Genomic DNA, 71,943 nt, shown 5'->3' with positions numbered 1-71,943 from the left:
TTATTTTGATACTCAGAATCCAGAGCAATTCAGTGACATGGGTACAAATGTTTGTGAACAACTCGTAATGTTTATAATGTAAATATTACGTTACTAAATGGCATTGCCATTAGAACATTTCTGAAAGTAAACTTCTTAATTTATATAATAAATGTTGAAAGTAAATGTATTTGTTACCTTTAAAATCAGACCCACTGAATTTGTGGGAAATACAGCATATAAGATAATTTTGCAAAACCTTTGTGCTGAGCTAAAGGCACATATCTTTCTGTGCACCTTTATTTCCTGTTAGTTTACTATTTTGTAACAAGACAGTAGATTAGTAGTAGCCCACATTGCTGCTCAGGGCACTAGCTTAAAAAAAGAAACTTCTAGAAAAGATTCTCTTCAGGAAAAGATTTTCTTTAGAAAAAGATTTTTGTTCCCCATAAGGCAGCAAGATTGGGGGAACCAACCAAATAACTAAGTCCAATTGCGTTCTAATTTCTACCTTGCTTACTCATGAATTCATTGCCATCTGAGAAGTGGAGCGCCTGAGAGGCAATCATCCACTGCAAGAGGGCTCAGAGCTGTTACACACATTTTCAGAAGGATTCTGATGCACCATTACCACTCTGTGTCCTGCTACGCTACCTTTACTGGATCCAGCCACAGAGTCAGCAGTTCCCATGCCTTTACACAGAACCACAGAATCACAGAATGGTAGGGTTGGAAGGGACCTCTGGAGATCATCTAGTCCAACCCCCCTGCCAGAGCAGGGTCACCTAGAGCAGGTTGCACAGGAACGCATCCAGGTGGGTTTTGAATGTCTCCAGAGACGGAGACTCCACCACCTCTCTGGGCAGCCTGTGCCAGTGCTCTGCCACCCTCAAAGTAAAGAAGTTCCTCCTCACGTTTAGGTGGAACTTTCTATGCTCAAGTTTGTGCTCGTTACCTCTTGTCCTGTCCCCGGGCACCACTGAAAAGAGCCTGGCCCCATCCTCCTGACACCCACCCTTTAAGTATTTATAAGCGTTTGATAAGGTCCCCCCTCAGCCGTCTTTTTTCCAGACTGAAGAGACCCAAATCCCTCAGCCTTTCTTCATCAGAGAGGTGTTCCAGTCCCCTAATCATCTTGGTAGCTCTCTGCTGCACCCTCTCCAGCAGTTCCCTGTCCTTCTTGAACCGGGGAGCCCAGAACTGGACACAGTAGTCCAGATGCGGCCTCACCAAGGCAGAGTAGAGGGGGAGGATGACCTCCCTCGACCTGCTGGTCACACTCTTCTTGATGCACCCCAGCATGCCATTGGCCTTCTTGGCCACAAGGGCACATTGCTGGCTCATGGTCATCCTGTTGTCCACCAGGACTCCCAGGTCTCTTTCAGCTGAGCTGCTCTCCAGCAGGTTAGCCCCCAACCTGTACTGGTGCATGGGGTTATTCCTCCCCAGATGCAGCACCCTACACTTGCCCTTATTGAGTTTCATAAGGTTTCTCTCCGCCCAGCTCTCCAGCCTGTCCAGGTCTCCCTGTATGGCAGCACAGCCTTCTGCTGTGTCAGCCACCCCTCCCAGCTTTGTGTTATCAGCTGAGGGTGCACTCTATCATCTATCCCAAAGGGAGACTCCATCCCAAAATGGGAAAATGGTACTAGGCAAAGAGTTAGCAAGGCTCATGGACAGGGCTTTAAACTAGAATCGAAGGGGTAAGGAGATAAAACCAGGCCCACTAGTAATGAGCCTAGGGATAAAGAGCCAAGGATGGGGGTGAGATCGGTAGCCCAGCTCAAGTGCATCTACACGAATGCACGTAGCATGGGCAACAAACAGGATGAGCTGGAAGCCATTGTGCAGCAGGACAGCTATGATGTAGTCACCATCACGGAAACGTGGTGGGATGACTGTCATGACTGGAATGCTGCGATGAATGTCTATAAGCTCTTCAGAAGGGATAGGCAAGGAAGGAGTGGCGGGGGTGCGGCTCTGTACATTAGGGAATGTTTTGATTGTATAGAGCTAGATTCCAGTGATCATAAAGTCAAGCATTTATGGGTAAGGATGAAGGGGAAGGCAAATAAGGGAGATCTTGTGCTGGGAGTATGCTATAGACCACCCAACCAGGATGAGGAGACAGATGAAGTATTCGATAAGCGGCTGGCTGAAGTCCCCCAGTCGCCAGCCCTTGTTCTGGTTGGGGACTTCAACCTGCCAGGAATCTGCTGGAAATACAACGCAGCAGAGAGCAGGCAGGCTATGAGGTTCCTCGAGTGCATGGAAGATAACTTCTTGACACAAATGGTAGGTGAGCCTACCAGGGGAGGTGCCTTGCTAGACCTACTGTTCACAAACAGTGAAGGACTAGTGGGAGATGTGGTGGTCGGAGGTCGTCTTCAGTTTAGTGATCATGAAATGGTCAAGTTTTCAATTCTTAGTGATGTAAGGAGGGGGCTTAGCAAAACCTCCACCTTGGACTTCTGGAGGGTGGACTTTGGCCTGTTCAGAACACTGGTTGAGAGAGTCCCTTGGGAGATAGTCCTGAAGGGCAAAGGGGTCCAGGAAGGCTGGACGCTCTTCAAGAAGGAAATCTTAAAGGCCCAGGAGCAGGCTGTCCCCAAGTGTCGCAAGTCTAAAGGGCGGGGAAAATGGCCAGTCTGGATGAATAAGGAACTTCTGATGGGACTTAGGAATAAAAGGAGGGTTTATCATCTTTGGAAGAAGGGTCAAGCAACTCAGGAGGAATACAGAGATCTCGTTAGGTTATACAGAGAGAAAATTAGGAAGGCAAAAGCCCAGCTGGAGCTCAACTTGGCCACTAACATTAAGGACAACAAAAAAAGTTTCTATAAATACATCAACAAAAGGAGAGCCAGGGAGAATCTCCATCCTTTACTGGATGTGGGGAGGAAAGTTGAAACCAAGGATGAAGAGAAGGCTGAGATACTTAATGCCTACTTTGCCTCCGTCTTCAATAGTCAGACCAGCTATCCCCAGGGTGTTCAGCCTCCTGAGCTGGAAGATAAGGATGGAGAGCAGAACAACCCACCCATTATCCAGGAGGAAGTAGTCAATGATCTGCTTCTGCACCTAGACACACATAAGTCTATGGGGCCAGATGGGATTCACCCAAGAGTACTCAGGGAGCTGGCGGGAGAGCTCACCAAGCCTCTCTCCATCATTTATCAACAATCTTGGTCAACAGGGGAGGTACCAGATGACTGGAGGGTGGCTAATGTGACACCCATCTACAAGAAGGGTCGGAAGGAGGATCCGGGAAACTACAGGCCTGTCAGCCTGACCTCGGTACCAGGAAAGATCATGGAGAGGATCATCTTGAGTGAGCTCTCATGGCAAGTGCAGGGCAGCCAACAGATCAGGGCCAGCCAGCATGGGTTTAGGAAAGGGAGATCCTGCTTAACCAACCTGATCTCTTTCTATGACCATGTGACCCGTCTTCTGGATGCGGGGAAGGCTGTGGATGTTGTCTATCTGGACTTTGGTAAGGCTTTTGACACCGTCCTCCACAGCATTCTCCTGGAGAAGCTGGCGAATCATGGCATAGACAAGTGTACTCTTCACTGGGTAAAAAACTGGCTGGATGGCCGTGCCCAGAGAGTTGTGATTAATGGGGTGAAATCCTCTTGGCGGCCGGTCACCAGTGGTGTCCCTCAGGGCTCAGTTTTGGGGCCGGTTTTGTTTAATATCTTTATCAATGATCTGGATGAGGGGATTGAGTGCACCCTCGGTAAGTTTGCAGACGACACCAAGCTAGGTGGGAGTGTTGATCTGCTTGAGGGTAGGAAGGCTCTACAGAGGGACCTGGACAGGCTGGATCGATGGGTCAAGGCCAACTGTATGAGGTTTAATAAGGCCAAGTGCCGGGTCCTGCATTTTGGTCACAACAACCCCAAGCAACGCTACAGGCTTGGGGAAGAGTGGCTGGAAAGCTGCCCGGCAGAAAAGGACCTGGGGGTGCTGGTGGAGCCAGCTTAACATGGGCCAGCAGTGTGCCCAGGTGGCCAAGAAGGCCAACAGCATTCTGGCTTGTATCAGGAATAACATGGCCAGCAGGAGCAGGGAAGTGATCATGCCTCTGTACTCGGCACTGGTGAGGCCTCACCTCGAGTGCTGTGTTCAGTTCTGGGCCCCTCTGTACAAGAGGGACATTGAAGTGCTGGAGCGGGTCCAGAGGAGAGCTACCAGGCTGGTGAGGGGTCTGGAGACCAGGTCATATGAGGAGAGGCTGAGGGAGCTGGGCATGTTTAGCTTGAAGAAGAGGAGGCTGAGGGGAGACCTCATTGCCCTCTACAACTACCTGAAAGGAGGTGGTAGAGAAGTGGGGGTTGGCCTCTTCTCCCAAGTGGACAATGACAGGACCAGAGGAAATGGTCAGAAGTTGCGGCAGGGGAGGTTTAGGTTAGATATTAGGAAGAATTACTTTACTGAAAGAGTGGTCAGGCACTGGAACAGCCTGCCCAGGGAGGTGGTTGAGTCACCATCCCTAGAGGTATTTAAGAAACGTCTAGATTTGGCACTTCAGGGCATGCTCTAGTGACAGAGATTGTAGGGGTTTTTTTTGTGTGTGTACGGTTGGACTCAATGATCTCAAAGGTCCTTTCCAACTATGAAGATTCTATGATTCTATTCTATTCTATCCCTTCATCCAGGTCATTGATGAATATATTGAAGAGGACTGGACCCAGTACTGACCCCTGGGGAACACCATTTGTCACTGACCTCCAACTAGACCCTGTGCCCCTAATCACAACCCTCCGAGCTCTGTCTTTGAACCAGTTTTCTACCCACCCCGCTGTCCATTCATCTAACCCACTCTTCCTAAGCTTCCCTATGAGGATGCTGTAGGAGACCCTGTTGAACGCCTTGCTGAAGTCAAGGTAGACAACATCCACTGCCCTCCCGTCATCTATCCATCCAGTCATGCCATCATAGAAGGCTACCAGATTAGTCAGACATGATTTCTCCTTGGTGAATCCATGTTGAGTACTTCTGATAGCTTTCTTTTCCTCCACATGCCTTGAGACGAACAAAAAGAACGAGCTGTTCCATCATCTTACCAGGGATGGAGGTGAGGCTGACCGGTCTGTAGTTCCCTGGGTCCTCCTTCTTGCCCTTTTTGAAGACTGGAGTGACATTGGCTTTCCTCTAGTCCTCAGGCACCTCGCCTGTTCTCCAAGACCTTTCGAAGATGATGGAGAGTGGCCCAGCAATGACTTCTCCCAGCTCCCTCAGTACTCTCGGGTGCATCCCATCGGGACTCTTTATAGTCTATGGGTCCTCCCTGTTCCCTGACTCTGCCAGAATTGACTCAGGATTGCTGTATTTAACAATTGTAAGACATAACTTTAGCACTGTATCCACCAGACAGCCAATAAATTGTGTGCTGCTGCTGTCTTCTCTGCTCGGGTCAAGTCTATCAGTAAGCATTTTAGTCAATCGAGATATGGCCTCTTCACAGGATTGCTCAGTGTCTGAAAGGCCCACATGTCCCATAGTGGTTTTGCCAGTATTTTGGTTTGTTTAATCATCAATTGGATTTCCAGGCTGACCTACTTTGCAAAAAAAACAACTGCCTCTTCTATTTTTGTTTATTAACTTTTGGATTAGCGTTAACGTAACACTGGAGTTGTCATTTTTGGGCTTCTGCCTTTCAGTGTCTGACTTCTGTGAATCTGGTTCTTCAGCTTCTTTTGATCGATACTGACATCTTTCTGAAAATGTTTGAAAGGTGGGATCATGGGACTCCTGTAATAACAACCCAAAGGCAGTGGGACCTGCTTTGCTAACATTGCCGCTTTCTGTTGCTTTCTTATTGGCATTCTTCTGCTACATTAGTTGACTATGGGCGATAATGGAATTACAATCAAGCCCATGAATCTGCTAACATTTTGGCTACACTTCAAATTTCTGAACTCCAGGGCATGTTCTTTGCTGATCTTGTTTCAACTCCCTCCTTGGTTGTGATTTTGAGCATTGGATGCATCAGGTTTGGTTTTCATGCCAGAGGGTAAATCCTTGCTTAATAATGTGGTTACCCACTGCATCTGCACAGGTCATTTCTTTTTCTGTTGGCAATGTTTCACTCCTTGTTGTTGCAGACCTCAGTTCTGAGCCTTTGCATCTGTTCTTGAACCTGTCTTCACAGAGGCATGTGCTAGGCGTTATCTTCTCCAGGTGTCTGCACTATCAAGGTAGAACGAAAATGATTCAACATTGCTTGTACGATTTCTGCAGCCTTACGACTGTCTAGGGTGAAGAGAGTCGGCTTCACTGAAGAAGCAAAATCTGAATTAGTCAAGAGCTTGCCTGCTATGTCACGTAAGGTTTTCATACAGGAGTGTTATGGTTTTAGAAAACCCATAACAATTTGTTGTTGTTTAGACAATCATTCTATCACCTGATGACCCCTCCCCACCTGGAAAGGGGAATCGGGGAAAACAAGGAAACACGAGGGTTGAAATATAAATAGATTTAATATGATAAAACTAAATAATTAACAATAATACTAAAGAACCAATATTGGTCCTGATACTAATAGAAGATATACAAGGATTATACGCAGTTATATCAGCAGGAAACTGTCCCGGCAGTGGACAGCAAATGTCGGACATTGTGAGTGCTACAGCTTCAGGAGGAAGGGAAGAGCTCAGGGGTCCGGCACGGGGGCAAGAAGTTCTCTGGACTGTTGCCATCAAAGGAGAGAGCAACTACGCAGCAAACTTTCTAATTTATACTGAATGTGATGTTCATGGTATGAAATAATCCTGTTGGCCAGCCTGGGTCAAATGCCCAGGCCTCACTCCTCCTCATCCCCGCTTCTGGCAAGGCTCAAAAACACTGAGACCTTGAATCCCACATAGCCTAGTTGGCTATAAAGTAAATATTTTCACGAGTTCAGGCACTAGAGTCTTCCAAAAGTCGAGTTTTCCCCAGCATTAGAAGATAAACTAGTCCTGTGTTGCTCAACCCAGGCCAAGGAGACTATTAAGTCTGAAACCACAGTCTTAAGAGTACTTCAGTAACAAGTTTTCGGCGCAATATATTTGCCTGACCTTTCATGGTCTTCATAACTGAGATCACCATGACTGAAATTATTTGCAAATTCATCTTGGCCAAAATGTTTTTGTGATAGCATTTTTCCTTCTCCTGTTGTCCTAACCTTCTCTTCTGGAAAAGCTCATTTCTGTTGGAAGACTGGTTTATTTCTTTATAAAAAATATCTCCTTGGAAGGTGGACTCTCTTCATATTTAGTTTCTTTCACATTGACATGAGTAACATTTGCTGATGGATTATTTTTGTCTTTATTTGTACACAGTCTAACAGATTTATGACTAGGCTTTCCAAGAACAGCAAAACATGGGTCAGGGCCATCTGACTTTTCATTAATCTTTTTATGTGCCATTGCAATGACAAGGTTAGAGAGTCTGTCAGCATAAAAGAAAAACTCTTCTAACTCTCACTTGTCTTCAAGTAGGGGCTTTATCCACTGCGCCCTTTGGCTCCTTTGGATTTGGAGCATTTTTCATCTTCAAGTGAAAATCTGGTGGCATCCACGCTAATGTGTTCACCACAGACACTAAGTCGTCCTGGTGATATACTGCACTGTTGGAAGCTCCGCCCCTCAGCAGGCGGTTGTATTGAATTTCCATCACTCTCATGCTTTTCAGTGCATCCTCAATGCACTGAATGCACACCTTTTGAAACCAGCTCAAGATCTTGAGTGGATCAGATTCCTTAATCAGTCCCAGGAATAACGCAAAATGGAAATGCACAATGATTCATTATCCACATCTTTGTCCATTGGCAGAAAGGCTCTTTCCATGTCAAAAAGTTGTGTGTGAGTACCAGGTGAAATTCTGATTGGTCTTAGTGACTAAAGAATCAGTACATATATTGATCTTAGCGGTATGCTGTCAATGGTAGCAACTAGTTCCACCAGTGGTGTAAACTACATGAATACTAATATGAATAAAGGTTAGGTGGTTTTGCCATCATGCCACTAAAGCTTATCTTATTTTTTTCTGTTGAGGGCTACTGTTGCTCTGTAAGTGGTGGTTACTGCTATCTGGTAGGCTCTAATGCAGCCTCATTACTGAGGACGCTTCCAATTTCAGGTTAGATTAAAAGCATAGACTCTAAATCACTACTTATCTGTGGTTTTGTTTCCTACAATCATTGCACAGTCCGCTTGCTACTCCAACTGTATATCTTTCCACAGAATGAAGGAGAGACGCATTTAAAAAGGAAAGAGTGACAGGAGAAGCCCAGAACAGTGAGGGTATTTATGGACAGGTATCTCAGAATACTTTGCGTTTCCTCAACCTGTCTGGGGACTTGAAACAACTAGTCCTTTTGCCTATAATTGCTCATCTGCAGCAAGATTGTGTGAAAAATTGTGTACATGTCAGTATAAATAGTGCAGTGAGTACTGGGAAAAATGTGGGGACACAGCACGTGGGTATGCCATATGCCCACTCCTTCCATTTCAGCAGACAGCATTAATTCTAGTGGCAAAATTTCCTGGGCTCAACCCCTCGGAATGCCTAAAAATGCCTTTGTCATAAGAAGGGTTTGCATCTGGAGAATATCTTTTACACTTAGTACTGACACAAGCATAATTTTGCGGTTGACTTCACAATTGTAGGCATACCTACACGTATGCTCATCAATATAGGCAGGAGCTTATTTATGTATTCATAGCTCAGTTAGGTAACAAGAGAATGGCAGGGACTTGATTTAGCCTGCTAGAATCCAGGATAAGCCATTTTACCAGGGACACTCTCATCCACACAGTATTTCCACAGCCACAGCAGAAATATGAGGCAGCATACAGCTGTGCCACTCCTTGTTGTCTGAAAGCTTCAGTTTTTTCAGACTGGCATTAAACAATATTTGGGTCCCTCTGCACTTAAAGACCTATTTGCACTAGCTGGAACAGTCAGTATGTTTGGCATCCACTTCAGCGGTCAGCTGCATCTTCTCAGCTAGATACCTTCAACACTGTGGCTGTGCCACAAATGATTGTTCCTCCTTATGTTTCTGTCATAAAGTATGGATTTATATGCCTACCTGGCTGTTTGAGTGTTGTAGATTTTCTGGTTACCCTGGCATGCACCAGTGGACATAGGATAAAGAATTGCAATCCTTCATTATGTTCCATTTTATTTTCTCAACTATCCTCTTTCAGTGACTCCTTTGAATACAGCGATCTCCTTTCTCCTACCTTCCTCAGACCAGCTCCTTTCACACTCCACCACCTTTTCTGTCGTTTGTGAAAGGTGTATATATATTGCAAGCTGAAATACCTGAAATACCAGAGATTATCATAGGGGTTCGGTGGAGAAAACATTATTTGTCCATGGCTGCTGCTGCTTCTTTCTACCTCTTTTTCCTCTCACCTGTTCTTTCTTTAATTTCTACTTAGAAATGGGATTTTCCAGTTATCCTGTATCTAGTTTCTCTCTAAAGCCATTGCAAGCAACCCACAACACAGAGCTCTGCCATTTTTTTTCTTATCGATCTTTGTATCAGTATTTGGAAGTTAAACAAAACCCAAACATTCTGTTAAACTCGGGGTATGCAGCTGCATGAGTTTGAAGAGAGAAAATCTGTGTCAAAGAATGTTAAGTCAAAATTTTGAATATGTGATCACTACACAGAGAAGGCAGATGGAACTATGCATGCTTCTAGAAATGTGCCCTGTTGACGTACAAATCCTCATTTACAGGAAATGAACCTTTATAGTTCCTCTAAGAAACTAGAGCACCTTTGCTGAGTGGTCTGGAAGAGCTACTCCAGACTCACACAGGTCTTGCTTCAACTCAAAATTACTTTATTTGGATTTACACAATAAATCTTAATTCAAATACTTCTGGCTTGTGCCAAGGATAACGTTATTAAGCATTGAGGAACATGGTCTGAAAAAGTATGCAATGGTTTACTTTGGCTGATAAGAAAACATGTATATATCAGATGAGGAATTCAAAGTCTCAGTTCTCTGCATGTGCTTACCCAATTTGCAGTATAAAAAACCGGAGAATTTGGCTTTCCCTTATTTAGACAACAAATCCTTACTGCAAAGCAGCAGTAACTACTGTATGTAAGCAACAGTGACATTCCTGCATTCAAGGGATGGCAGTCCTAGAGTTAAGCAGTGAGAAGAGTCCAAAGTTGTGTTGCACATGTCCAAAATTTGGTATACGGTATCAGAGAATGTTCAGTTTATTAGCAAATTTAACAAGGAGATGGTGTAACTTTTAAAAAAAATATTTAACCAGACACAATCGTCTTTCTTGCTTTCTTGGGCACTTTTTCTACATGCAGATGCACATACAAAATAATTAAAAGAAACACATTTCTTACTGTCCAATTCTGTCCTGTCTTACCTCCAAGAATATACAGATCCATTTCACAGAGCTCTCTGGCTCTGCAGCCAGTCAATATGATCAGATATCAACGATTAAAAAAATAAAAATCCAAGAAAGGCATGGATATGAAAAGAAAAGAAGTGCTTGCAGTATGTAGTGAATTATGGAAATATGAAGTTTTCAATTTTTCACCAGAGAAAAGTCAGAATTCAATGTGGTAGCTTTATATTTTATTTGCGTTTATGGACAGACTCATACAGTGAAACTGGGATTTTTCAGAGAAAACAAAGGTCTTCCAAAAATCTCTGTCTGAATGAAAATACAAGTACCAAAAATAAAGGAAGCTTTTGTAGGCTGAGCTTGTAATTTTTTTAATTCATGCAAGCAAGTATATTACACACAGATTTCTAAAGGAGTAGAAAGTCGTAATGTAATGCCTTAGCTCCAGAAAATGCCTCTTTGCCTCTTCTGGAGATGAACCGTATTTAAATTAAGTTTTTGAAGTAACTTACCTTTTTGTTCCTGCAACAGGCTGAAAGATTGTGATTTTTCCTCAGTATGTCCAAGAAAAACTCCTGTAGGCAGCCATCTACAATTAGACTCTAAAACGAACAAAAATTGTTTTGAAGATATCTTTGTGAATGGCAACACTAGCACTCTACTTTTGCTAATTTTTATCTTTACTAGGGTGACACAATACATTTGAGAACAACATAAATCAAATGCAGCAAATCGTATTTGGAAAATCTCATTAGATGCTGAAATAGTAACTGAGGAGTGTGGAGAAAGGCAGCAAAACAAGAATCTGTCAAATCCTCTCTTGTTCTCTGTTGGTAAAAAGTGACGGCTTAGATGTAGGTAATCTGCTGGCTTTAATTGGGCTCTCATTTACTCCATGGGCATGAATTTGCTGAAGCAATGTACTCCCAAAGCCTAGCCTTGTGCACACTGAGGTATCTATCTACCTTCCCAGATGCATAAGCAGTAGCTCTGATAGGTGTCGTTTGAAAATCAGTCTCTGCAGAGAGAGCGCCCACTTTCCTAAATGTTATGATAGTCTCTTCTTTCTCAGCATGCGTAATTCAAATGCCAACTGCCTCTCACGCTGTGTAAAATACTTTTGCCCTAATATCGTCTGTTCATCTTTCTCCAAAGGAATTTTCTAGGAGTGTTTTTTTTCCATTTTCTATATAAACTACCTGAAAACTACTGCAATTATGGCAAAGTATAAACCAAAATATAATTAACTGAGCAGACATTATATCACTAGTGTTATTCAACAGTGTTGAGAAAGAATTGGGCTCCAAAGTTTTAAATGCTCCAGATCCTTCAAAGTCTTATGCAGATGGTTAATTTTTCAATTTTGAAGATTTTCTCTTGATTTCAGTGAGCCTGTCCATGAAGGGTACTTCGGCAAATGTTCATGTTTGAAAGAGAATGCTACCGCATTCACATAACACACGCTGTCTTCTCCTACTACAGTTATGAAATCTCATTTTTTTAAAATACCATAAAATGCCACAGAAATTCTAGTCTGCAGTACTACTGCTGCAAAATTTGGATTAATTTTGCTGCAACGGCTTGGTTATCAATACAGAAAGAGGAAGAACTGTGCCAACTGCATAGTTGTTCTCTTTTCCATGGATGTTTTTCATTTACTTAATGTTACAAAAAAACCATCTAATATTACTAACAGTAACCATGAGGGGAATTTGAATTCTCTATTAAGTATTTTGTTCATTTTACATACATTTTGATTGCTTTTTCAATCGTATCATCTTCTCATCCAATTTGCTACTTTATTTGAGTGTTCCATATTGCTAGAGGTGGGACAAAATGCTTACAACTTGGATTACAAAATCCCGATAAGGAAATCTCAACAACGGATATGGTACATGTAATTCTTTTTATTCATCTTACTTTGAAAATGACTAATTTTCAAGTTAACTATATCCCTTTAAATGAGAAAAAAAAAAAACAACAAACAAACACCTCAATTAATTCCACCCATTTATGGTGGCATGAAGCCTACCTTGCTGGAGAGCAAAGTGGACCAAGAAAAACAGTTCTGTCAGTGCAATTCAGCAAGAGGATAAATGGGAATGGGAAGCCTCAGGGATGTCTTGCTGTCATTGAAACTAACTGTAAAGGAAGATTAATTCACCCCGACCTACTCAGAAAGTGAATCTCTTACCAGATAAGGCAATTAGTGCTCGCTGAGGAAGAGTTGCTGGAAATACAGAGTTATGGATTACAGACAACATAAATAGAAGCATTCGGATAATTGTCTGAAGCAGTATTTTACACAGATCCTGGGTGTGACCCATCACTGAACCCCAACGATGGAAAAAGCCTCTGAAGAGACAGGCAAGGGCAGCGTGCTCATGAAGCTCAGGGAAGAACGCATGGAGTGACTGACCACAGCTGTTGCACAGAAGGCTGAACTTCCCTCTGCACAAAGGGGACTGGAGGGTGGCCTTTGTTCTAGATAAATGGCTACATCAGCTGCGTGAATCAACCAGCTGTAGAACTGCTCATCCCTGACTTAATCAAAAGACCACAAATGTCTTCCTGCGTTAGCCAGACCAGGATGAGGAGCGTATATATGAGAAACCTCTTTGAAATAGTTCTAGACTTCTGAGACTCCTTCTCACCAGTCTCCCTTGTCCTGGGTTTGAGCTGCCTTTCAACCACGTATGACTTCCCAGCAGCTGCGGATGCCCTCTACCATGACGGTGAGCGTATTATAGAGATCCATGATGGGAAACACATTTGTATTGTGATTCAGCTGTCTACCGCAATTGCTATAGTCTGCTAAGTGTAATTTGTGTTTGTATTGTGATTTACGTGCATTGCTGTATCATTCTGCTGAATCAAATGCCCATGCAACATCAAATAATTTCAGGCAAGTAAACATGGTATTAACATACCTGGTAGTAAATACCTGGTACTACACCTGGTATCAACACACCTTCCTCCCCACACCACGTGCAGAATATCTAAAGGCAGCAAATTAGACAGTATTGGACTCTGACACTGGGTCAGATGTGTTGAGTGGGATCCACGGTAGTGCAAGTATCAACTGTCTCTTAGCATACATCCAAGATCTACTGGAAGGGCAACGGATGTTGGTGTTCTTTGTTTTCCCTGGGATTACCACCGGACCAAAGTAGCCACAAATTTAAATCAGTGACATAACAACACTGTGGCCGCCCACTGTTCCCTCTGCCCCTTGCTCTGAGTTCCAGGAGATGTAGCTGCTGTGTGCCCTCACCTTCCTCCTCCTATGACGCTTCTGTCCCAGTGGCCCCACATGTAGGTGTAACATCAATTTCAATCAAGGCTGAACTTAACCTGATGTAGCTGTTAGTTTATCTAAGAACAAGCTTTTATTGTCAGCATTAAAATATTTTGTCTGTGTGGGTCTGAATGTGAGATGGTCACATCTTTTTTTCTCAAAGTTATTTATTGTTGTATACTATGAGAAAGACAATTTGTGGGGAAGCTGGGGTAACTTAGAGTACCGTTCTTACAAGGATAAAGAAAAGTAACAGTATCCCACTACTAAGAAACAATTTTAAAAAAAAGCAAAACAAGTACTATAAAAGTTATAAGTCTATATGAATAGAGGAAGCTGTAGGATTGGGATATTAATCTAAAAATACGCTACCTGTAGGAGATAAAGTTAACCACTAACAGTATCAATACTTTAGTCTAATATAATGCTTTTCATTAGTATATTTCTAAGTGTTTCACAAAGCAGGCATCATTATTCCTTTTTATGGATGGGGAAGCTGAGATGTGACAATGTGACGTGACATCTATATGCGGTGGAACGGACCACCAGCAAAACTGGAAACTCGCCCTTGGTCCCCGGAGTGCTAACCCTGTGCTTGATGCACTGGCAATGCTGTGATCCCCTTCTGCCATCTACAGTATATCGTCTAGCTTCATCTAAGTCAAACTCACAAGTAGCTTCACAGGAAACAACCTATCACGCAAAGATCTCTGCAGCACATGTTTGCTTTCTTGCACTCAGAAATGGCTTTCATTCTGATTCATGGGGTGCTTTAATTGCAGCATGAGGAGTTAAACTGGGGAAATTGCATAACATCTTAAAAATCTAACACTGTTCAGGGAGTTAACAAATGAAGTAGATGCAAGACAGCATGAAGCAGATGCAACATCGCATGTATGGAGCAGAGGTACTTCCTGCCTTCCACCCCACACCCCTCCTGACTGCTGGCCTAAGCCACCCAAACACCTCGGCAGAGAAACCCAGCAGAAGAGGAAGGAGGAGTTTTCAGAAGGAGAATATCTACCGTCTGTTCTTCACACACCTCTCTAAAAAACCCAATTAGGGACAAGGGAGACTACGGTGAGGGGAACTCTCAGAAGCAAATACTCTAGAACTATTTCAAAGAGGTTTCTTAGGCAGCAGAAACATCCGGATGAATTCAAAGGATAGTGAAATCAGAAAACAAATGGGGTCTCCAGGCATTAACTCATATTCTTATTTGTCGATTGGACATTCCTACCCCAACAGCACCGATGTGTTTGTTGGGCCCAGAGAGCTTTCAAAGCACGGTTCTATAACTAAACAGTTGGGTCATTCTCACCAGCCAGGCGCTTTGGTCTCCTGCTCATCTTGCACCAGCCAGAAAGCAGAGTGACATCAGTATTTCTGTAACAACAGTTAAGGCCATATGGAGACCAAGAGTGCTGGGGTGTGTGGAAACTGAGGCATGTCATTTACACCTGCCAGCCCTTAACGTCAGCGTTTGCAACGAGCCTGTCTTTCCCTGATGTGGGAGAGCTGAGAGATGCCAGAAACACTCAGCATGGGACTCTCATAAATCCTCACACATTTTAGGTGATCAGTAGCCCTGAGGCTGCTTTTAGACGTTTGGCTCAAACTTCCCTGCGATTCAAATACAGTAAGATAGTAAGATACAGTAATCAGCAATATGATGTTCCAAATTGGTTTTAAAATCAAATTCAGCTCCCTGTAAATTGCACATTTAACCTACTTAACTTGTAATTGGAGCTGTAACAAGTCGGATGTGTCCATTACCTTACTGCTTTTTTTTATGATTACATCACCATAAGACAAAAGCATCTCTGGCCAACTAGCCCATCTTATCCCTACAACAGCACTGCTGAAACAGGAAAATATTCTTTTAAAAATGGAGAGTGGAAACCACAGAGGTCTGGTTCATCTCTCATAAAATCATAGGGTGGCAAGCCTGGAGCAGAAGACACATCTCCTGATTTGTACTCCATTGCCTTAATTCATCCTTCTCTTTCTAGGCGAAGCTTAGAATCTGTTATAAAATCACTTTCCATGGACACTTACGTCACCAGAAAAAAACAGGTAAGGGTCAGGTCTCCACATCAAGGTGTTCTGACTTGGATCAAGAACAAGCTGTCCCTGTGAGATGCTGGAACACCTTTCATGTAGCTTTGCACCAGTTCTGAAATTAGGCTAGGCACCAAGTTCTACTTGGTAAATTCCCACCGCTTTCCATGAGATACATGGAGATACAAATAGAGATTGTGAGCCTCGGCTTTTTTGTACCGTATCTAAGCACAACCGTACAAACTAGATTTCCCGAAGGTGGTGATCCAGACTGGGCAGGTCAGAAAAGCTGTGGTGAGACCATCAGGCAGGATGAAGGTGAAGAGAGCAGTGGTGGGTCGGCAGTTTTGGGGGTGAGAAGTGAAAGGGGCCTGCTGCCTTGGTTCCCGGATACCAGCAAAAAGAGATGAGCACTTTTAGTTTGGTGTGCACCTGGCTTACACATCAACGAAAAAAAGTGTGCTGTGGCTGAGAACTGGAGATGGCTAGAGCTCACGGAGCATCCAAATTTTTGCCCCAAACAGCACATCACCTGCTATGCCATGGATCTGGCAGAACTGCCATTTGGATTTATGTCAGAACAAAAGTTGAGTTAAAATCAATTATATTGGAATCTGTGCTAAATTGCCAGAAGAATTCCCTGACTGTTCTGCCTTTTACAGTGCTGATGTTTTAAAGACTTTTTGGTGAACATGAGCACTGGCTACAGTGGTGTAAGCCAGGTTACAAAAAGAATGGCCATTTGTATTCAATGCAGACTAAAAAGCAATGGGAACCCATGGGAAAAACGAGGCTATAATAGTGCGAGTGGCAGATTTAGAGTGCCCTGTGTGTGATCTTGATGCAACATTCACAGCAGCACTTGCTTAGGGGAAAAAGTCTCAGTGAAATGTCGAAGACCGAGGATGACAGAGGGAGTTAGGAATTTTAGAGTGGTTGCATGTCTGTAATCGTAAAACTGTTTTATTCCCCTTTAAGGCTAATTTAATGAGGCCAGGTAATTCAAGGCGTTAAGTAATGAGTTACTGAAAATGTTTTCAATCAGTCCAGCTTAGTAGTGGCCAAAGTTACTGTCATTTAATTGTTGGACATGGCTCGTTTCCCACTAGACGGGCACTCGGAAGCAGGCGCAAGGACCTGTGAAACAGCAGTTTCTCAATAGAGATGAATAAGTATTTAAGCTCGGGATTTTCAAATGCACCTGCACGAGTTGGGGGGTGTGTGTCACCCTCCCTCCGAAATTCCGCTCTTGGGGGCTTCTAGAACTCCCCCTCCAGAGCTATGCGTCTACGACCTCAAGCGTCCTTCCCCAGCCAGGCCCCGACTGCGCGCCACAGCCTCCCACGACGCTCACCCCGCCGCGGCCTCGCCGTCCCCCACGGGCCGGCTGGGCTCCAGCCCACCAGCTCGGCAGCTGCTGCGCTGCCAGGGGCTACGACCGCCCGCGGCTCTGCTCAGGGACCGAAGACGGGGGCTCGGCAGGGCCGGCAAGATCCCGAGCAGAACCGTGGGCCCGCATCGGCCGAGAGGAGCCGCTACCCGCCGCTGCCGCCTCCCCTCAGAGGAAGGTTGACCAGGGGCGGGGCCGCCCGCGCGCAGAGGCCGCACGTGCCGCAGCTCCGCCCCGCGGCGGGGGGAGAAGCACGGTCCCCTCTAGGCGCATGCGCGCTGTGTCAGAGGGGGCCTGCGCAGGCGCACTTCCCCGCCCTCCCTGCGTGCGCAAGGTTTGACCCTGTCGGCGTGCCGTCCGACGTGGGGGCTGGTGGGTAAGGCAAGATGGCGGCCGTGGCTCGCTGCTCTTGGGCTCCCCGCGGCCTCTTGCTGCCAAGGGCAGGTGAGTGTCACCGCCGGCGAGGGGCCGCCGCCGGGGGGCCGCCCTTCTCCTCCCCTCCCCGCGGGGAAACGGCTGCCCTTGCGCTTTCCACCCGAGCCTATACGGTGCTAAGCCAGCTACCAGCCCGCGGGCCGCCCTTCTTTCACCGCGGCGTCCTCGGAGGAGAGACGAGTGAGGGAGCCGGCAGGCCGGCGCCTGGAAATCAGATGGTTAAATTAACTGTTTGCGGCAGAAATGGTCCGCTTTCTGCTTGCCTTCTCTGTAGGGAACGGCGGTTTGTAGCCCAAAGGGTTGCAGACTGCTGTCACAGACGCACAGTAGCTTGTCTCACTGGGACCGTTAAAATCTCACTAAGGGAAGTGCTGTCCTGCAGGCTAAACGTTTGGATTCCTTTTACGATTTCTTGGGCGACCTTGACATACTGGCCATGGTCTGTAAGCATGCTGAAGCACCAAAATTGTATTTAAAGCTTGTATTTGGGCCTTTGCTGCCAAAACAGAACCGATTTTTTAGATAAATTGGTGCTGTGTGTGCTCCTCTGTTGAGTAAGTGGGGAGATGGCAAACAGGATTTGTTGGCTTATAAAGGTGAGGAAGGAATTTAACACACTTTTAATGGGAGCAGTGTGTCTTTTCAAGAAGATGGTTCTGGTTTATTGTGGATATTTAATTCAAATCAGTGTTTTTAAACTGCTTCAGATACAGATTGTAAAAGTAAATTTCCAATGATAAGCAGACTCTGGTTAGTGGAGAAGATGAAATCTTACTGCCCTGCAGAAAGGAGCTCTGAGCAAGTCTGTGTTACACAGAAGCACAGGGTTTTAAGCAGTGCCACTCAGTCTAGAGATATTAACATGGGCTGTGAAAGCTGTATGGCTCTGTTAAGTTATGTAGTCTGGAGTTAATAAGGGTTGTGTTATGACGGCTCCATGCCATGTGGAAGGTCCTGTACTGGTTGTGAATCATGGTGAGGATCTCTCTAGCCTGGGTACCTTGGGTCTCGTGGTTTTAAGGATACTTAAAACTCAACTTTTTTTGGTAATACAGTAGGCATTGGGCGTCTAGCCATAGATGGTGATATATTGTGACAGATATTGTACAGTTATGGAAAAAGAAAAGATGTATACCCATGAAGACCTTACAGCATAAGGCAAGCAGTAACAGGTGTATACACACAGGTGGGAGAATATAAGACAGTAATTGGATGTTATTTGTTAGTGTGACAGTTACAGCATCCTGAAGAGTGTAATCAATAATTTTTTGAGAAATAACACCAAAAAAGCCATGAAGCAGTTGAAAGACATGTAGAATTTTTTTCAGATTAACTTACTTGTCTTTTTTTACATGTGTTAATCTAATAATACTTTTTTCAACAGGTACTCACCGTGGACTAAAATCTTGTTGCTTTTAGGTTTTACATTATAAGGATTGAAATGTTCCTATCTAAAAGTAATAGAAATAGTGTTAATTCTGTAAATACGGATATTGTGTAGTTTTTTGGGGTTTTGGGGGGGGGGTTTCTTTGGTTTTTTTTTTACAAACCTTTAGAAAGAGAATTCTATATAAACGAAGTACTGAGAAGGAGTATGGGTCATCAAGCTTTCTCTTTCACCATCTCAGCATACCATGTAGCTTTTTTGCATACTTGAAGGAATGCTGCTGGTTATAAAGAGCCCAGTCCTGAAAAATAAAGTAAATAACAAAACCTTATTTATTAGAACACAAATCAAGGTAACAAGTTTATCCAACCGTCTCCCTCAGTGTTATCCTTTATGCTTTCACTCATACTGAGTTTGGTTAATCCCCATTCTCTGGGTACCCATTACATAGCTACAAGCCTTATTCTGCATAGAGTATTCAGTGTACACTCCTGATTTCATTTGCAAGTTTGTTCTATTGTAATTTAAAAGAATAAAGAAAAAAAAAAAAGCAGCCCTCCTCTCCAAGAGTTTTGAATGTAAAAACCTAGGGAATAGGCTGTGTGTTTGTTGTAGTCTCTGTCGATAACATTGGAAGGATAGTGTGGTAATGTGTTTTAAGACATCCTGTATTAAAAATCCATTGAAATTACTATCTTCACCTCCGCTGTAATTCCACAGAAGTATACACAGAGATTTTAGAGGGCAATGTTAAATTAACTGGATGATGGGAAAAGCAGAGAGTGAAGATAGGTGGTAAATATGGCAGTGAGGAGTTGGCATATTCTTTAAAACTTCAGTTTGAAGTGTTGTAAGTTTAAGTGAGTAACTTTAATATGAACATATTGTTTCACTTTTAAAACTGCATGCCAGGTTTTTAGACATTAATTGGGTGCCTCAGCAGTGTGTACTTCTGTAAACTCCAGCAGATCTTTGACAAATGGAACAGGGTTTGGGGGGATTTTTTGGGTGGTTTTGGTGACTTTTTTTTTTGGTGGTTTTTTTGATGGATGCTTATCATAGGTTGTATTTTCCTTCTTTCTCTTAGTTAGTCTCATGGTCTTGGCTTCAGTAATGGAGAGGCCCTACATATCTGCTACTTTAAGACAGATGCCATGCCCAGTTTCTGAGCTTGGACCAGTTCATGCTCGGTTCCTGAGCTTGGACCTATTTTGTAGGAGAGTTGCTTTTTAGGAAGTCATATAACTACTTGAAGATAGGTAATATCTTATCTTGTCCTTTTTCTATCAGCCAATTGGAGTATAGTTTCTAGGCACAGTACATTAGTTTGATGAGCGCAAGTATGCTTGCAATTGCTTTATTTAGTGAAGTGAGTGTCAAACTACCTTTCAGAACAAAATTGGAGATTTGGTATCTTTTATTATTCCACTTTGGTATGGAGAGAGGAGGGGTAGACAAACTTCTGGGTAGAGAAACACTTCCTTCGGGCACTAAAATCTTGCTGGATTTTCTGGTTTGAATTCTAACAAAATTGAATTTATGACCAAACATACCCTGTCCTTTCTGTCTTCTTAACATCACGGCTACATCAGTGCCACTGTGTAACTGGTAATACCTAACCATATCAGGATAAAACGGACTGCTTTAGTGTACAAGTGAGATTATTTTGTTGTTGTTTCCCAATGCATCCGTCATTCTGATATCAAATGCTACTCTTGTTTTCATTATGATTCTTGCTACTTAGTTTTATATGGGGAAGATGAAACTTGCTTATTCTTATCTAGAAAATGCTTATGGCCATGACTCACTGAAAGTTGGAAGGTCAGTTACTGGTTTTCTATAACATTCTCAAGCTAGTTTTCCAATGACAGCTCTTATAATTTGCTCTTGTCAACAACCATGTGTCTGTAATGTGTTAATGCACTCTACATCTCATCTGTTCCTTTCTTTTTATGAGCATGGACACGTAGTGGTGTTGAATACTTCTAATTTCAAAAATCTCTTACAAGCACTTTATTTCCTGCTTTTGGCTAACTTTGTTGGAGAGGGCGTGTTTCTTCTCCTCAAACTCCCTATTGGAGCTACCTTGTCAATATATGCGAATATCTTACTGATCTTCTGTTTCCATGGCTTTCAGCTTTTCATAGCTCCTTTCAAAAAGGAACAGCTTTGAGGCAATATTTTGTGCATCATGGATCTGGCTCTTTGCATCTCTTCATTTCCCTTCACTCCAGAGCTATGATATAGGGGGATCGCTGCTCCTCCAACATTTGAGTCTGCTATATTTAGACTGAGGTAGAAAGTTTGGTTAACTGCACCTGGAGTGATTCTAAGGTCTTCGTCCCGCAGTTCCCAGACCTGGAAGCAGGATGTGGATGTACTTGGGTGGGACCTGCCTGTAAGACCTGTAGCAAGTATTCTTTATTTGCTTAACCTCTGTGCTTCACCTTATACATCAAGGACTAATGCTAGACAGTTAAGCTTTAGTTGCGCTTTAGGAACTGATAACCTTAGTCTGCTCCTTTTCTGTCTTAGAATAAAGTCTTTGACTTTTATCATAGAATCATAGAATCTTCATGGTTGGAAAGGACCTTTGAGATCATCGAGTCCAACCATACACACACAAAAAAAAAACAACCAACCAAACAAAAAAACCCAGCTCTATCAAGCCTACTGTCCTCTGGCCTGTCCAGATATTTCCAAAATAGCCTGGCAGGAGTCTTGACATGGGAAATTTTGCTGAGGGAGAAGAGAGAAAATGTATCTTTAATATGAAAAATAGCATCAACTAGGGTTTGACACTGTACATTTTAGCTTATATCACATGCTCTCTCCTGTTTTATGTTGTAGGCCCTGGCACTTCTGTGTTAGCTGCAGCACCATCTGTGTTGCATCAGCACCGCCAAGTTCATCATGCGGTAATCCCTCATGGAAGAAGTGGACGATCCTCTGTTAGTGGCATTGTGGCCACTGTCTTTGGGGCTACAGGTTTCCTGGGACGATATGTTGTCAACCGTTTAGGTAACGTTCCCTAGGAGCACTAATTAAAAAAGTTAAGCGTTTAACAAAACTCTTAGGTTTTTTTCAGGTTGCAGGATTATCTAGAAATCTTTGGCATCTTGTATCTTAAAAGTGAAGAAATATTTTGAGTGATACTTCCATAATGCTAAAGTGCCAAGATGTGACAATTAGTAAAACTGTTTTAATCTAGGAAATTTAGAAGCTTTAGAACATGATTAAAGTAATTAAAATAAGTCATTCTCCTTCAAGTACTGTTTTTCCAGTCTGTAAAATGCATATCTTAGGAGAGGTACGGCACTTATTTGATTCTTCTAGTTTTAACTTAATTAGGACATTTCACTAAAATGTTTGCAGGAATTTGGTTGGAATTCTTTAGAATTGCCCTTTTGAATTTGAGTTTCAGAAGATAACTCTTGCTTTTTTTTTTTTTTTTCCTTCTCTCCCTGCAACTTTAAAAAAAAATGCAAATATCCTTAGATGTGACACATTTTTAGGTATTAGACTATTTTATAGCACACACTGTGACTTTTTTTGTTGTTGTTTGTTAACGAGCTTATATTGTTTGTCTTACAAGCTCAAATATTCAAGTATGTCCTTGCTGTATCCAGTGTTGTTGGTTCAAAAACTTACTTCTGTGCTACTTTTAGCTTTGCAGATAACTATTCAAAATATCTATGTGTATTTGTTGTGCTTTACTGCCAGGGAAAAAAAGAAGTTTTGTATATTCAGAAGTTCATCTACTTAAAGTTAAGTAGTAGTTTGAGATAAATGAAACTTTTTTTTTTGAATGCTTAGGTCGCATTGGATCTCAAGTAATCATACCCTATCGCTGTGATCAGTATGACCTCATGTATCTGCGACCGATGGGTGACCTGGGGCAACTTCTCTTCTTAGTAAGTCTTTTGCTTTGGCTTTAGATCAAATACAATACCATCGCTATACAAGGAAGTCTGTTAATCATTCTCAAAGTCAGAACTTCAGCTATTGTTTAGCCTCTAAATGGAAATGGTGTGAAAGATCTTTCTTTGATTATGCCTATTTACACATTATCTCATCTTTTTCCCATTTGATGCTCTGGTTACAGGAGTGGGACTCTAAGGACAAAGACTCTATCCGAAGAGCCGTGGAACACAGCAATGTGGTCATTAATCTTGTTGGAAAGGAATGGGAAACAAAGTAATTTTCCTTTTTTTTTTTTTTTTTCCCCCCTCCCTATATAGATAGATTATAGTTTTGTACCAGGTATTGGACATTGTAGCTGTATTTTACAGCATGCATGCAATATGCAGTGACACTGACATTATTCTTGGCTTCTACAAAAAAGCAGAACTGAATTTTGCATATAAAAGTTCTTCCCTTTCTTTAAATGGTTAACTAGAATCCTGGTTGTGATCTGCTCTTGAAAAGCGCATTCTTTCTATAATTTTCTAGTCTACAGCTTTTTTTCTGTCAGAGAGTTCAGTGTACTGTTTTCATACATCTGAAAGATGTTTGTGGGTGCCTTCCTATAGCTGACAGAGGCTCACCAGTTTCTGTGAGCTCCTATTTATGTTGTTACAGAAGTGGGCTTTCATCGTGTCATTTCGGCATAGTGATAAATTGTGGCCTACTAGAATAAGCTGTAATCAAGCTTTTCCTGTTCTCTGGTAGATGTTAATAAACAGGAATAGCTAATGGAGAATCCCTAAGATTATGATTAATAACATCATTCCTTGATAGAATTTTGGCATAGACACTAACAGCTACATAAGCATTTTTTGGTAATAATTGTTAAAAATAGTTCCTTTTTGAAATCTATTTAAAAAATGCCTTATTTATTTTTGGTTACAATACCTGTAATAGCCTTTTTTTTTTTTCACGTGTGTGCACTTCTGTCCTCTTTATTTAAAGCCTTGTGCAGAACTTCCAGACAAAAACTCATTAGTTGTGTGATTTGCCTTTATATGGTACATAATTTTGCTATCGTAATAGACAGAAACAAACGTAGATATCGGTTTCATCTGCATTTACAAGCCTAACACCTTTGTTGTTCTTTTTTTGCGAGCAGCCATTTGGTGTTGTATTCTCAAATTGTACAATTATTTTTCCTAAAATAGTATGTCTGTTGGCAAGCACCTATTTCAGCTGTTTCTTGTCTAGTCAAATATTGTCTAGTCAAATATCATACATAACTTCTGAGAGACACTTTGATTTTGCATTCAAATTTGTAGAGGTACTTTCTTTTTCCGATAGTCGCTTAGCTCTTTGTCCCACTGTTGGAGTCTATAACGTAGTTTAACTGGGGAAGAGCTTACCCAATCTAAATTGATTTTGGTCTTGCGCATCTGACGAGGTTTTTAGTTCTTTCTATATCTTCTTCAGAGTTTGGGGTATAGGTAAAAATATAGAAACCAATCTGTCAGGATTGTTTTGCACTGTTACTAAATTATGAACATTACAGTTCAAAAGTCTGTTGCTGTTAGAAGAAATTTCTTCATAATGTGGGAGTGAGGGAAGAAAAGAAAGTCTGTACAGTTGGACCAAGGACAATGTAACCTCTTGTTATCTTTCAGATAGATATTTCATATGTACTTCCTCCTTGAAAATTTCTGGACTAATGTAAAAAAGTACGATTTATATAAGAGAGGGTTTCTTTGTTATTGAAAGGAAGTATGATGACAACAACAAAAAGTTAGATTCTATTTTAAAAATCCCAAATCTCCATTTGGTTTCAACAGATTGAAAAGCAGAGGAGTTTTGGTACATGTTAAGAAAACTTACCACTGTATTTCACAAATGTTCTTATAATTTATTTTATCTACCATGTTGATATCGATGGTGGTGCTGGAACCCTGAGATAGAATTCTATGGTCTGTTAAACATGAGGTCAGACTAACCATTGTAATCATCCAAAAGTCTATGAAAAACTTAAGCAGGGGAAAAAAAAAAAGAGTAAGATTAGAAGTAGAGATCAGTAAAAAAAAAAAAAAAAGTAAAGCCTGCCATTAAATGCTTTCCCCTTTGCCTAGTATTAGTGTACAGTCTCATCTGTGTATACTATGTTGTTTGAAAACTCCATAGTTACAGGAGGATGTTGTTCGTTCTTGTGTGTTTCTAAAATCTATTTTTGTGAGTAGAACAGGAGTGATGGTTCCCAGGATCAGATTAGTTACTGAAGGGTCAAAAATAACTTCTTATTTTTAAGGCTTTCTTTAGACTCCAGTGGGATCTGAAGAGCTGTGGGAGTAGATAAGGACAGAGAGAGGCATTTGGACAAGATGTTTGTTACCCAAAGCAAATGGAAAAGATGGAGCGGGGTGTTTACAAGGACAGTATAAAGACATGAGAAGCCAGTTCTCTTTCTTGCAGTCTTGGGATATTTGTAAAGAATTTTGGGATTGTTGCCAGCCTATAGTGTCAGTTCTGCTTGGAGACGGAACTTCTGCATTGTTCTTGATCAGATGCCAAACTAGATTACAGTTGAACCCCCCTAATTTAGGCCCCTTGAATGCTATAAAGTGAGGTGTTCTTTTTGCATGCGTCTCCTTGAAGTCTCTTAGCGCTGCTAGGAAATGGTTCTAACTCTTCTGTCAATGTAAAATTTTCCATTTGCATAGGCACCTGTGAGTTCTTTGCTTTGGTTTTGTCCACTTTCCCAGTGCCTAGCATCTGCCATAATTTAGGATGCTCAGAATTTTTGAGCTCCTTTGTAGTGTAATTGAGACAAATTTCAAACAGGTGTTGTAAAAAGACAGCTTTGCTAAGATTTCAGGATGCAGCACTTCTCTTAAAAAAGATAATCTGTTTTCACTTGGAAGAGTTTCCTGTTTGTCACAGACTAGGGGGCACGAGGATTTTTCCTGCTGATTTAATCTTAACTGGTGAAAAAGCAGACAGTACTATTGCTGTAATTGAAGCTTACTGTTGCATTTCACTTGCCTCATGTTTTTATTCTATGAAGGGTCCCTCATGAAGAGAAACTTTCTAACAAAGAGCATCAAGATAGGTTTTTGAAATATATTCAAGTAGTATGTAATGATTGCTGTTGGTTGGTGGGCAACCACTGTTGATTGCTCTAAAATTTGTTTTTTGCCTTGTTTTAGAAATTTCAGTTTTGAAGATGAATTTGTAAATATTCCTAAAAGTATTGCGCAGATAACTAGGGAAGCTGGTGTGGAAACACTCGTTCATATCTCTCACCTGAATGCTAGCATGAAGAGTCCTTCCAAATACCTCAGGAGTAAAGTAAGTCTGAAACTTTTTTTTGAATATATTTTACAAGAGTGAACTTTTTGGTTGTTCTTCGCCCCCCCCCATCCCCCCCCAACTGGATCTGTTTGAAGGAAATCAGTGTATGAATTTACTATGGAATGTTTTCTGCAGCTGAGGAATTTTTGAGTTACTGTGCTTATTGCAGCTAGAAATCCTCTTTAGTACTTCATGTGCTTTGAAGGGAAATAGATCTTGTGTTTCTGAAAACTCTTCCTTTCTTCCGTTTAATATCTTTGCATCCAAAATTACTGTCATTAAGAAAGAGGAACTAGCTTGGTGGTTTGGGATCCGATATCAGGCCTAACATCTAAGGCTGGAATGACCTCGCAAAGTAAGCAGTTGACACCACAATGAATGCTGCAAAGACAGACGATTATCGTGATTACAGGCCTTTGGAGTGGGACTGTTACCTGCTCTTGTACCAAAAAAAAAAAAGAAAATCTGGTTTTGGTATCCTATTATTCTTTTCCTTATTAGGAGATATAATTTTCTCTTTTTAATGGAACTGTTGTAGTTTCATCTATTTTTGTTTTATTTGAGCTTGCTGTACTCTGCCTTGTCTTTACTATAAACATTTTTTAAAACCAGGGTTAAAATTTGGTAGCTCTCAATGTGTAACAACTCTATAGGATAGATAGCTGTTACTGTATCGACCAATGTCATGTGGAAAGTAGATGGCTGCCACTGAAATGTCTAGCTGTACTTAAGCAGTTCTTGGACTGTTCTGATAATGTAGTAGGAGTTATGTAAACCTTCTGCTTGCTTCCAAGCTCTGGTCTGACATAAGCAAGAGAAGTACTTAGGTTAGGCTTCTTCCTTTTTGAACTTTGTCATTTTAAATTTGTGTCACTTCATTAGAGAGACTGCATTGTACTTTAAATAGAAGAAATGACCTACGTGTTTATGGGACTTCTGGGATGTTCTGTGAGACCTTTATCTTAGCATAGGATATCAAAGATCAAATGGTTCAGATATAAACAATTTTTGTGCTACTGATGGTGTAATTTCTTAATTACACCATCAAAAGTGCTGTAGTCAGGATGCATTAAGTTCTGAAAAGGCATTCTCTTCTAGTCTGTTCAGAATGGATCTAATGGGTGTGTTCATTTTAATTGAACGATAGGCTGTTGGAGAGAAAGCAGTGAGGGAAGAATTTCCAAATGCTATAATTCTGAAGCCCTCTGAGATGTTTGGGAGAGAGGACCGATTTCTCAATCATTACGCAAGTATGTACTCTTGAAATGATAAAGCCATGTATGATTTGTACACTTGTCTAGAGAGAACAGAGTGAAAATGTGACTTGCTTTTGAAAGGCGAAGAGGTATGTTTTGATCAGAAATGAGCCGTATTTTCTTAGCTGAAGGTGTGTAATGGAAACATAATAAATTTTCATCTCATGACTGAATTCTTTCTGAATCTAGTTAAACTTTGCTGTTTGATTCCCCCACCCCTCCGGGGTGGTGGCGTACCACTGTTTTTTAATTTAGATTGTTCTGAGCTAAGGTCTGGTCATCTTAACCCTGAAAGTATTTTTTCAAATTGGTAATGCTGGAATGTAAAAAAATGACCTGAGTTGTTCTGGTCTCAGAAGCAACAGCAATGACTAATATGACACCAACAAAATTGTTGGACAGGGAAGAGTGGAATCTGTTTCTGTCTTGCAAAGCTGAGGTATCTCTGACCCACTCTAGGTAAACAGTAGAAAATACCGGCTTCCCATGATTGTTAATAAGAAAACTAAATGTGCATTGCGATAAGCGCTACTGAAATTTGATGGTCATTCTTCCCAATTCTGTTGCTTGTTTGGTTGTTTTTTTGAAAGTTAAGTCAATTTTCAGAAGAGATCCACACTCAGTGTAGTGCAAAAGGTATTGGTTGTTTGCTTACTGAAAGGATTCACAGATTTTATTCTCAAGCTATGTATGTGTCTTTCTATCAGACATGCGCTGGTTTGGTGGTGTGCCTCTTATTTCTCTGGGCAAAAAAACAGTGAAGCAACCGGTCTATGTAAGTTTTCATTGAAAACAAGACAATCCCACATCCTCTGTGTGTGTATATTAGTTTTTTTTTCTTTTCCCCTTGTAAATCACTTCTGAAAGAGGAGTGTGTGCATGCATTCCTTTTTTCTATTGGTAATTGTCTGAATTTGTTTCTCACAGGTGGTTGATGTAGCAAAGGCAATTATGAATGCAATTCAGGATCCTGACGCTAAAGGAAAAACATACGCCTTGGCTGGGTAGGTTACTTTTCTGATTCTAATTAACTCCCAGCACTTCTTTTTGGTGTCATTTTTTGGCATGCTGCACAGTACATTTAATTTCTCTGTCCATGCACACAGTTTGAGCTGCAGTAAATTCCACCTCCTTTTTGGGAGGAAAAATGACTCAAGCTGTTACTATGAGTACTCTGAAAATCCTAGTTTGGGCCCCATTGCATTTAATGTTATGTATGTGCACACAAAGAAATAGACAGTCTTGAGAAACATGCTAGACAACATAGATTTGGAGAAAATTCTGCTAAAGCTGTGTGGAAACCACCTGGAATTAGAATGGATAGAGACTGTGGATCTTTTGAAATGCTTTGTATACAAAAGCTCCAAGTCAGAATAGGTCATTAGCATTAAGAATAAACACCATGGCAAATGCCAAGGTAATGGGTCCATGTTTTGATGCTGTAACAGCACTGGAAATGGTCTTCATACAATATATGTGGTAAAAGGAAGATTAGATTCATTAATTAGTGAAGATACAAATGATGCTGAGCAGCTCTCTTTTTTACTATTGCATGTATACCACTGTCTTCTCCCCTTATACGCTGAAAACATGCATGGGATCAGGATTTTGCAAAATGTTTATCTGAGATTACATTGTTTTTTTCCATGTTTGTTTTGTGATGCTGTTGCAGTGACAGCTCTTTATTCTCGTAGTGCAGAGTTGGCTGATGGTTTGTCTTTTACTCACATGATGTCACTTTCTTCAGTGCTGTAACTGAGCTGTTGAGGAAGGTGTTATCTTGGCAGCTGGGCTAGATGTGCAGTGTGCCTGAAAAGGCAGCAAACAGGTCTTCAAATTCTTTTGGATAATGCTGAGGAACTTCTGCTCAAAAACTAGCAAAATATGAGAAAAGCTGGTCTGAAAGGACTGCTAAGGCAACAGTAAGGTTAGAATAAGTAACTTGAAGTTGCTTTCAGATCACTGGGATGATATGAACTGTCACACTAAAGAACAAGTGGAAACAAATGCTAGACAGCCATTCAAAACCACTTTTTTAATCAAAGAGAATAGATACATAGATGTCAGATGGACACAGCTAACGCAAAACCACAAAATATAACATAATTAACCCTTTGGGTGACTATTTGATCTCTTGGGGGCAAACTCGAAGATGGGTCAATATGTATCCAAAGCCGCCTGCCACAAAAGGAAGGAGAGGCACCTGTTTCTAGGTTCATTGCTGCCTGAGCAGAAGCAACTGCTCCAACTGCAGGAGAAACTGAGATTTGCACACTAAATAGAACACTGTTGGCAGCCAGATGGAAGGGCAATTGGCTAAACTTTGAATGTATTCTTACAGTTTCAAAGTCTCATTTTTTGGCAATTTACAGAGGGCCAGAAGTTCGGTGCCCAGGTTTCCGAGGTAGGAATTCAAGCAAGGATGCCAGATTCTCACTGCAAGAAATACAGAGTTCCAGGCACCTAACAGTGACTGAAAAAACTTTGAATAAATGATGGTCTAAAGTGAAGATCCAAACCAGTGTTGTAAAACCAAAGGAACTCTGCAGCATAACCCTTGACTAAAGCTGAATGAGAAGCTTTTTTATTTTTCTAAATGGAGTTACTAGTTTGAGTTTAAAATACTAATTTTGTAAAAGAGCATTCTATTTCTGTTTTTGGGTTTTGGTTGGGTCCCATGTCCGTGTCGTGTCGTCCCCCCACCCCTCCCTTGGCTTCCTTCCTACTCTGTGGTGGAATAGAGTTTTAATGGCAGTGGTGTCATTGCTGTTTCTGAATGACCAAAGATTTGGTATGTTTTTTTACCTCTTCCACTCTTTCCTCAGTGGCATTGGTTTTGCTTCATCCACTTGTTAAATCTAAAGAGTGTTTATCTTATTTTCACATTTTTAAGTTTGGCTACACTATACATCCTTACATGATTCTTATGTATCAGGATAAAAGTGGAATTGGCTTATAGTACCTTTGGATAGACATGAGGAAGTTAAAGTGTAAGGGCAAAAAAATTGCTAAAAAAACCTGCTAATAACTAATGAAAATGAGGTTTGGTTGTTTTGGTTTTTTTCCTCGGCTGAGTAAGTAAATTTGACATTAAAACTTCTTGCTGTGTTTCTTTTGTAAGTACTGTTAACTGAAGAAAGCTTAGTATCTTTTGATGGTAGTCCTTTAGTGTAACTTCATAAATGCAGATCTCTCTCAGGTTCTGTAATCCAGCCACCTGGATGAAGTTGATAAGGAGTTTTGAGTGTTGAATTCTTTTGAATTCTCCCAAATATTGCTGATCTACCTTTAAATATATCCATTAGAATATTTTGCCCTAATTTGTTTCTACAAACTATAGTAGTAGTAATTTGGGGTTCTGTCTTTTTTCCAGCATCTATTAACAAATTTTGTTTGTGGTTATTAGCATTGCTGTTCTTTCTGAGGAATATGTCAATTGAAGGCTCAGTTTTCATGCATGCAACATCAGACCTTGATATCTTTGAAATCTGGGGTTTATCAAACTGAAATTCATGTTCTTTGTATTATAGTCTTGAATTTTTGGACTGTGTGAAGCTTTACATACTTACACAGTCTTACTCTAGGCATGGTTTCATTTTTGTGGAGGTTTAAATTCCAACAGTAATTCAGTGTCTCCTACTTTAAAAAACAAAAGGGAGACTGGAAATGAAAAAAAAACCAACCCTACAGAGTCTTATTTTTAGGGGGGCCCTACCTGGGAAGCAATCAGTTTCACGATCATTGTCATGTCAATGAGGTCTCTGCTTTAGCTGAAAAGTATAGCAAATCCTTCGGAGACACGCACGTTTGCTGGTTTGATCGTGATTAGCAGGATGTAATTTTGAAGGTTCAAACACCAAGTGACGCACCAGTGCTCAGCTGTGTGCCCTTGTGTGTTGTCATGAAGATTTTCAGAATGTTTTGGAATACCAGCAAGTTGCCTTAAAAGCCAAGGGAGATATCTGAGCCATCTATAGAGTATTAAAATCCTAAGGCAAAGACTGAACAAAAAAGTAATGGGAACTGCCAATGGTATATGTTTCTCTTAAACTACTACAGGTGTATAGAAGACTGACTGCTTCCTTCCTTTCATCTTGAGAGGGGGAATGCATCCTTTTGGGAGAATTTATCTTAGTTTCTTCCTCTTGCTTTTGAAGAGAACGGTGTGTTCTTAGTTGAGCGAAGGCAAGTGAATCAATTTCCTTGCAGCCATTTGCTACCAGAAATGGGATGTCTTGTTAACAAACCCTTCTTAATTTTACCATTTGCTTTCTGGCTTCCTTCTATTACAAACTGCCAAGTGGGCTTGTACAAATTCAGTCCTGTCCCAGCACTGAAAATCTTTTATTCAGAATTTGAGTCAGTGGTTATCTCATGGAGGAGGCACATTAAAGGTGTGCTTTAAAAGTACACAGAATACACTTTATTCAGTATGATTGTGGTGGTTAGCCTTGGCAAGCAGAGAGATGCCCACCCAGCTGCTCATTCCCGCTCCTCAACAGGACAGCAGGAGAAAATAGGCTGAAAAGCTTATGAGTTGAGATGAAGACAGGGAGAATTGCTTAACAGTTACTGTCATGGGCCAAAATGACTTGACTTGGGAAAAATTAATTCACTGTCAGTTAAAATGGGTTTGAATAGTGTGAAATAAAGACAAAAAGAATAAAGCAACACCTTTTCCCCTCCACCCTTTTCCCAAGCTCGGCTTCAGTCCTTCACTCCCAACTCCTCTGCTCCCTCTTCCTGAGCGGTGCATAGGAATGAGAAAGGGTGGGTTACAGGCTCAGTCCGTAACAGCTTCTCTCTGCCTCTCCTTCCTCCTCGCACTGTTCCCCTGCTCCATCATGGGCCCTTCCACGGGCTGTAGGATTAAACCTGCTCCAGCCTGGGCTCTGCAGGGGCTGCAGGGGAACCGCTGCTCGAGCGCCTGGAGCACCTCCTCCCCCTCCTACTCCTCTCGCCTTGGTGTCTGCAGGGCTGTTTCTCCCACTTTTTTCCTCACTCCTCTCTGCCCGTGTGGCATTTTTGGTCTTCCGTAAATATGTTTTTTCAGAGGTGCCACCATCTTGTCTGAGGGGCTCAGCTGTGCCCTGCAGTGGGTCTACTGGAGCCGAGTGTGCCCAGCATGGGGCAGCCCTGACCCCTGCAGCTCCCCCAACAGTGCCTGGGCACCAGCACCCAACACGCTGACGAAGCAGTTTTGCGATTTTTTGACTTACACTGTTAAGCATCACTGGTGTCAGATGATATGTTTTTCTAACTTAATCCCTCTCTATTTCAAACGACACAGAATCTGGACAGCCAGATTTTTTCCCCTCTCGTGAGTAAAATGACAAATCTGGAAAATCATTTAAAGAAAACATGTCCTTGGTAGGCTTGGATGGTGGAGGGCTTTAAAAATGTTGTCTCTTGCTGCAAATATATATACCTGACATACTGGTAATGTTTGTTGATTTTTACTTTTTTTTTTTTTTTTTCAGACCTAAGAGATACCTCCTTTACGACATGGTAGAGTACATCTATGCCGTTTCCTTTCGAACCTTTCTTCCCTATCCGCTTCCTCGTCCTCTCTATCAGTAAGTGAGACCCTTCCTTCATGAAGAACGTGGGATCCACCAGGCGGTACAGAAGCATAAATAACTGTTGCCTTGGTTATTTAATGTTGTCAATTGCTTAATGCAGTAGGACTGTAGAAACTGGCTTTCCCTAGGTACTCTTTAGCTAGCTTGAGCCTTATGCTCAGGCACAGGCCTGCATTTGATGAACTAGTGTATCAAAGGTGTACTTGTAATAAACTTAGTATAACTATTTATTCCAAAGTCATTGGATGGCTTTGATGAGTCAAGAAGTAGCAAAAGGTCCTCAGTAGAGACAATCGGAAGCAAATTAAATGAACTTTTCATAGTACCACAGGGAAAATCTGTGTGTATGTTGCTGACCACAGGCCCTGACAGATTTTTCTGCAGCAGATTAAGGTATTGCTACTGTCAGCTGTCCTTGCAGTCTGGTGAGCACTGCCACCTTGGAAACAGAGTTGGGATAAGGGTGGGTGTGGGTATTGACTGACTTTCCAGTTCAGCCCTTTGTATTGATTTGAGTCAGTGTTGGAAATAAGTTTGTATTGAGATGTTGGCCTGGGAATTTGAGCAGTGCAGTTGCGAGCATGCACTTCTTTGTCTGTGATATGAGGGCAGTGACATCTTTTCGAAGATAGTAGTAAAAGGGGGGGTAATCAGAGAAAGGTGTAGCATCACTTCAGTTGACTACAATGGATGGACTGTGCTCTGTTTGCCTGCACTGAACTGCAGCTGTACATTTTGGCCTCAGGGGGCACTGAGGACAGAAGCCGATTTGCTGAATTGCAGCTACTGAGTGAGTAATAGTGCATGAAAATGTTCAGTATAAATCTGAGCCTGGGCCTAGTCCTTTAAGGCATAATCACATCCTTTTAAAAAGCTCCGTCAAACAGCAAATGCTGTTTCAGAAGCTGCCCTCAGCATGGTTGAGATGTGTTAATGCGCTGGTCCTCCTCAATTTTAGTGCAATGCAAACTAATAAGCTAAAAAAGTCATCAGTGTTAGAAGCCTCCTACCAATCTGCTAATAGGACTCAACATTGGATTCGTGTAACTGGTGACAACATCTTGAACTGTTGTGGCTGTTTCTGAATTGGTTGTAGAGGCATCGGGTTAACATGGCTCAGCTGACGCAGGGCAGCTTGTTAAAAGGTAACTGTGTGGGTGATGATTAGTTTTATTCACACTTGCTGCGGTCTTTATTGTGTTTTTTTTTTTTCCTTTATGGGCTAAACTAAGTGGTATTTTATATTTTTGAGAAAAGAGTGCATCTAAAAAGGGGGATACGCCTAGTTCTATTTATGTGCAGTAACTTGGTAACACCCTAGTCCGCCAGGTGAGCACTTCAGTAAGAGATTCTACCTTGAATACTGTTGGTCCCAAGACACTGAGCAAGAGCTGTAGTGTTATTTTCTTTTCTCTGGCAGATTTTCTTTTTTACAAGGGAAACTTAATTTCTGGAAACTGCAAATATACTAATCCTCATCCTTTTTATAGATGCAGATTGCTCTAGATTCCATCATCTTGTTTGTACCGCTGTTAACTCATTTAGTTGTCAGCAAGCGTGTTTTCTCATGGAGGCATTGAATCAAACTTTGTGACTAATTGGATTACTGCCTACACTACTAGGGAACAGAGTTTGGAGGAAAGGGGCAAGACTGAACCCTCTGGTGTGTGAGGAATTGGACGTGGAGGTTTATTTTCCCACCCGCTAATGCTCACTTTTACTTCTAGATATCTGCTCCTCCATTCCCTTCCAAGGTAAAAGAATAGTTCAGTAGCAGGCTGTTAAAGTTACCAGAAACACGACTAAGAACTTGCTGGTTGGCACGTTCACTGCTTTAATGAATGCATAGCTTGCAAGAACAGCTACAGAACAAGCTCTTGCTCACTGTCTATTAAGTGTGAAATATTTTTACCCGTTCTTGTTTTCTTCTGTGCATCTGGATAACGACTGTACTTTTGCAATACTCTTTCTGATTACAGTTTAGTTGCAAGATTCTTTGAGATTAATCCGTTTGAACCATGGTTAACACGAGACAAAGTGGACCGGGTAAGTGTAGGACAATCCACAAGTTCTTCTTGGGAAATGTGTCATTGTGTATTTGTAACTTGCACTTGTAGTTTTCCATTCAAGGAGTACTGAAAGATGTGTACATCATGTTGTGTAGTATTTCAGTCAGTTCAGTGGCTAGAATTTGATTATAAAGAATTGCTTTCGTACTGTTTGGATACTACAAAAATTGAATTTTTAAAGGTGTCTGTGTATAACCTTCCTCAGAAATGGTTACAGTTCCTGTCATACAATTGCTGCAGCTGCTGTTCTGCAATCTCGCTCTTATTTGTCCAAAACTGTTAACAGTGCCAAGGGGATACACTGTCCAAGGAATCTGGAGATTCCTCTGGTGTAGTCTTACAAAGGCTTAGTAAGAGAGAGGGACTAGCAGAATTTTTGTTTAAAAGGCATCCTTATGATGTAGTCTTTCCACTAGCATTAGTGAAGGAAGAATAGCTAACATATTTCTTTAAATACGTTTAAGAAAGTAGTTGAAACAATTGGTGAGAGGGTTATATAGCAAGAAGTAACATGATGGGGGCGGGGAAAGGGCCCAGCCTTCTTAAGTGTTAAAAGTGGTCAAGGCTGCATGCTTTGCTGTTCCCATGTCCCCTGCCCCCAAAACACATGCTATTGACAACAGCAAAGCCAAAGTAGAGATTGGATGTGCAATGTGCAGCTAACTCATTCAGGGGAGTGCTCCCCACTTTTAGGTAACTAGTGAGTTTATGTACCTCTAGATGCATTAAAATCACTTACACCATCCAGATAACAGCATTTTTAACAAAAGTTGAACTGACAGCGCTGGATACAGCCCAGATTCTGACTTAACATTAGAATGCATTTCTTGTGAACATGTTGCAACGTCACGTTTATTCATAACTGCTCAGAGTGTCTAAGTGGGGGTGGAGAAATATCTTGCAAAAAACCCAACTGCAAGTGAGGAAAAAGCAGTAATTTAGCAAGTATTAATGTCAAAACAGTTGGTATATGTGTAGGTTAAAAATGATAGGGTCATGCCCTTTGACAGACTCTAAGCTTGCTGCTCTCTGAAGGCTGCAGGTACTCTCCCAACTATTTTGCAGATTTGGAGTTTTAATGCCTTGTTTATGATGCACTGTCAATAGCCTTTTTTGACCTGATTGTCCCCAAATTAATTTGAGAGAGGCTACTGTCATGGATCTGGGAGAACTGGGTCCTATATTTAAAGCTGCTCACTAAATAGCTGTGAGCAATTAATTTCTATGTTTACATTCCTCCATCTGTGAAATAAACCAGTTTCCTGTTCTGTTGAGAAATAATTGTGAAAAACTGTGGACAATGTGTAATAAAGGAGTTAAGCTTATTCACAGTCTAGTGCAAAGCTTCCCCCCTTCCCCCGTACTAGAGAGAGTTGGCATTGTAGTTCTGTTGGCTGTCTTGACCTAGGATGTAGATATAACATCTCCTGAAAACCTTACTGCTAGCTACCTTTGTAGTTTATAGAGTTATGCTTCATAAAATAAGCCTGAACAAAATCACTAAAACTACTGCAGTTCAGCTAGAGCATGGGTAGTGTAAGAGGGAGTTTCTCCATGTCGTTCCTGTGTCTGATCATTCCTCTTTCCCAGCTTTTCATCCTTAAGTAATCTACACAAAATTAGATGTGGTTGACTTAAAGACCTTTCAAGGAATAATAACATAAGAGAAGTTCCCATTTTCTGAGATTTAGGGCATGTGTGTTGCAAATACAGTAATAGAATTAAATATTTGTCCTGCACATGAACCTGTTGTAAACCATGAACAGAGAAAAACAATCTACCGATGGTGATAATTCAACATACGTTTTCTTGACAAAGCAGAATACATATAACTGCCATGCAAATATGCACGTATAAGCTTGCTTTAATTTTGTGGTTGCAATGTAGTAATCTTCCTGATAATGTATACCTGATGGAGAGAAAAGGAAGACACTTCCTGCATGTCTCACCGCTATTTATTCCTGAATCTAAATCTGAACCCTGAAGGACTTTTTGTCAGATGCAGAACATCTGTATCTCCTGTTGAAATACACCGGGTACTCAATACCTTGTATAATCATGCTATAGTTCTGTAGGGCCACATTGAATCTTTACATCCTCCCAAGGACAAACACTGAGACAAAATTATGATGGAGGAACTGGGACTGACACATAGCTGGCTGAGTCCACATTTGTGTTTGAATAGTTCTTTAGATCCAGTACAAGATGCGGCAGGGCGTTGTATTGCGTGGTTCTTCTTGGGGGAAACAGCCTTGCATAAGCAGCCTTGAAATTGCAGTAGAATCTCCCAAGAGCTGCCATTTGTAGAAAATTGTTTTGAGACTTATTAAAATGTTTCTAGTACTAGGTATTTATGCTGGTTTGTTTGTGTAAAAGAAAAAAGGCGACTTCAGATATAAGTACACGATACTTTTTTTAGTACGTGAATAGTTGCATTGGCTGTAATGCTGTTCATTCTATCAAGTGAATTCCATCTCTTTTTTTTTTTTTTTTTTCTTTTTAAAGTTTCACACAACAGACATGAAGTTTCCTGATCTTCCTGGTTTGGAAGACCTGGGTATTCAACCAACATCACTAGAACAAAAAGCGATTGAAGTTCTGCGCCGTCACCGCAGATACCGCTGGTTGGACGCTGAGCTGGAGGAAGCAAAACCAGCTAAGACATATCCCATGTAACAGTTGATAAGGTGGTTACTTAACACTTCTTAAACTGCCTTTGTATGACCCAATTTGTTTGGAGAACTGTGTACATACTGAGTAAAATACATGAATCATGTAAACTATATTTCACCAGTGTTGTCTTTTTAATTATGGAAGACTGTCATTGAAATGCAGTTTTGCTCTTTAAAAGGTCATGAAAGCAAATTTATGTTTGTTGCTTAGCTCATGAGCATTAAAATATTTTGAAGGTGTCTTAACATTAGTCAGTTTTTCCCTTGGCTCTCAAAGCAAGCGTATCACTGAGCTTTAGTAAGTGCTCAAGTGTTTTGAAGAACATTGCAGTTCAGGACTATGTGGCCTAGAATATATCCTTTCAATAGGGAGAGCTGGTACTGCCACCTATTCAGGTCATGAGGTCTCAAATAAAACCCCGTTTTTAAGTTCTTGACTCTTCCGAGCTTTGTTTTCTGCCCTGAGCAGAACTGTTACAGAAAATGCCAACCAACATGGCACAAGCTGTTTCTAAGGTCAAGAAGTGTCAGTCAGACATGTAAACAAGTTGCTACATGTCATCTGATCTCTTGTGATCATTATGTGTGCTGTGGCTCATAGACATGAGGAAATGTGTCATTTCTTCCATTTTTTTGTGAGAAAGTCTAATCATTTTTAGATCCTCAAAGCTTTTATGTTCTGGGACATCATCTTTCTTTTGGTAAGAGGGGTAAGCTTTGCTTCAGGATTAAATATTTTCAGCTGTTTTAAGATCAAAGAAAGATCCCTGCCTGATGTGATCAATAACTGTGCTTTCTGTTTCCATGTTGGAAGAGCTGCTGGAGGATTTTGGTTCAATTTGGCAGGTAGGGTGCAGCTTAGAGATGAGTACGTCTGTGCACAGAACTGAGCAGAGATACAGATCTTCTATATGCAGTGCAGTGTTCTGATGGCTTCATGATGTGAAAGAAGCCATTTCTTGAATCAAGGAGTGAGCAGCTAGTTCTGGGAGAAGGCCAAATCGCATAACTAGAATGAGTTGAGATTGGTGAGGAAACTGGTTTTAAAGTGAGTCTGAGAGGGGATAAAATTAGTGATGGAACATTCTATGTTTTCACCTCTAAGCTTGCTACTACTTGCTGTTGTTGGATGTGAAATTCGAGGGAAGGAACTGGAATAAGTTGAACAAATGGGTATCAAAGGTGGGAGTCTAATGGTGGAGCGGAAATCTGAAGTGGAGACTGGGATGGATAGGTGGTGAAAAAAGAGAGTAGCAAAGAGAGAACAGACAGATTGAGAAGAACAAAAAGGTCAAGGTTAGGGAAAGCACAGAAGTCTCTTGATTCAATCACACTGATTGCTAGAGCCAAATATCAGAATCTTACTATTTCTGTGTCGTTGCCAAACTACCATGAAACTCCTGGGCAAAGCGTTTCTATAATTGCATAATAATGGCAAAACATTCCACATTTTGCTCTTCCACATAAAACCTATGCTGCTATGTTTACTCTGTTGGGAAGAGTTAGGCTCTTGTGATAATATGAATTTTTTGATCCTGCCTACTATGTGTTTAATTTGGGTCTCATAGATTGTTTATTTTTCTTTTGATAATATAAGCTCAGTTGTTTTAAAAAAAAGTCTTCTGAATCAAACATTCAAAAGTTAGGGCAAACTAGTAGTGAAGTGCATATTGTTAATAATTTGATCCTTAAGTTTTATTATTTTTCTGACTGCAAGCTTTTTTCCATAAGAACCTAACTGTAAATAAGTAGCCTTGTTAATGCTCATTTAATATGCGTGGCCCTAATCTTGATTTCTTGCATTTTATTCACATCCTGTCATGAAAACAGTAGTATTCCTGAACTGTTTTGCAAGTGCCACATAGAGTACAGAGATGCACAATTGTTATGATAGTCCTGCACGGATAACAAGCAGTTTCCTTTTTTAAGATGGCAAACTGAGACAGAAAAAACTGTCAAAGCTAATGCTGTGATGTTAGGTGCTGATGTTGAAATGCTTACCATAATGCGATCGTTTGTTGTTTTTTTTCTATTCAAAGCACAGCTTCAGTTCTGCCACAGACCACTCCTACAGGATCTTAATTCAGACAAACATTAGACGGAGAACGTGCAGGTGATGAATATCCATGAAAAGTTTGCTTTAAGCAGTTTGCTCCACAGCAGATGGGAATACTAGCGAAACAGAGCATCACATCAGTGCTGAGCTGCTGAAAGTTTAATTTTCCACAATATTTTGCCTTCCGTAGCACTTCTGCTTCCTAAGTTGTAGAAATTACAGTGTGTTTTCTCATTATTTATCTTTCCAAAGCAATTTCTGTAGGATTCGCCGATGTTTAAAAAAAAAAAAGTCACTTATTTTGTAATACCGTCCAGAATACTAAAATTCAGTTTCATCTGTGTTTTTTATGCTTACTCGTTTATAAATGAGAGGGTCTTCCTACTTACCCTGTCCCTAGTTTCTCAGCTTGTGATAGTTTTTCAGCAATTTGCAAAGTACTTAAGGTCCTTGATAAGTATGGACTCGACACTTCCGTGTAACGCCTTTGTGAGGGATGTCACTCCAAGAGGCGTGGAAAGAGGGGGCTGTTGTTTTCCACCCTCCCCACAAGAGGTCACTGGTAGAGCAGAAAGTTGCAATGGTCTCCAAGCGTGCTGGGTGCTCCCACTTTTTGCAAGCTGTCTCTTGCTCAAGCTTTGCCATTTCTCCCCTCTGTTCCTTGCCTGCCCACAGACAGAAGACTGTCCAGAGAGGGATTTTTCAGCTCAGGCCCAAAACTGTACATTGACAAATTTAGGTACGGTGGCATGATAAAATACGGGACTGTTACAGTCTCTGGCTGAAAGGGAACCTTACTTTGGTCCTTTCCCAGCACCCAGTGTAATAATCTAACCTATAGCCCACCTTCAGCCCTCTCTAGAGGGTCTTGTGAGAAAGTAGACGCTGGGCAGCATCTGTTTATGGGCCAGATGAATTATTTGCATGGCTGTGTGAGCGTATGTGTGCACTTAGGAGACGGATAGTTAAGGACCAATAAGGGCTGGAGAGTCGGTGAAGATAATCATGCTGGCAGTCATGTTGCAAATATGTGCGTATGTGTGTATATATCTCTATGTGTGCATGTATGTAGATGTGTATGTATACACACCCCTCCCAACCTTGGACAGTCTGATGGGAAGTATATGCATTTCCGTGGGACTGAGAAGAAAAAAGGTGTTGCTAAAACATCATTTCTCACATCTGGCACTCAGGTGGCCTGAAAGGAAAAAGTGACATTGAGCAGAAGTGCCACTAATTTGATTCGTGTTCTGCCTCGGGGCACCAGTATATCTTGGATGAGGCGAAGAGAAATTGTAAGGATTAGGAGAATATCGTGAGGGATTACTCTAATGGTAACGGGCTTATTCATATAAATTAGAGCACCTCTATATTTTGAGTTCATGGGGGAAATATTGATAGGTGTTATTCTTTATTGGGAAGATAACTGCTGTTGTTATTTTTCAGTATGAAAGGCGGTAGGTATGGAGAAAGGAGATGGCAAAAGCAGAAAACAACCTACTTTGCTTTTTGAGATCCCCATGCAGGTAGGACTGGAGGATACTTGCGTTTTAGGAACAGCTTGTGTGGGTGAGACTAGTGTCTGCATCTAATGGTGGAGAGAAGGATTTGGACCTTATGTTTGTTCAAAGACTGTATATATCCTAAGCAATTAGGACTCTGGTTTGGACTTAACTGCTAATTACGTGCATATTTATGCTGAAAATATGATAACTCTTAAATTACACTGTTCATAGTATATCGCTCCAAGTTGGAAGAGGTGATGGGCATAGAATTAAGCCTTCCTGTCTGTCTGCTGCTTTATTCTTGCCTTTTAATTTTTCTTTCTTGACTTACTTGGAAAGCCTTAAAACTTTCTTCAGTTGCTTAGAGGGCAGATGGTTAACGACTGAGAAGAGCATTCACGCTGGTAGTAATTACTCTGTAGTTACCTCTGTCTCCCTGCTGGTTTCTCTTCGTCCTTTCTCCCTGCCCTAAGTGATATGCATGGATACGCATTATATGAAATGAGGAGATCAGAGGACTGCTATATTTAAAGGAATTCTGCTATATTTAAAGGAATTCAAAGTGTTATAAGAAGTCACAAGTAATTCATGATGGTGTAATTCAGATATGGAGGCAGAAGGTGAAGGACACTGACGAAGTGGCAAAGGAAAGCTGGTGGCTGAGCTGAGAATAGAGTGTCAGTGTCCTGCTATGGCTTCTTTCTATCCTTTTAATGACTAGTTATAGCCTGGGACTCACTCGCCCGAAACACCATTCTTTCTTGAAAAAAGCTTACAAAGGTGGTAGTATCAAAATTTTTGTAATAAACAAATGAGACCTTTTGGAGGAGAAATATGAATGAAGCCAGTTCTGGATTCCTGTGAATCACTGCTGTTGCTTTTCTTCGTGTTTTCTTAGGCCTGTTTTGACACACATTTCCACTTTGGCTTGTATATAAATCAGCAACAATAAATCACAGCTGATCTACTTCCAAGATTTTGGAGAGTCGTTTAATGTTAATGGGCAAAGCTTATTTGATTGTGGGGTTTTTTTGGGTTGTTTTTTGGGGGGTGAGGGGGCTAAAAGTAGAAAACGGAAATCATCTTTCTCATTGTCACTAGGGAATCTCTTCCAGATCCCAGGGATTTTGTTGTTGGGGTTCTGGAGAAGGGCATAGAGTGCCCGGTTTAAGAAGCACATACAGCAATGTGTGTGCATCAGTTTACACTCTGGATTGCAACAGTCTTGATTAGAATTAAATCGGCCAGTAGTCAGAGCTACTGCTTAGAAAATGCTTTTCTAGGTTTTCCACTCCTGCAACTTCATCGACCAACACTTATGCTCTGGGCTGATAAAACTGATTTTAAAGGCATTAAATACTTTCCTTCAAAGTTTTATGTTTTGTGTGTAGATATGTATGTGTGATAGGAGTTTTTTTAATACTTCAGCTTTGCTGGTGTAGTACAAGAAGGTAGGACTTCCAAGGAGAAAGGAAGGAGATAAAATAATGGCTTCTGCAGAACAGTGAGAAAAACAGGAATGTAAATTTATGGGACAAGTTTTATCACGGCTGTATTTGTACTCTGTTCATCTTCTTATGCCACTACTTTTTCCTCTACATAGAGTGGAAAAAAACAATCATAGAATGGTTTGGGTTGGAAGGGACCTTTGAAGGTCACCTAGTGCGACTCCCCTACCATAAGCAGGGACATTTTTCACTAGATCAGCTTGCACAGAGCCCTGTTCAGCCTGACCTTGAACACTTCCAATGACGGGACATACACAACTTCTCTGGGCAAGCTCTTACGGTATCTCACCATCCTCATCGTAACTTTTTTTTTTTCCTTGTGTCTGATCTAAACCTCTTTCACTTTAAAACTGTTGCCCCTTGTCCTGTCACTACAGACCCTGACATCTCTTATAAGCTATATCTTTCTCGTACGCCCTCTTTAAGTACAGAAAGGCCACCAGAAGGTCTTCCCAGAGCCATCTCTTCTCCGAACAACCCCAACTCTCTCAGTCTTTCTTCATAGGAGAGGTGTCCCATCCCTCTGGCCGTTTTTGTGGCCCTCTGGACCCGCTATAACAGGCCCATGTCTTTCTTGTACTGGGGACCCCAGAGCTGGATGCAATACTCCAGATGGGGTCTCACGAGAGCAGAGTTAGAGGGGCTGAATCACCTCCCTCAGGCTGCTGGCCACATTTTTTATGCAGACTGGGATACCATAGGGTTCTTTATACGATAGGGCTTTCTATATAGCCCAGAATACAAAAGGATGTTAACAAAATCTTGGGTTGGACCATCTCTTTCTGTTCCAGTTCTGATGCACTGTCCTTTCTTGTAATGGAAGGCTCCTGGTGTCCCTAGGAGCCTTCCATGGGGAGGTTTCTACCATGGAGGATAAGAATTCCTGAGTTTGGTAAAAATGCCACCGACTTCAGCTAGCATGAGACTTTCGCTCAGTGTTTCCTTGTTAGCTGTGGAGGGTGCGGAGCGTGCTTACCAGCAACCCCCAGAAATTTTGCATCTTAGAAATCGTTTGCCCTCCCTCCTCTCTTCAGTGTGTCACGGCGCTATCATCCGGGCTGTAAAGGATCATTCTTTGGTCCTGAAGGTGGGTGGAATAGTACAGCTCTTGTAGGTACGCTTCTCTCCTGTCCACTCCAGTATACCCAAACCATGCAGAAAAAAATTCATATTACCAAAGCGGTATTTTGTTTGTACTTTTAAGCAAATACTTAGTATTGAAAAATAAATATTTTTAAAACTGCAGTATTTAAATACTGTTGTACTGCACTTGTAGTGTCATAAATACTGTTGTACTACACTTGCACCTTAATCAAGGTATTCTTTTGCATTTACAGTGTGTAGTACAGTACTTGCCATGGTTTAATCGCAACATTTACAGTACAAGGTGCCCCCTGCTTCCTCCGGTTCTGTTTTTTTGGGGATTTTTTTGGTTTTTTTTCTTTTTTTTATGGCTTTAAAATGGTCTGTGCAATAATATCAGCATAATAATTCAGCCACAGTCTGATCAGAGTTTACAGCAGACTTACTTTGCTGTGTGTGGTGGCACGTGAATCCTGAACTCCCCCACCTTCCTAGCATTTCACACTGTAGTTAATTGGATGACGGTCGTTCATTTCTTGTTACAGTGTTTATTGGACTTCACAATACAATCTACTATGTTCTTGCTAGCTTGTTTTTTTTCTTTCCCAGGATGAATCTCATTCTGTCATTTTTTTCTAGCCCTGTTTCTGTCCTGAGGCCTTTTATTTTTCCCTTTCCTGCATTTCCGTGAAACTTTGACATAATCTTAGCTTTGTCTTCTCTTTTTGTTTATGAAAAAAGTAAAATCTAATATTTTTTATTTTGAACAATCAACGTAATGTGATGGTGGGATTAATCTCTTTATTTCTGATTGCCTGCTCCCCCCTCTTTCCTCTCCCCCCCCACCCCCGCAAAGAAACACCAAAATACAAACAAAAAAGGGTTCTGAAAGTCTAAAAGAAGCAGGAGTATCTTAGCACAGGTAAGCACACTTTCTTTTATGCATCAGGAAAAAAAATCAGATTAATTGTTCCTTCCCATTTGAAGATCACCTTCAAATGGCAACTTATTGTCATGTCTTAAGTTGTGTATTCTTGTATCTGTAAAAAACCAAACTATTCCCTTGCGTATTTTATTTGCAATTCCTTTGTGTCATTGGTGAAATGTAAGGTATCTGATTTTTCTGGTTTGGCCAGCATCATTGAGCAGAGGGGCATGCAGTGTTTTGCATACAGAGTTACCTCTATGTTATCCTGCAAGACCAGTTGAGGAATTGTTCTCGGACTTTGGAAGTGTAAGTGAAAGGACAGAACTGTTGTTGGCACACCCAGCTCCTCTCTCCCATGTGCTGGCTGGAACACACTCACCAAGCTCAAGTTATTCCCATGGGGAAAAGTCTCTGGTACGTCTTACTCTGCAAATTGTGGCAAGTATTCTGTGGGAAAGTCCTAGATTATGCAGGTGGGAACACATGAGCAATTACAGCGTTGGTGATAATTGGGAAATAAACGACCCTGTGCCTTGACGAAGTTTTATTTAGTGATGTGGTTGTATTCTATGGTTTTTTCTCTACCATGGACTTGCTGGTCTTGGCCAACAGCAAACTTTGACAAGCACATCTTGTTGATTTTGGCAATAGAGGGTTCATGTTCCTTGCTTTAAAACTATTGAGTTCGCTTGTCTCGAAGATTATCCCTGAATGTGGCTATTGCAAACTGTGCTTAGGGAGATGCCCCTCGGCTTCAGGTGCCTGGTCAAAGCAGACCTGTCAAGAGCAGAAACCCAGTGGTGTAATTGGCTTGATTTGTCCAACTGCCTGCAGCTGGGGAGGCTTTCCGGTGTGGTCAGGTGTGGCTCTCGGGAAGGCTGAGAGCAAAGGTGAGTACAAGTTACAGAAGCCATACTTGGTGGAAAGGGAGTCAGACGTGTGGAAAGGAGTCAGCTTGGCTCTCTAGCAATACAGTGTTGGGAGCTCTGTGAAGGTACTGTCACCTTCCGTTTGCGTGCTATTCCTGGAGCTCCTGCATCCCGTCAGCCAGCAGTGCACGTGGTAAGTCAGTCTTTTGACTTTTTGCTAGGTAAGAAATTAGCCATGGGAGTTACAGAATCAGGAAGGTTGTTAAGCTTCCTTGGCCTGGGGTGTTTTGTAAATGGGCTTCAGTGAGCAGCTGAAGGATTCTCACCTAAAGAAATCTAATTTCTTCTGGATTCGGCCTTGCGTTTGGTTTCTCAGCTGTTTAACAGGGCATCAGTGGTTCATTTTGTCCCTGTTACAGTGTTTGTGATGCCTCCCTGCTGTTGAATTAACTGGTGTGTACGGCTTAGATGTGTGCTATAGTTTTTCTGCAAGTGGGTAAATGGCAGGGTCTCTTCTCTGTGAAGTTGCTTACCATCTTTGTCCAACAGCATTGGGACTTATTAGGGGAAGGGACGATAAATGGGAACACAAACACATTCTATAGATACAATTTTCTTAGGAACTCCACCTCAAAGTAATATTGCTGTCACTTAAAGCTGAAGCTACCACTGCATTTGGTGAGGTTCTGAAGGCTGAGGCCATCGTGAGCAAAGTGCAAGGTTGTGTTGCAGGAGCGTGTTGAACAGAGCAGTCACTCGGCACAGTGGCAGAACTGAGAGAAAACGAAAACAAAAGGTGTTCGCCTGTCTCCAACTTTGCTGGCGTGATCCTTGCCTGTTTCTCTTATGTACGCTCCTATGTTTTATAACCTTAGGTAGGTTTTGTGTAGGAAAGAGATTTAGCTGTCAGTTTGTGATAAACCCCAGGTGACCAGCTCAGTTGCAAAGACTTGATTTCGCCCACTCCGATCACTTCCGTTGCTGGCACCACAGGCACATGGTCCCTCTGACCTATGATCTCCAGTTGCTGTCACTTAGACCTCCAAGCACACAAATGCACACAGAATAGACTTAGAAATTGAGTTTAATAAGATGACAGGACAGATCAGGTGCAGGGCATGTCCAGACAAGCATACTGACCAGCCAGTCATTCTTCCGTGTTTGTTCCTCCACAAACCATCTTGTTCTTTTTTTTTTTTTCTTATTTTTTCTCCCCTGCCTTTAGTTCCTTTCCTAAGCATAATAAGTCTTGTACAATCCCCAAATGCTCTTCCTAGTATGACAGTTTTTCCCGTACCCCTAGGAAGTAACCCACCTGTGACTCGGACAGCATCTGAACTTCAGGAAATGCTTCCTGTGAGGGTGACTGTTTACTGGCCCAAGTTGCCCAGACAGGTTGTGGAGTTTCCATCCTTGGAGATATTCAAGATGGAGATGTTGCCATCTGGACAATAGCCCTGGACAACCAGTTCTAGATGCCCCTGCTTGAGCAGGGAGGCTGGACAAGATTACCTCCAGAGGTCCCTTCCAATCTCAACTGTCCTGTGATTCTGTGCCAGGTGGACTTGACAGATGAATAGTCATACTGCCTAGGAGCATTTACAGTACCCAGGTCTTGGGAAGACCTATGAGGACAAAGAAGTGCAAGTGAATAGCAAGGAGATCCATAGATCCACATAGCCTGCCTTTTATTGCTTGAGGGAGGATATCAGTCTTTTTTTTTTTTTTTTTTTTTTTTTTATCCTCCCCCCATCCTTTTTCTATCACATTAGCATTTAACACAGTAGAGAGATCTTGGCATACCTGACTGATTTGTTTTTCAGTAGTCTTGGTTCTTCAGTTTTCACATGAATCGGGCTAAATCTTGATGTTTTTTTACAGGGGGGAATTAAAAAAAAAAAAAAGGATTATACACTAGTGATGTGAATTTGAAGTCATGTTTACAGCAATATGTACCTGGCATAACTGTTAAGGTTTCTGCAGGGCTCCCTGTGGTGGAAAAGGCCATGAACTGATACACATAAGAAAAAGCGTCAGCCCTTAAGGTAGGAGGCACCCGGAGGGGACTGCTGAGTGGGCTGCAGACGCACTCTTGGAAGGAGACACTTCTGAACGGACTGTGTGGCCCATGGCGGGGGGGACACACCAGGGCAGGGATAGCCCTGAGGGAATGTGGCCAGCAGATGACTTGCACTGGGATGGCAGCGCCAGGAAGCGTGAGGTAGTTTGGGATTTTTATGGAAAGGAAAGCTCCGTATATTAGTTATTGTTGTGAGCGCTACTTCAAATTTGCCAATGTGTACTGGGCATAACTGGCAGGGTTTTGGAAGCGGTGAGCTGCAGGAATGGCCTCTGTGGGAGAGGGCTGCGAAGTGCCCTATGCCAGTTACAGTTGCTTCCAGCCAGCTCAAAAACCACTGGAAAATCCATTTTAATGTATCTTCACATTTTTGTTTAATTAGATTCACAGTTCCCCAGCTGCCAATGACTGGGAAACATAGAATTGGCTTGCAGTTTATTCCAACTGTCTTCGTGCGTATATGTGCTTCGTTGCATGGGTCACCTTTCTGACATGTCCCCAGCAGCCCTGCGCCTCCTACAGCATCACCCCAGCTGCTCGCCCAGTTCACCGACTCATTACACAACCAGAGAGCCGTGTTTTCCTCTTGATAACTGGCACAGGTACATACAAGCACGCAAGTGAAAACACCTGTAAGCTGTACATTGTCATCATCAGTTCTACGACTTTCTGTTAATTACTTCATCTGAGCAGTCTTAGCTCTCAGTCAAGTAGAGGCAGTTTGAACCAGTGCATTTGGAAAGAAGACGCAGTGCGGACAGACAAACTCCGACCATTAGCAGAACATCGAGCTGCTTTAAGCTTACAATGCCACCCTGGAAGAGCCCACATAAAGTTGCACTATTGATCATGGACGCAGGTTTTGTGTGTTGTCTGGTGCACTTACTGCAAGATCAAAGAAAGGGAAGACTTGATTCTTTGGAAGTTAATCCTCAGTCTCTGAACTAAGAAAGTAACATCCTTCAGTGAGCGGACCACTTGGACCGGAACATTCAGAACCTCTGTAAGTAAAATACCACGCTGCTTATCTTTTAGAGGGTTAGGTATCTAGATTTCGTGAAGGATAGAATAGTAGATAGCAGCGACGTTTGTTTGGGTTCCCCTGGACGCTTTTGATTTATTTTTTTTTTCTTTTACTTGCAATCTTGAAAAAAGATTTGATAGCTTCTCTACTTACACACAAACCAATAAAGTCTTTCACAGTCATAACGTGTTTTTTGCATATTAGACAGCTCCTGACCCTGAACTCTTTTAGATGCGTTAAGCAATTTTAAGGTGATCGTACTGGCGTACTAATCTCAGGTGGCTCTTATTCTTGTCATTATTTTATTTTCCATAAAAAGATACTTTTGAGAGAAACTGGAAATGCCCCGTTTCCTCTGCCTCTGCTGTGTGGGTGAGCAACAAGGGGAACTGTGATTCACTCAGTCTTTTTTCCTTTGTGTACCTTGAGCGTAGACACAATGGAGTTGCTGTGGGGTGAAGACATCAATGAACCCTGCATCACCTGCTCAATTGGACTGTGTTCCCAAGCAGCATTGGCTGAAATCTGCTGGCAGGGCTGTTTCTCTCTCATCCCATCGCAGTGAAAGGCCAACAGCATCCCAGCAGATGTGCTTGTGTATGAGCAATATTAATTTAGAAAGGGCCTTTTCTCTCTCGCAGCAGGGTTTGTCAATTTTGATCTTGCTTTCAGGTATCCGTTGTAGGTTGGACTGTTGGGAGGTGGGCACAATAGAGCTATCTGAATAAAGGCTGAAGAATCCACCTCTTTATTTCCTTTGGACCCCTTGATTTTCCACTTTTTTCATCTTGTTTGAATCTCATCACGTCATGGCAGTGGTAGGAGGGCTAAAGTAGCCAGAACCCTGCTGGCTGGCATTGCTTTGACTGTCATGTTGTCAACATCTCCTCACATTAGAGCTAGATGTGTGGTAGGTAGAACAGAAGAAGAAACTTAGAATCTCTCGATCATCCAAGTCTGAAACTAGCTGTTTGAAATGCCCCTTGGGGCACCCTTGAACTTGATAAGGAATTTTCCCTGTACAGCTTGATCACGTTTAATATCCCCTATCCCGTAACACCACTGTTATTGCCTACATCATCTTCACTGGCACCTATTCTCATGGCATCAATAGCTGGGCTTAGTTTTTGATGATTATTTTAGAGCCATTTGAAAGAAAGCTGAAGTCTTCACTTCAGTGCTTAGTCATGGAATTGCATAATAGTTGAGGTTGGAGGTCACCTTTGGAGATGGTCTATTCTATTCCCCTGCTCAAAGCACCATCAGCTAGAGCAGGTTTCCCAGGATATTGTTCAGTCAGGGTCTGAGTATCTCTGAGGATGAAGACTTAACAACCTATCTATCTGCTCTACCTCTTCCAGTTTTCAGTCACTCCAGCAGTTAACAAATGATTAAAAAAGAAAAAAAAATGTTTAAATGGAATTCCCTGTATTTCAGTCTATGCCCAAGACTGTCTCTTGTCCTTTCACTGGACACTAGAAGTCTCTCCCTCCATCTTTGTTAGCCCCTCTCATAAGATATACATATGCATCAATAAGTCTACCCCCCATCCCCAAGCCTTCTCAGGCTCTCTCAGCCTCTCCTTGTGTAACGGATGCTCCAATCTCATAAGCATCGTGGTGGCTCTTTGTAGAATTTGCTCCAGTATGTCCATGTCTGTCTTGTACTGAGGAGGGCAGGACTGGTCACAGTACTCCAGGTGTGGCCTCACCAGTGGTGAGGGGAAGGATCACCTCCTTCGACCTGCTGGCAATGCTTTTCCTAATGCAGCCCAGGGTGCCATTGGCCACCTTTGCCACAAGGACGCACTGTTGGCTCGTGTTCAAACTTGGTGCCTACCAAGACCCCCTGGTCCTTTTCTGCAAAGCTGCCTTTCAGCTGGTGCTGGTCCATGGGGTTGTTCCTCCACAGGTGCAGGACTTTGCACCTGCCTGTGTTGAACTTCATGAGTTTTCTGTTGGCCTGTTTCTCTAGCCTCTTCAGGTCCCTCTGAATGGCAGCAGGACTCTGCTGTATCAGCCATTCCTCACAGTTTGGTATCATACAAAGATTCAATGAGGGTGCGCTCTGCCCCACTTTCAAGGTCATTAATCACAGAATTAATTAATGACCATATTAAAACAGTATTGGAACCAGTATTGACCCCTGGGGTAAACTGCTAGTGACCGGCCTCCATCTGGACTTTGTGCCACTGATAACAACCTTCTCGGCCATTCAATACCCCTTGCTATCCACTTATCTAGTGTGTACTTCCTCAGCTTGTGCATGAGAGGCAGGGTCAGAAGCCTTACTTGAGTTTAAACAACATCCACTTCTCTCCCCTCATTCACCGAGACAGTAATTTAATTGTAGAAAGCTTTAACTCGCCCAGGTTTTCTGTGCCTTTTTTATATAGCACAGTCCAATATCGTAAACTTAACGAGACCTTGAGAGATTAGCATTCACTCTGTTCAAAGCTTTTGATAGAGCAGAAGTTAAAACTGACAATAAGCTTTTTAAAAGGTGCTGCAAAGGGCTCGTTTATTGTATTTACCTCCAGGAACAGTATGTCCTAAACAACCTCACATAGGCTGTCTGTGCCTTTTCTTTATGGAACAATACTGTGAACCTAACAAAACCTTGAGACATCAGGGTTCACCCTGTTCAAATCTTTCTAAGCAGAAGTCAAAAGATTCTAGTAAGCTTATTTAAAGGAGATCCAAAGGGCTTATTTACTGTATTTACCTTCAAGATCAATATGGTATCATCAGCCTGACTTAGATGAGAATCCCGATATGGATCATTAACACGTAAATGTAACTCAAGCATAACATCATGGAAATGACTTGGCCCTGATATAACAATCTGTGTGTTGCCTCTACTCCCAGATTTCCCCACTGATGCCAGCACAGTGTCCCTTGCTCTGCACTTGTGCAACTGAGAGCAGAATCTTTCACAGGGTATTGTGAAATGTGCTGTTTAAAAATGTTCTTACGTGGGAGAGAGAGCGTCTGATGCTACTCTCATGTGACTATCATCTTAGCTGTAACTTACAGATCTCTTGACCTACAGCATTATAAGGAAAATCAGTCTCAGTTATGATGATGGAGAGCATTCTCAATTGCTGTTTTCATCAAATCTTTTTTATTTTCAATCGGCAAAATCAGTGGAAGCGTTCTGTGAAAATACAAAACCAATAGAACATGATCTGAAGCTGCAAGATAGTTCCAAAACTGAAGTACACAGAGCTGATAATGCGAAGGAGGAAAAGACTCCAGACTCAGTTTTGTTCAGACATTGGGGTGAAGATTTAAGGGAAGAGGAGCAAACTGTTGCACAGAATCTATTCTTAAGCGATGGGCATAATGTATATCTCAGTGATTACCTACCTCTAGACTGACCTATCAGAAACACCACCTCTCCCAGGGACAGTATAAGCCCTCTCTACATTCACAAGGAGACAAGAAATTAAGGGGAAAGGGATCTGCATTGATCTCAGTTTGTGCTTTGTTTGTTTAGGGGTTTTTTTTCTATCATTTTCTTCCAAATCCTTCTCAGACTTGTAATACTCCAAAGACTGCGAAAAGAAGTCACAGTGTAGAGAAGACACTAAGGAAAAAGAATATAAAGTTAATATTATAATTGATGTAGGACTTCTAATGGTCTGTAAAAAGGGGAAAAACTTACCAGAAGATATTCAGAAGATATGAGACCTTCTGGTCTGTTTACATTCTATTTAAGCCCCAAGGGCAGGACATCTGAAGCCATGCTTTCTCGTGTCTCTTACGTTGTCTTATGTAAGCCTTTTATATGCTGAGATATCCAAAGTGGTGGTTTGTAACACACACACACACACACACACACCCCCTTTGGAAAACCCCTAAAATATAATCAATGAATAAGTAAACGTTACATCGTAAAATTCTGTCCTTTTTAACAAAATGCTTGTTTTTCTTAGCTATGTTGCAGGCCGTAAGTGGGGAATACCTATACTGCTTATTAAAAGATGATTAGGAATCTAACAGGAGATGTGGCTGGAACTAATTATTGGCCAGTGGGTCTGATGAAGGGTGAGGGATGATTCAGTGCTTGAGCTGAATCCCTGGCGCTCTCGTCTTTAGGATTGTAGGCATAGCCATAATGGGCTGGGGACCTTGTGAGTTTCCTTGTAGCCTTATTTTCTCTCTCTGTTTCCCTCTCAAATTATCAAAGAGTCTGAGGATTAATTGCATGGAAAATATAGCGGGGTAAACATCTAAAGGATGAAGACGTAGGTAAGCGGTCCACTTTGGAAGAGGAAACTTAAGGGATTTTTCCAGAAATTAGTTGGTTCTTGAAGCCAATAGATAATATTTTTTTAAGCAGACCAGTGGTACTATGGGAGCTGACATGAGTAACCATTAAAAACCTCATTAGGAACAAGTAGCTGTTAAAAGAGGAAGCACGGTTTTTTTCTATATAGTATGTTAAAATACACAATTTATTGCAAAAGATAATAGTAACCTTTACAGCAATTAACTGGTGTAAACATGGAAGAATGTCATACGGCAAGCCTACGCAGTTGTACCTGTGGTCACTTCTGCTAAATCTGATGGAGCGTTTCAGAAAAGGATGTGGGGGGCAGAGTGAATTGCAAACTGTGTGCGAATTAACAATGTCGCACTTGGGAAAAGTCTTACTGGCAGCCCTTTGGAAGGTGTAGAGCAGGTTGTGCAACGGGGTCCTCATTGTACTGCTTGGATGGAGCTGGCTACATCTAGGGCAGACCGTAATACCTTGCCCTTGACTGTGGGTGTCCTCTGAGTCTTGGATCAAGCCTTGACTCTGGCACATAATGACACTTTGCATGTGTTTCTCAGTTCATTGTGTCTGAAGTAGCGCGAGGACTGTGTAGTAGCTTCCAGAGTGAGTTTCTTAGGGCTTTCTGTGCAGCGTGTCTTGGGGTGCTCAGGAGGAGGATGCGGAGTTGTGCGAGTGTGTGCGGGGCACTGTTGCGGAGAAGAAGGTTGAGGGAGACAGACCTTGTGCAGTGGTGAGCCAGCCATAGACCCTCCTGAGGCTGCCCTGAGCCCCGCTCTGCTGGGGGATCATTTTGGAGAGCTATCTGGAGCAGCTGCCACAGAGGTGGCTGGAGGAAGCGTGTGATTAGTCTACGTGGTTCCAAAGAATGGATGCGGTGCCCGGCACTCTTCTCCTTAGCATCATAAAGAAATACAAACACATCTTAAAGATGTATTTACAGAGACTGCCTTTTGCAGATATTACTCATGCAGGCTCTTGGGCTAATGGAGAATAAAGCTAATGGAGAAATTCCAACAAAAATGCGTTCCATTTGTGCACAATTGCCACTGTAGAGGTCCACCTGGAGCATGAGCCTGGCTCTGAGGGCTGCGTTATGTAGCCACACAATTCACAGTCTGAGTATTGCTTTCCTGAGTGTGTTTCTAAGAGGAGGGAATGATCAGCCTGAGAATCCAGCTATGCTCTCTTGTCTGCTCTAGGGGGAGTTGGTGCTTAGCACTGTGAAGAAGACTCACCAGCTGCCTGGTGGCTGGGATGCTAATTAGCAGAACTGACAAATATTCCAAATGTATACTTAAAAAAAAAATATTAAAAATCTCTTGATGGTAAGCAGGAAGTCCAGAGGTGTTCAAATAGCACAAAACAAGTTTATTTCAGTACCGGAAACAATTTATTCTAGGGTAGCATGGAGTTCTACAAGGCCTCGTTTACTCTGTAAGTATTTTTGAAATTCTTTCAAGAATTTCCTAAAGAGAGCCCTTGTCCAAGGTAATCCTTCTCCCATGTCAGTTTATAAGTATAGGTAGACCTGCCTTGTTCTTCTTCTTTGTGCATACAAAGGGGTTATCTAGTTTGCTTTTGTCTGCTGTCAAGTTTGGCCGTTATCATTTCCTTCTTTAAGTGTAAAAAGCCAGATTTCAACTCACATGTCCACTGCCTTGTAAGCTAAGCATCTCTGGCTGAGTTAACTGTATTCTTTAGTTTCAATATTTTATAAGCATTTTGGATTAAGAAACAGTAATTGTTCTTATTGTCTTAACAGAAATTTTAACTTTCCCTGATCGTTTATATACATACATAATGCAACTCAAGTGAATGATGAAACTTTGAGAATTGTGTTTTTTCCACTCTTATGCTGATTTTCACTATATGTCTTAAGCCCAACATCCCATTTCTGCCTTCTTCCATCATAGGGGTTCATTTATTGGTCCCACCCTTTCCCTCATACAGCAGCTGTGCCATCAATGCACAGGGGAGAGCGAATGATCAACCTCAGGGGTTGCAACACCTCTCAGGGTCTCCTTCCCTTCCTTTTCCCTGCCTTCTTGTCTCTTCATGCAGATAGGGAAGACTCTCTAGAGCCTGTAGGAAGCAGACCCAGGTAGTAATAAACCCAGCAAGTTAAGCGTGGAACTTACAGATGGTATGATTAGCGACAGTCAAAATGCAGAAGGTGCCTAATGGAAGGGAGAATTGAGCCATCACATTAGCAATTCGGGTTACTAGCACTCCAAGACTAAACTTTTTGTAGAGGCCAGAGGCAATGACTTAAATAAAGTAGCTAACACAGTTTTAGAAACAGGTAGGAAAGTTTAGGATTGTTCATTAGAATTTCACTTTTTCAAGCTGAATAGACTCTGTCTGTTAATTTTGGTAAGGCTGAACCTATTTTGTCTTGAATAAAAGGAGATCACATTGTTATAATATCACTAGTATTTGAAAATATTAGTTTTGGTGACTTTGAGCTTGTTCAGTGGCTCTAGATGGATTTGACTGGGCACTCTGAACTTTTACCAGCTGCGTGATACGCTCTTAAAGATGAAACAGCTCCAGCCCAGTAAGTATGAATAGCAGTTGAGAGTGAGCCAAGATACGTGATATCCAATGTAGAGCTAGCAGAGAGAAGAAGATGTTTCATAGGTGGTGGGGTACCACCTACGAAGCACATTATGTCTAGGTAGTTGGTTTGGAAGTGTGGGTTCTTTAGCAGCCCTGAAAATCTCAGTATATCAGTTGCAGGGTGCTACTACAGAATCTGCCCTGTGCTCATCCTGCTGTCAGATTTTCAGGCAATCCCTAAGTCACTGATTTTTCTGTCTTATGTTCCTTAGCTACGAGTGTGGTAGCATTATTTGTTGACTGTACAAGATGAACTGTAGCCCCTCTCCATGCTTGCCCAAGAATATGGAGTCAATCTGTGTTGGACAATTGCATGTCTGAGCTGTGAGGACTCACGTGGATTCAAGTTGTGCAGTTCTTTTTTTGGAGATGTTGGAGTGACATGAGATTACAGTGATCTTGGACAGGCTTTTTCAATCCTTGTCACTTGTGTTTCACACAAAAGCAAGGAAAAGCCATGAAGACAATACACACAGCTGTTATACTTGAAGTGACCCCTTACTGCTAGGCTTAGGATCCAATATATTTGCTTCTGTTCCTGAATCCTTCCTTAACTGCTCAGATTAGTTTATGTATTCCACACAAGATGGTTGCTGGTATTGCTGGTACTATGATACCAGCAGCCATCTTGTGGTGAATATATAAATCCGTTTGTTTCCTTGTTCTACAAGGATGTCAGATGTTGTTGACTGCCCCTTGGCTATTGACAGTGATCTATCAAACAATATTAAAAAAAAAATCTAACAAGAGATAAGATGTAGTCATCACATTTTTCTGTTTCATCTTATTTCATCTTATTTCATTGGGTTTATGTGGAAAGGTTTTGGTAGTGGGGGATGCTGCAGGGGTGGCTTCCGTGAGAAGAGGTGAGGGGCGGCCCCAACGTTGAACACAGCCTGTTCCAGCTGACTCCGACATGCACACGGTGCTGAGCCAACCAGCAGCGCTGGTGGTGCCTCTGCAACAACATCTTTAAAATAGGGTAAAAAAGGCTACGAGAAATATAAGAGAAACAGCCCTGCAGAGACTGAGTCCAGTGAAGAAGGAGGGGCAGGAGGTGCTCCTGGCACTGGAGTAGAGATTCCCCTGCAGCTTGTGGAGAAGAACATAGTGAAGCAGGTTGCCCCCCTGCAGCATGTGGAGGACTATGCAGGCCAGATATCCACACAGCAGCCCATGGAGGACCCCACACCAGAGCAGGTGGATGTGTCGTGAAGAAAGATGCAACCTGTGGAGAGCCCACAATGGAGCAGATTCCTGATGGGAGCTGCAGCCTGTGTGGGACTCATGCTGGAGTAGTCTTCTCCTGAAGAACTGTACCCTGTGGAAAAAGAGCCATTCTGGAGCAGTTCTTGAAGAACTGCAGCCCATGGGAAGGTCCCATCTTGGAACCTTCTCCCCTCTCAGGCAGTTCAAAACTTATTAGCTTTATGTAATTAATAAATAGTTAATTTTACATGTAATGTATGGGCTTGCTTACTGTATCCCTCTCTCAGGGAAAAACTAAGCAGGAGACAAATCTTGTGACAGAGCGGTAGAAAATAGAGGAGTTGAATTTGTGAAAGACAAAGATTTCAGCGATGTGTGCCAAATGACATGGACCTACATGGGCTGCAGAACTTCTACTAACATCAGCTTTCCTTTGTCTTTAGTCTGATCTGTAACCACAAAACTTAGAAAGGTTTGTTTCTGGAAGATTTCGACCCCCCTTAAAAGTAAACCTTCAGTTCCTTTTGTGCATCAAGCTCTGTCAGTGAAGAAAAATGGCTGCCTGAAGGAGCTGGTTAAGATCCTCCTTGTTCTGGAGCCCAACCTCGTATGAAAATCCTCATTTTCAGTGTGATGCGTTGACTTAATCACACCCTACCCCATTGACAATAGTTGGTACCAAAATATTGAATTAGAGATAAAAGATTAATATTCTCTAACCTGTTATTAGCTCTCTTTTTTTTTTTTTTTTAAACAGGATGCAGTATTAAAATTTACTAAAATGGTTTTTTTGACCTGTAAAAAACCAACACCAACACACCACAAAACCCAGACTCTACTCCCCTTCTCCCTCAACTCCAACAAACAGACACAAAATAAACCTCTAAATATATTTCAATATGCCTTGGAGAGATCCATAAACTGTCATGCTGTCATGAGGAAAATGCAATACTTTTCTTTCAGGTCTATACCTACTAGTGTTTCTCAGGCATGTTTGTAGAGGCCAAAAGAATTGCTTTCTGACTGAGCACTAAATTCATAGGCCCTCAGCTTCTCCCATAATTCCTTTCCTCTTGTAGGGATCAGCCAAAATCAACAGGAGCACTAAAAGATGCCTCAAAATCACAGCAGATGATCCAGTTTCATACACTTGTAATGCTGACCGGCACAGGACAAAGGTGGAATACCCAACGCACTTAACTGCGTGGGACTGGGGAAAGATAAAAGACCTGAAACAGAAGACACTGCACTCGAAGCATTGACTAGAGGACGTTTTTCCTTGAAAATGGCTATCTCCATAATGCAGCACTGAATGCAATGTTTTCAAGAGGTTTTCCTACATGGGATGTTGCAACGTGGGAGTTATTGCAGGAGCTATGAGCTACTCAAGTTGTCTAAAAAGGTGCAGGTTCATCTCCTCACATTCTTGGAGCATCACCCCACTGAGTTTCCTCCATTACAAGAGGGATTGTCTTTGGTCTCTTTTATTATCACTGGAGAGGAGCAGTTACATTTAAGAGTGTTTTGACACACCTGAGTTTCTTATGTTGTCCTTTGGAAGTGCTTTTCTCTGCTCGTTAATGAAAGACAGGTGTACAGTCTCTAACTTTCTAACTTTGGCATTTCGGTTCGATATGAAAATTCAGAAGAAATGAAAGTGGATCTGACTTTCTCTTGTACCCAGAGTTTATCTCAGGCTGAATGGAACCATTTTTCTTGTCTTTTGTCACATAAATCATGCAAAACTTCTTGTCAAGATGTGCTCAGGCTAATGGGCAAAATGAAATACATCCGTGTTCACCTGTCCCTACAAATTGCCTAGACACGGTTCAGTTTTTCAGTGAAGCTTATTCGATTCAGTAGTGTGCCATACTAAGGCTGGTTTATGTTTACCTACGTGAGGTTGGTTTGTGCTAGCCAGCTGGCAGCATGGATAAAGTCCCCTTGGAAACAGGGAGATTTGACTCCGTGGATTCCACAAACCAACGCAAGGCCAGTGCCATAGCATATGTCTGTTGAAGAAACTGGGCAAAACATGGCATGAGTTGCTGCTGGGAGACGACTGCCAGGCAGACACGATATGAGTTATTGTAGAAATAGGGTTAGGTGGAACTGGCTGTCCTGCTTCTTAGAGTCAGCACTCCTAGGACCTATACTTTTTTGTTAAAGGGAACTCCTGTGAAATAAACTCATTAAAACTAGATAGAGTTTTAGCCTGAAGTTATTTTGTTATCAAAAGGGTGCCAAGCATTTTATCTGAGTGGAAAGTGTATTCAGGGTTTGCTTCAATATTGGTTTGAATATAATCCAATATGATTGTTGTTTTTCCTTTCTAATTTCTCTGTAAACTTGACGTGATTGATCTGGCCCTGATATTCGGGATTGGAATTGGACAGGCTCTTAGGCTCTTCTTATAGGACAGTCTTTGGTTCTTAGCGTCTGTATTTTTCTGTTCTGCAAACTGATTCCTAAAAATGCCACATTTGAACCAGATTGAGTTTAAACTAGCAAAATCAAACTTTTTCTTTCCCATGGCCTGGATCAAAGCCAAAAACACCAAAGAAAGAGGAATACGTGCTCTGGTGGTTTTATGCATCTTCAACAGTGTGTCTTACCAAAGTCAAAGGATTCATATCTTGGCAAGCACAATGAAGAGTGGGAACTTTGCCAGCAGAACTAAAATGATGAACTGGCCTACTGGTGATGATGAATAAAAAGTGTTCACGTAATCATTTTTCCATCTTAATGTGCCACTTCAATAGAATCAAAATGTAGTGGACATTTGGACAATTTTGTTTTGAACTTAAGAGCTGGGGGGAAACATTAAAATGTTCCAGAAAGTCTAGATTTTCTGGTTCTTAATGTACAGCCTCTGGTTATACCCAGGAGTCAACACTGGGAAAAAAATGCTTCAAATATTTTGATTTATCTTAAGTATAAGTTGTTTTGATTTCCTGAAGCCTCTCCACAAATGTTGCTTTTTGGCTAATTTTGTAATGAGAAAAGATAGTAACCATAAGAGAAGAATTCAATTTTCAGACTAGTGCTTTCTGGTGATGCTTGTTGTGATATAAATAGCAACTCCATGTTTTTTGGTGCTACAGGAGCAATACATTGCTCTCACTAATGATACTTTTGAACTTGGAAATTCACTGCATGATGAAGCAACTGGTGCATGGTTCCTCAGCAAGTCTGCAGGACAGATAAGGACTTTACTGACATGGTGTATGACAAGAAGGCAGCTACGACTGCGGAACAGTATAAAGAGTGGGATCTCTTCTTGACCTGAAAACCAATCATTAGCCAAACTTTCAGAAACGCAGAAAATCACCTCAGCTCCTGCAAAATGACGCGGGAGTAGTGTTGTTTACTGAAAAAAGGTAATAAATAATAACATAATAGGCAGGAGATTTTAATGGGTGTGCGTTTGCAAAGAACGGGACAGCTTAATTCAGAGCAAATATAAACAAAACGATCGAGGCACATACCACTGTGCAGGCAGGCCCTACTGGCCGCTGCAGAACAGTAAAGCTTTCCTCCTGGGTTTTGTGCTCAAGCAAGCTTGGCTTTACTGCACGTGCAACAGGAATCCACCTTGGGAGGAAGAATTAGAAGAAGGGAAAAAAAGGTTTTTTTCTGTAGTGTCTGGTGAAACGGAGAGAAGAGCCAGTCTGGAGACAGGAACTATTTAAAGGACTATTAATTGTCAAACTCTTTAAGGGGAAACTAAATCAGAGAACAGACAGAATCATTTAATCTGTCGCTGGGGGATTTGTTTAGTCCTGGCTAAGCCCCGTGTGGTGGAACTGTGATAATCAATAATAAAATAATAATAACTCCCACCATTTTCATTCACATTTTTTGCCTGACTTTTCCCCATCTAAATTTATTTCTTCATTCCCCCCCCCTTTGTGAAATTAGCCCTTTTGAAGCATTAATTGTATGTGTTATCAGTGGGGTATAGCGCTCTGCTTGCATTGAGAGCAATTGAGTCAGATCAAGTGAGCAACCTTTAACCAAATTATTATTTAAAGTTTACCTATCTTACGTCAAAAGCAAGAGTAGATTGTTAGGTACAGAAAAGTTTGACAGAAAAATTATAATTTTCAGAAAGTTAGATGATTTTCTACGGGTTTCACCTGTTTGCTACTATGCCCATCCCTGTCACAGCACAATTTTTCCAGTCCCACACAAGACTCACTTTGTTCTCTGGTTTTATTTAATATTCCTGGGGTTTATTCACCCTATTTAAACTGATATATACCTATTTTCCTGCACGCATCTTCCAGCACAGTGTGGTTTTCTCTTTTTTTTTTTTTTCTGCTACATACCCTAAGAACGCATGTTTTTTGAAATCTTCGTCAGACCAAGAGCCTTTCTACCTTCTGCTGAGAGATCCAGGTGAGGTGAGGACATCCACCAGTTTGACAATTAATTGCCGGCAGCGAGAGGACCAAAGGGTAGAGCTGCTCACAGTCATCCACCCAGACACCCTCAGTAAACCACGCAAGCCTGAAGACTGACAATGAAATAGAGGGTCCATCGGCCACACAGGGTAGACCAGGGTCATGTCCTGTCCCTCCTGCCTGGAAAGCGTGGCACTGGGCTTTGCATAAAGCTTCATGCTTGAAACCAGGCACTAACCGCCCTTCAGTATTCAGCTCAACTCCCCGTGGCAAATGGGATTTCAGCAGTTGTTTTATGCTTTCACAACTTCGGTAAATCCCGTCTACTCAGATATGGTCGTTATCATAGTCCTGTTTGTAATTGCAGATTAGTTTTCAGGCTGCTTTTTCTGATTTTTGGGAGATTCGCTGTTACTTCAGAGCATGTTTTTCCATCTGTTCCCTGTGAAGTTGCTTGCAGTCCCTAGTCACGGAATCACGGAATCACAGTCTTCCCAACCTCCCCTCCCAGACAAGACAAAATGGTACCTTACAGTGTGCGTGTTTGCCTGCAAAATTCCCCAGAAATGTGCCATCTGTTGAGAAGCGTCCAAAGCAACAATGATAATGGCAGCAGCTTTGAAGCAAAGCCACGTTTACTTGAGCCCTACCGTGGTGGATGCACAGAGCTCCGAATTCAGTATCTTGATAGCGGTTTGCTTTCAATGCCGTGTGTATTTCTGTTACAGTGGTTCAAAGGAGATTTGCAAATGTAGGTCAGTTTTGTGTGGATTATTTAACAGAAATTCTCACTGTAAATGTCATTTATGCAAGTGTCATATATTCAAATCTAACAACTGCCTGGTGTAATGGCATACATCCCAAAACTACTATTTTGGGAAGGGGAGTTTGATAGAAGGCAAATACTTGTCTTTCTTACACAGAAAGCTTTCAAAGGTATTGTCAATTCACCATATTTCAAGGAAGAGAGATGCAGCATTGGAGCTCTACACTGACAGCCACATCAAAAAATAGACCGAGACAAATAGGTACTAACCTATGACGCAAGGAAACTCTGCGTGGCAGCTGCCACAGCACAGGGTTGCCCGAGTTTGCTTCTGAGTCTCCTATAGACTTTGAATTTCTGTGTGTCTGCTGCCTTTTTCGTTGGACGCGTGCAGGTGCCATTAGCCTGGGTGAAGTGAGGCTGGCTCACTCTTCACCCCCACTGTAAATGGTCCCTAATGTGTTCAGCTCAGTCTGCAATGAGCGCTGGGTTTCTGGGACCGCCATGCTGCTGGCATGCAAGTCAGTTGATTGAAGTAATAGCATACTGTGCTGCAATCTGCTGTATAATTACACACTTAATTAGAGTCACAGTTTGTTACCTATGTCACACTGAGCCAGGGCTTGTTGCTCTTTAGTAGGGAAAAATATTCTTCTGGTTGTAACTTAGAAAAGTATCATGAGGGTTGATTTTTTTTCTCCCTGAACGTGTGAGCTCCTTTTAGAAGAACCCGCAGAACTGATTAAAACTGCAGTAATCACTGTTTGTTAAGTGTCTGTGGTCAACACCACCCAATTAAAAGTATACCTTTGGGCTTGCAAGGAAAAAGTCCTTAGAACAAGATGATGGCGGCACACACACTTAACTGCTGTGGGATAACCAAAGATAGGAAAGTTCACCGTGTGGGTTCTGGGGTAGCTGCCCGGTTGCGAGACCTTGCACTGCACTGAGATAGCTTATATCTCTGTGCTCAAGGGATGAATTGTCTCCTACTTCACATGGGCAAATATGCTGTTACTTTCTATTCTACTGCATACCTCACTTCAAAGTATTTTCATTATGTACCTTAAATCTGCCTTAAAACCACGTGTGTGGTGGGCACTGCTTGTGTGCGTAGGCAAATATGTAATAGCCTTTATTTAACATTGTTCTTCTAAAACGATAGCATGTTTTGGAATAAAAGTATTTGTTCCTAAAACGTTAAAATGATTTTCACTGCTGCTTATCGGATGGTCTTTAAAGCCTATGAAATGAGCGCAAAAGAAGGCAGGGCTCTCTAGAACAAGGAAACAAGAGTTGCCCTACTTCATTTACCTTGGGCTGGCAGCTACGAGTAGAAGTCTAAGTAAAGGCAATATGAACGTTCATTACCGTTATTTGTTTGGTAATGTTGGACAAAATGTAAACTGTTAGTTTTGTAATTTGGCAGTTCCCCGATTCCTGACATTTAGATAAGTTTAAGTTCATGTACAGTATGGAAGCTGGTGATTACGTGATAAATATGAAAATACATGGTTATCTCGAAAAAATGAATCACCAAATCAAACTATTTGCTTGGAATAGAGATCCATCCACATGAAAAACTAGAGCAGCATTTTTGGATAAGCGATACAAGTGTTAGGAGCCATTATTCAGAGACTGCAGATTAGGAGACTTTCTGAGGGATGCCCGGCTTGGACCAGCCCTGCTGTGACAAACTTAAGCTATTATCATCAGACAAGTGTGTTGCAATAGGTTGCAATGGGATTATGAAATTAATCAATATGAATTTTATTTGTTCTGGTGGAGGACTGCAAAGATCCAAGGGAACTGGCAGATAACTGGACAGCAACAGTTTCTTCCTTCCCCCCTGAAGATACTGAACTGAAATAATTCTGAAAGTTGGACGCTTTGATCTATTATGATGGACTTGAGAAGAAGCACCTGCTTAGTTTTACACCTCACAGCCTCATAGCATGCATTCTTGAACGTGAGCAGCAGTAGAAGCAGATGTGCTCCTCAGCGGCTTCCCCTTCATTATCCCAGCTCTGTAATACTGAGACCCCGAGGTGTGACTCTCATGCTTTTTTCCAACTCATCTGCAAGTCCCAAGAGCTCAGTACATTACCAAAAGGGTGTGTAAGGTGAACAGAAGGGAGGCAAGCTTCACATTTCTTAAGGAGAGAAGGTATTGTGCAGGAGAGAAGCATTGGTTTGAAGCGGCTTCTTTGGCTCCCCAGCAGCGTATGCATGTCATGAAGGAAAAGAAGCCGGTCCCCATTCATAGTTTGCTTTTGCCTTCCATCGTCCCCAGCATCCCACCCTGCAGGCCTCAGGAGGTATATGTTCTGACAGTTCCACCACTGTTTTTCTTCATACTCCATCCAGGGCAGTCGATAGCGCTCTGAGACACAGGGCACAAACTAGCATCCACCATCTATTCTCTGCTAGGCCTTCACAGAGAAATCCTCCCATCCTTCTCTTTGAAACAAAATGAATAAACGGGAACAAAAATTTTCTTTCTCATATTGTTCTTCTGCTTCTTTCCTATACAGAAACTGTAAAAGCAGCTGACTGCTCGAAGCCTCCGCAGATAGGGTTTTTCCCAAGTCATGGCACTATAATAAGCAGTATTTCAAGGATTATGTCAAATTGTCTGGACTTTTAAACATACCAGAAACATAAGCCAATGTTTCCTCACTGTAAGGGAAGAATCCTTCACAACATCTTGCTGGTGCATATATGGCAGATTGCATTTGTACAGACGCTGCTATGATACTGTGAAGATGAGTGATGACATTTTTCACAGAGAAACACCAATATTTAGGAGTGTACGTTGTTAACTGTGCTGCTGCTTAAGGTGAGTGTGTCAGGAGAAGGTGATCTGCAACTTTTCACTAAGCTTCACTGGAGGAATGAGCAAAACTGGAGAGAATGGAAGGGAGAGGGAAGTTAGCTGACAGACAAGAGTCTGTGACAAAGCACCTCTTAAAGGAAACAGCAGCGGGTGCCATCAGACATGGGGAATGGCCCTAGCTGGTTACAGTCTTGGGTTATGAGACTTTACTAAGCACAAAAGTGATTGAGGCAGAAATACAAAAGGGTGGCCATAAAACAGGCAGAATCTGCTAGTAAAAGCCTGTTTAATGGATGCTGACCCTTGATTGTGTAATAATGTTTTGTTTTGAGAAGCTAGATACACCTGGGCTTGGTACCACTTGCCTAATGGACAGCAATTAATTAATGCTGCAGGCAGCTCCTGGTCTACCCTGTCCATGGGACTGCTCTGCTGGTCCCATAGGGAAGTGTGGTCTGGCATAAAACAGAGCAAAATTACCAGGAAAGCGTTATGCATCACCTTCAGACAAGTAAAACATGTTCCCTGGATGCCAAACGTGAAGAGGAAAAAAATACCGTGGAAGGAACCCTCTTGAGGTGGACTTTCTCTTATGTTCTGTCATCCCAGCAATGGGGCTGACTGATCCTATGCAGAGTAGAGTTCGTTGTTAAAATAACGACAGATATTGGTTTTGGAAACAATAGATTTAAAGCATAAATTTCATAAAGATAGGCCAACTGGAGCAGAAACACATCTGAAAGAAAATATATATTGTGGTAGTTTCATGCTATAGTAGGCTTAGTTTCATGCGTGTTATCTTTGGTTTTAGGGTGGTGATTTGTACAGCCCATCACAACTGAGTACACCTGTTCCCAAATTGAACCACTCACCTTCCTTCCCTGCCTTCAAAACAAAATAACAGTGAAAAGTTTCACAAAAATCTGTATGCGTGCACATGAATGCAGGGAATGGTACCCATTCTTCATGGGCTTTTTTTTTTTCTCTTTGGGAAAACTCAAGTTATTTTGAAATAAATGAAATAATTGTTTTTAAAATGTAAATATACCTGCAGGAGAAAAACAATTTATCAGTCAGTCCATGCAATTTTCTCTCGGGTGGAGAGAGATTTCACAAAGTCAGGCTCTATGTACTTTTGCTCTTTAGTTTCCACTGAACCTGAAGCAGATCTCACCTAGAGGCACAGAGGTCTTACAGTTAAGAGGCTCCAAGTTTTGTGAAAACATACAGTCAGGTAGAGAACAAGGGAGAGATGTGACTCAAATGAAGGTGTAGTCTACCAGAAGCAACACAAAGGAGAGAACATGCACAAGCTACATCGCCACAAGGAAAACTTGGGTCTAGTTTACACCTCTCAAATGATTAAAAAGTACACTCTTCCGTATTTTAACTCAGACCACTTCTAATTCATTTATACATCAGTATGCTGGAATAGGTTGAAATCCATATCCATGCTAATATTTTTCAGGCTTTTTATGCTTTAATTGGGGGACTTTATTACTTACTGAAGGGCCGCTTTCACTTGAGGGTCCTCTCTTTTTGTATGCTTTTAATTAAATCCTGGATAACACCAATTTTTTAGAAACCCCCAGGAAGAATATTGTGGGAGAAAAATAGAAAATAATATACAACAGTGAAAAAAAGAAATACTGTCAGAGAGATGTAGCAGACAAACTGGAGGAGATTGGCTGCCCTCTGTGAAATATTTAGGTTGTTTCAAATCAATTGTAGACACAACTGGTGGTGGGCAGAAAATGGTTATTCCTCACTTTAAGAAGCTTTAGGGAAGCATTGCAAGGTAAAAATCATTACAAGCTTGGTATTTAGAGATTTTCTGTGAAAGAAAATTTTTATAAAGATTGTTATTCATTAAAAATATTTCAGTCTCAATTTAACACAAACTGAAATAAAACTGTTCAAAAAAACTTAGTTCAAAATAAAACTGAAACATTTTGTTCTAATATGTCAAACCAGGTGTTTCCAATTTTTTGGAATGCTCTTCTGCTTTTCTCCGCTAAAAGAGAAGACAAAAAATGGCTTACTACAAGAAGTCTCCTTATTTCAGATCAGAAGTTTTTGTTTACAAAAACCTCACAAAATCAACACCTTTGGCAAAGTTTTTCCAACCAACTCTAGCACAGAATAGAATATTACCTTGGCAAATACAACCGAAGCTTGCTTAAGTGTGGCACAGTGAATGGCAGTCTACAATTTCTACGACGCCTTTATTTTCTAGGTATTTATTATCATTCATCCCTCCTGAACTCTCACTAGAAGTCCACTTCTGCTGCCTTGAGTAAGATAATCCATTATCTTCTGTGATAAATTACTAGTTGGTTCAATACTATGTATGATTGCATATCTTATCTTACTACACAGACAAAAGTGTAACATTTGAGTTATTAACAAAAATCTATTATTCCTAATAAGGTTTTTTAGTCATTACTCACACCAGCTTCCATGGTGGCGTCGAGCTAATTGTTAAATATTTTAGCTACTGGCTTCAGCAGCCAATGTCTACAGAAATGCCTTTAAGATTAATTTTATCAAGTGGACTGCTTATGTCTCTCTTAATCCTTTAGTTCTTTACCCATTCTCTTTTCCATATAATTATTCCTAGAACTCTTAGATACATTAAAAAGGAAAAGAAATCATTCTGTGAGAATGTGAAAAGTTGTTTCTAGTTGCTGAGGATGAAGTGAGTTTTAATTTTCTGTTGCTATTATATAAAAATGGAAAAAAATATATAAATGGGAATATATATATATAAAAATGTAGCTATATAAAAATGGGAAAATAGGGCTTCGAGGCCTGCGATGATTTTTATTTAGTTTGAAAACGTTGACAATTTTTATTAGACTAGGATGGGATGGCATGAAATTTCAATGACATACAAAGCGTGTGTTTTTCTGGCTACTCAGGCAACAAAGTGGTGAAAGTTCTGACGTGCTTATTCACCATATCTGAGATGATATTAGACTATTAACATTTTTTGACATCATCCACTGATCATATTTTGTGAAGGAAAATTCTTTTGACTTGCTAGAGCAATAGAGTAAGCATGAGCACGAATGATATTGTGGTGTAAGTACAAAGTTATACAGACCAAACAGAATATATTGCAAGAATATATCCCAAGCTAGGGGTACTCTACATAGGTTGTTAAGGAATAAGTAGGACAATTAAATGATGCATTAATAAAGGAGGTATTAAACATGTTAATAAATGGGGTATGAGTCCAGTTCATTCTGCAAACTGATGATTTGTTGATTATCTTGATTCTTTCAAGTTAGGATATTGTGTGTAAAAGAACATATTTATGTGCTCTTTTATGCATTTTAACATTGACTTCTAATGTTAATTATAGGTATCATGACTCTGGCTCAGGACAATGTAAACACGTTTCCCAACAATAACCGCTACGTTTAGGGGCATAAACTGAAGGAGAGAAAGAGAAATTGTCCTTTTCTTTTTTTAATGTTTACAGATTATAAACTCTGTTTTCTCAGTGAGTGTCTTGACAAAACCCTTTTCCTCCTGATTATTTTCAGGAAGGATGCACAAACTTAATTAGCATTGAAACCTTTAAATGTGTATCAGGCTAGGCTGGAATCGTCCATGGGTCCATAAGCAATTGGAAAGAATGATGGAGCATGTAGATGTCTGCACTAACCTCCACGTGGACTGCATGTGTAAGTCTTGTTTCCTGAAGAAATTACTCCAAAAAAAATTGGTATATCTTTGATGCATTTCCTTTCTTCTGTTGCAAAGTATTTCTTTAATTTCCCATGTAAATTTGTGTCCAGCACTTAGACTTTTAGACAGCTCTTTTCAGACTTATATCTATATTTCAGCAATGTGGATTTAATTGAACAAAAATAAAAATGCTTCTAAACAGACTTTTCAGTTCAGTCTGTCCCAAGGCAGGGGGGTAGACTATTGGAGAAGTCAATGCATGCTGGACCAGCTCTCTTGATTTTATTAGGAATGATGTGATAGTTGCTGCTGTTCTCAGCTCTGTCGCTAATACCAGACCTTGCAATAAAATTACAACTCTTTGTTCAATTAAAGAAATAAGGTGAAATGCTGGAAAGGTTGAAGCTAGTGTGAATTAAAGGCTCAGAAACCAGAAGGAAAGTTAGTCCAGATACATACAATCTCGGAAGACTCTTGAATCGGCTAAGCTAGTCTTGGGGTTTGCCTATTTTTGGGGTCTGACTTGTGGTTTTTGAAACTCAAGGCTTAACTGAGAGGATAATGAACATGGGGATATCTATTCCATGCCTGACCCCAGGCCAACCAAAGGCGAGGACCTTGATCTACCTTGCCTAGGACTGGTCATGTCCACCTGATGAAGCCCTTGTGCCACACGTCCCTGAGGTAATTGAGTTCTAAGAATTTATTTGGGTTTGGGTTTTTTTTTCCATATCACACAAAAAAATTTAAACATTGTATTACAGCTCTGCCAAAATACAGGTTATCATGGGGTGTGCTGCAGTCCTGGGAAGGTGACATGAAGCATATATAGGCTTGTTCTGGGCTGTATGGAAGCGCATGCGTCTTGAAGGGGTGACATCTCATCCACAGTGCCAAGGAGTGAGTCTGGCACCCCAGAATTGTTCCTGGGTTTCTGTTCAGAAGAAGCCAATCAGTTCACTCCAAAAGGGAGGCTGCGAACCTGGACAGTCAGGAGTGCAGACCTTGAGGGTGAACGAAGGAGCTAAACTGGCTGACACTGTCTCTGTACCTGTTACAGGTCTGTCCATTCCCTGGCATCTCTTGGGTTGTAGCCCCCAATATACAATGGACATACCACACTACAATTCTTATTTTGTGAATGTGATGGCAGAGTTCATCATTTGTCTGTAAAAACATCAATATTTTATTTCACCTGGGCTTGTAAAAATGACCCCAGCTGTAACCCCTGCATCACTCCATACTGAATGACGAACATTGCAAGGTTTCATACGACAGGGTGCCTTTAAGAATTTGCTGTGTCTTTAAGAATTGATGTCCTGTACATGCACTTCACAACTTGTCTCATTCGCACTCAGTAGTAGGCTTCAGACCCACAAAGCTTACCGCTGTACGAATCACCCCCTCTTATGTCCCTACGTATAAACCAAGAAAGAGAGCAGTGCTGAAACCTCACAGCAGCATTGCAAGCAAAATGTGTCTGAGTCGCTCACGAGGGATAAGAGGGAAAAACCCAAAGGCTAAGTGGGTCTGCTAACTTTCTTCTGGCTTGACTCATGAAACACCAACATACAAAGTCAAACCTGTGAAGACGAGAGTGTTGGCTTTGTTGCATTAGGGATGGGAAAATAGCTTGAGTGAGGGCTTTGACCAATGCAGGGATCTCAAGCAGTCTCTGGCGGTGGTGTAATGCCACAACCCTCCATCTTCTGCCAGTATGCCAACCATGGCTAGTTTGCAGGTCACAACAGATGCTGATTGACTGTGCCTTTCATGGGGTGGGAAAGAGGAAGCGACACCTCTCCGTTGTGTATGAAGTATGGGTGTAGCTCTGGAGAGGAAGAAGTGGGAGGTATTTCTGTGACTTTACACACCTTTGGTTTGTAAAACTTACTGGACATTTGTTGGACCTTTATGTAGTTACTCTCATGACTCATACAATTATTCCTGATGTAGTTAAACCATTCAGTCCAAACAGCTGAAGAAATAAGGGTTATTTAGTCAGATTTATTAAAATTATTCCAGGAAACCAAGGTAAAACTTTAACACTGTAATTGCTAGTTAAAATGCAACTCCTAATCACTGGAGTCCAGGGCATGTTTCACCTTGCCAGGAGGTTAAGTACAGTGTTTGATATTCCCTGTTCTATAGCAGTGCCACTAGTTTTAATTAGATTTACCCGCTTTCGTTAAAAGCACAGACGCTTAATCCTTAAATCCTTTCAGAGATTTAAATACCTGCCTGCAGCTATTTATTTTATCAGTTTGTTTCAGCGACTGCTCCTTTCATCTCTCAGTCTCTGACTTGTCTGCCCGGACAGACTGTCCCAAGTTATCCTTCATGCTGCTCTAGGGTGCCTGCTGACACAGAAAAACACCTTGTTTCTTTTGTTGTTCTTGATCTCTGTAAGTGCTTTGATGTTGCTCTCATCATGCAATGGACCATGGCATGTTCCTGCATTGTTCTGTGACAGTATCCCCAGCAGCTTTCTAAAGGCCTCAGTTCCTTGACTGTTCAAACCATCCTGGTCTTGTGATGCATGTAGGGGCATCTAAAGAGTGGCCTATCAGGCCCAGTCAGCATGGGTTTATGAAAGGCAGATCCTGCTTGACTAACAAGGCGACCCACTTAGTGGACAAGGGAAAGGCTGTGGATATTGTCTACCTAGACTTTAGTAAAGCTTTTGACACCATTTCCCACAGAATTCTCCTGGAGAAACTGGCTGCTCATGGCTTGGATGGGCATATGCTTCGCTGGGTAAAAAACTGGCTGGAGGTCTGGGCCCAAAGAGTGGTGGTGAATGGAGTTAAATCCAGTTGGCAGCCAGTCATGAGTGGTGTTCCCCAGGGCTCGGTATTGGGGCATGTTGTCTCTAGTATCTTTATCAATGATCTGGACGAGGGGATTGAATGCACCCTTGGTAAGTTTGCAGATGACACCAAGTTAGGTGGGAGTGCTGATCTGCTTGAGGGTAGAAAGGCTCTGCAGAGGGATCTGGACAGGCTGGATCGATGGGCCAAGGCCAATGGTATGAGGTTCAACAAGGCCAAGTGCCGGGTCCTGCACTTAGGTCACAACAACCCCATGCAGCGCTACAGGATTGGGGAGGAGTGGCTGGAGGGCTGCCTGGCAGAAAAGGACCTGAGGGTGTTGGTCAACAGCCAGCTGAATATAAGCCAGCAGTGTGCCCAGGTGGCCAAGAAGGCCAACAGCAAACAGGCCTGTATCAGAAATAGTGTGGCCAGCAGGACTAGGGAACTGATTGTCCCCCTGTACTTGGCACTGAAAAGAGAGGTGGGGGTCGGTCTCTTCTTCCAAGT

At 41.7% G+C, this 71,943-nt stretch overlaps 1 protein-coding gene across 3 annotated transcripts; it reads left to right on the top strand.

Moving 5' to 3' along the window:
* The first annotated feature begins 17,402 nt into the window (after positions 1–17,402).
* On the top strand, positions 17,403–42,292 carry NDUFA9 (NADH:ubiquinone oxidoreductase subunit A9). Of its 3 annotated transcripts, none has more exons than XM_054213472.1 (12): positions 17,403–17,552; positions 21,781–21,951; positions 22,747–22,844; positions 23,036–23,127; positions 26,034–26,175; positions 27,326–27,428; positions 28,142–28,209; positions 28,362–28,438; positions 32,915–33,010; positions 34,996–35,062; positions 37,591–37,772; positions 39,802–42,292. In XM_054213472.1, exons 1-11 carry the CDS (start codon positions 17,495–17,497, stop codon positions 37,759–37,761), a joined length of 1,143 nt encoding a protein of 380 aa, XP_054069447.1. In that variant the 5' UTR covers positions 17,403–17,494; the 3' UTR covers positions 37,762–37,772; positions 39,802–42,292. The 3 variants fall into 3 exon arrangements, with proteins under 3 accessions (XP_054069447.1, XP_054069437.1, XP_054069427.1); XM_054213462.1 differs by having other exon boundaries at positions 39,797–42,292; XM_054213452.1 differs by lacking the exon at positions 39,802–42,292 and having other exon boundaries at positions 37,591–38,003.
* The last annotated feature ends 29,651 nt before the right edge of the window (positions 42,293–71,943 follow it).

This window comes from Rissa tridactyla, chromosome 1, assembly GCF_028500815.1.
Source record: "Rissa tridactyla isolate bRisTri1 chromosome 1, bRisTri1.patW.cur.20221130, whole genome shotgun sequence".
NCBI lineage: Eukaryota > Metazoa > Chordata > Aves > Charadriiformes > Laridae > Rissa > Rissa tridactyla.
The sequence above is the reverse complement of the archived record's forward strand: the minus strand, read 5'-3'. Positions and strand labels throughout refer to the sequence as shown.

What these genes read in the sequence shown, in the direction of transcription:
- NDUFA9 (XM_054213472.1), top strand. Translation starts at nt 17,495, where the DNA reads ATGGCGGCCGTGGCTCGCTGCTCTTGGGCTCCCCGCGGCCTCTTGCTG. An exon ending in CAGTGAAGCAACCGGTCTAT is followed by an intron (nt 28,210 to 28,361) that starts GTAAGTTTTCAT and finishes TGTTTCTCACAG; the next exon opens with GTGGTTGATGTAGCAAAGGC. An exon ending in CTTCCTCGTCCTCTCTATCA is followed by an intron (nt 33,011 to 34,995) that starts GTAAGTGAGACC and finishes TTCTGATTACAG; the next exon opens with TTTAGTTGCAAGATTCTTTG.